Source organism: Quercus lobata, chromosome 5, assembly GCF_001633185.2.
Source record: "Quercus lobata isolate SW786 chromosome 5, ValleyOak3.0 Primary Assembly, whole genome shotgun sequence".
Taxonomy (NCBI): domain Eukaryota; kingdom Viridiplantae; phylum Streptophyta; class Magnoliopsida; order Fagales; family Fagaceae; genus Quercus; species Quercus lobata.
In genome coordinates, this window is record NC_044908.1 from 40,326,217 (window position 1) to 40,398,305 (window position 72,089).

General features: G+C 36.6%; 5 protein-coding genes, 1 non-coding gene and 1 pseudogene across 7 annotated transcripts in view; 4 read left to right on the top strand and 3 right to left on the bottom strand.

The window, feature by feature from the left end:
- The window catches only part of LOC115992161, a 3,424-nt gene extending 2,600 nt beyond the window's left edge, over positions 1-824 (bottom strand). Inside the window, exon 1 of one of the 2 annotated variants that reach the window (XM_031116240.1) lies at positions 1-823. This exon is cut by the window's left edge and continues 2,600 nt beyond it. In XM_031116240.1, coding sequence (XP_030972100.1) covers positions 1-791 — 791 coding nt within the window. In that variant the 5' untranslated portion in view covers positions 792-823. The other variant, XM_031116241.1, reaches the window with a different exon arrangement.
- Positions 825-15,076: 14,252 nt separating this feature from the next.
- LOC115993427 lies at positions 15,077-15,215 on the top strand. The gene has a single exon (XR_004092967.1). It is a non-coding gene; the product is annotated as a small nucleolar RNA Z247 (small nucleolar RNA).
- Positions 15,216-24,759: 9,544 nt separating this feature from the next.
- LOC115990460 lies at positions 24,760-25,296 on the top strand. Its single transcript, XM_031114294.1, has one exon. It carries the CDS (start codon positions 24,760-24,762, stop codon positions 25,294-25,296), a length of 537 nt encoding a protein of 178 aa, XP_030970154.1.
- Positions 25,297-29,902: 4,606 nt separating this feature from the next.
- Positions 29,903-32,932, top strand: LOC115990461 (putative receptor-like protein kinase At3g47110). Its single transcript, XM_031114295.1, has 3 exons — positions 29,903-30,306; positions 31,519-32,675; positions 32,913-32,932. The coding sequence occupies exons 1-3, from the start codon at positions 29,903-29,905 to the stop codon at positions 32,930-32,932; spliced, it is 1,581 nt and encodes a 526-aa protein (XP_030970155.1).
- A 733-nt stretch (positions 32,933-33,665) lies between these two features.
- LOC115988413 (pentatricopeptide repeat-containing protein At2g29760, chloroplastic-like) lies at positions 33,666-36,157 on the bottom strand. The gene has a single exon (XM_031111984.1). The coding sequence runs from the start codon at positions 35,351-35,353 to the stop codon at positions 34,013-34,015; it is 1,341 nt and encodes a 446-aa protein (XP_030967844.1). The 5' UTR covers positions 35,354-36,157; the 3' UTR covers positions 33,666-34,012.
- Positions 35,212-36,099, bottom strand: LOC115988414 (pentatricopeptide repeat-containing protein At2g29760, chloroplastic-like). The gene has a single exon (XM_031111985.1). The coding sequence runs from the start codon at positions 36,071-36,073 to the stop codon at positions 35,366-35,368; it is 708 nt and encodes a 235-aa protein (XP_030967845.1). The 5' UTR covers positions 36,074-36,099; the 3' UTR covers positions 35,212-35,365.
- Positions 36,158-42,556: 6,399 nt separating the features above from the next.
- LOC115990462 lies at positions 42,557-45,786 on the top strand (annotated as a pseudogene).
- Positions 45,787-72,089: the final 26,303 nt, after the last annotated feature.

Here is a 72,089-nt window from a genome sequence, read left to right on the forward strand (position 1 = left end):
CTCCCATTCAATTTTTCAACCAATGAATATTCATAATTGGGATTCTGAGACAAACCCAATATCTTAATTGGTTCAAAGTAATCAGATTTAGAATCACCCTCCTTAACATTCAAACTCTCTAATGTACCACCAATTAAACTACCATAAATACTAGAATTCTTAGGATAGTTAAGCTTAAGAACAACTTCAAAATGCTTCAAATCAACGTACCTCGACCCCGATCCAACCATACAGAGCTTTCCAGTAGCTTCTGACCAATACCCTTTAAGCGAAAAAACCACATCGTCAAACCGACCGAACACTCTCGGTCCCCGATATCTAATACGTAGCAAGCTCCGATATTTCGGCCTGCCGGAAACAGAGTACACGACCGGGTTTCGGATATAGAGCGATGCTCTGACCTTGAGAACGCCATCAGAAGCGGTCTTTTGGGAATATAAGGAGCTGAGGGAGAGAGATTTCGGGGTATCGGATCCGGTTCGGTTGAAAATTCGGTCGCCGCCGCCGGAGAAATATCCGAATCGGAAGGGGAGGAAATCGGAGTGGGAGGTGGAGAAGTTGTGGGAGTGGGAGGATAAAGGGGGCTTGGGAACGACGTCGTTGCAGTACTGGGCGTAGGGGATTTTGGGTTTCGGATTTCGGCTTGGTCTCAAAGCGGCGGCGGCGGCGGCGGTGGTGGTGGTGGTGGTGAGGAGGAGGAATAAGAAGAGGAAGGGAGTGATTGGGGATTTGTGGGGTTTTGAAGGGTTTATTTGGGATTTGGGAAATGAAATTGAAATTAAAGAGTCCATTTGAGTGAGTTGGCGGTGAACTCCTATGTTTTTATTTATATAAATAAATTGCGTTTTGTCATATTTTTTTTATAGCTCTCTACGGACTACCAGTCTACCTCTGAGTGTTTGCTGATTTATTAGGAATTCAAGTTAAAAATGAAAAAAGAAAAAAGAAGGTGATTTATTAGGTAGAGAGTTTTGAAGCATTGATGTTTTCATTTGACAGCATTTTTGTCTTTCGGTGTCTAGTTTCATTCTTAAAAATACTTAAAAGAACAGTTTCAAGTGTTTGATGCGTTATATCTTCAAAAAAAGAAAAGAAAAAGAAAAGTGTTTGATGCGTTATAAAATGATTTTAAATAATAAATAAATAAATAAAACTCATCTCATAACTTACTAGGTTATTATTGTAGGGTGGTAAATGAGCCGAATTTTGTCGAGTAGTACATTTGACAAGTCAAGTTTGAATTTCAAACTTGACTTGTCAAAAAAAGTCAAAAGCTCAACCTTAACTCGAGCTTGTGATAAGCCTAAAAATAATATTTGAGCTTAAACTCATGAAAAAGCCAAAAAGCTTGAATTTGGCTTGGCTTGATAAATTAGTCAAGCTAAACTCAAACTTAATATCAAGCTAAACTCGAGCTCAAGCCAAGTTTTTGAGCTTGAGATCTAAGAAAATTATATTATCAAATGCTTAAATCTCTAAAATTTAAAAAAAAAAAAAAAATAGTATACTCATTTTATCATGCGTTTAGTCTTACTTATGATTAGCCATTATTCAAATTAAAAATTTACATAATTAAATCCATTCTTATTCGTCCTTTCTTGTCTATAACTTCAGTAATTGTTCAAAATACAATTTTTACATTTACGTTAGGTGGTGAAGGACTAGAAAAATACTTGTTTGCAATTATTATGAATGGAAAAATGCTAACATGTTTCATAACTTTACAATAAATGATTGATCGAGAAGGATCATATGTAGCCTACTTAATTAATTAATTTATTTTTAAATGTAACTAAAGTCTAAAGTGGTATTTGGTCAATTTAGAGGGAATGAAAAAATTAAGGTAATAGATAGTGGTCTTATGTTAGCCATGTCATTAATAAAATATGTGTGATGAGTATATTTAGCTGACACATATAAACTTATGATTGAATCTATACTTAAATTGTTTTGTATCAAGCCTTATAACTCACGAGCATGTTTGTGAATAAATTTTTTTGCTTGGGCTTGGCCTGTTTAATAAACAGGCTTAAAACTAAGGAACAAGTTTGACTTATTTATAAAAAAAAAAAAAACAAACATGAACGATGGTCAAGTCCATGTTGATTGCCACACAACCCCAATGTTAGCTGCCATGTCATCATATTGCCCCTCAACTTCAATTAGTGAAGCACAACATGTTGATGATCTCTACTCCTACAATAATTGTGAAGCCCTACATCACCATATTAACGACCACTGCTTGCCACCATCAACATCCATATGTGTGAGAAAAAAGAGAAAGGGGGTACTACTATGTGTAAGACAGAAAAAATGGGGGGGGGGGGGGGGGGGGGGGGTGTCGGGGGGAGAGTTTGGGAAAATGTTCAACCCTAAAATTTTCTAAACTTTTACACAATTTTTCTAGTTGATTGAAAATATTTTCATGTTCGACTAAATTTTTATAACAAAAAAAAACATTGAAAAATGTTGAAAATGTTTTTATAAAAACTTTTTTATAACGAACAACACCCTATACATATTTTATATATTAAACTCTAATAAATGTTAGGAATTTTCATTCTAAACCTATCATTTTTTTTTTAAAGATAAAATTTTGCTGCAAAATTGTTTGAAGTTATTTTTTCAAATCCATTACGTGGAAAATTATAAAATTATATATGTGTATTTTTTAAATAAGTTACATGCTTTATTAAAAGGAGTCATGTGACTAAAACTAAACATGGATAGTCTCTTTAATTACTATGTTGGAGCAAGATAGCTTCAAACATGTTTGAAGTCAATCCTCTTCTTTCATTTTATTTATTTATTTTTATACATTTATAGTCAGGGGTGAGGAGACACATGTCAACTTCCTACTGATGTTTGAATTTTAAGATTCTAAACATGCTTGAAGTCAAACTTTGTCCTATGTCAAATTAACTTAAAATTGAACATCTAAAATAAAACAACAAAATTTAAGTATAAATAAATAGACACACCTACTTTTTTTAGAGATAGTTTTAATCTATGGTATTGACTTATGATGATTACTCTTTATTATGATGATTATTTTTTATTATCAGACCAAGACATCAATTGGCAAGAGACTTTACCAATTGAGTTAATGGTTATAGAAATTATAGCTTTTTTTTTTTGTAAAGAACATAATTACATAGGTAATTTAGTAATTTAAATATATATATATATATATATATATATCTGGGGCAGATTTTGGTTAACTAAGGTATGAAATCCCAACCCTTCCACTAATGAAAAATTCTACACTCTTCCTATTTAGGTTGGATTAGGTAGCTTAACCCAAAAAATAAAATAAAAAAATAAAAAGTTGGATTAGGTCGGAAATTTCCCTAAACTCAACACAATGCCATATATCCCTATCAGGATTGCAAAAACATGATTTGGAAAATCTATTTTCTTTGTAGACAAATGTTTAAATAAAATATTAGTGGGAAAACAATGCATTTGTTGGAATAGAACTGTGATTTGTCCTTTCTATATTTTCTTTTTCTCATTTTGATTTAACCAAAAATAAAAAATAAAAAATAAAGTGAATAGAAGTAAAAGGTGAATTTGATATTGAAACTTTGTGATAATTTTATGAATCAACATTGAAATATAGTACTATTTTTATGTGTATACACACACTGCGATGGAAAACATTTGTTAAACCAAAAGAATCGTTCTAATAACAAAAAAGTTGCAACAATAGTGATGCGTGCACACGGACATAGCTAGAAATTTTCACTTGGGAGCCAAAATTATGCACTTATATGTTAGTCATAATTTATAAATATATTGTTGTGAGGACACATTAACTGGCTTTGTCCGCTTTGGGAGGCCAGTCCCTCACGGTTTTGTCCTCGGCCCCGAGTGTGGTCTTTTGGGATTTTCACCTTCTTTGAGGCTTGACACCCTTAGTCCCACATCGGTTGGAGAACCCTCCCACTCATGGTTTATAAGCTTCTGGAGTGACCATGAGTGTACCACTACTACACATTATAAAATTTAACATATTATAATATTTCCAAACTCAAACGATTATATAAAAATTGTTTAATTTGCTATAAAAAATTTTCAATAGAAAATCTTATGTGAAGATAATTTTTCGCATTTTTTTGTATTTGGTAGTATCATAAACAAATGGATTAAATGAAAACTATCTCTTAACTTCATTTGTTTAGCTTGGCATGAAATAGAGTTGTTTTCCACTAAAATTTTATAAAAAACAACTTTATTTCACACGAAACTAAATAAGGAAAACAATTATATTTCACGCAAAACTAAATGAGAGAAGTCAAAAGATATTTTTGAAAAATATTAATGTCGAAACAAACAAATGAAGAATTTAACATCTCCCATCAAACTTATGCTCAACAATGAGTTTTCATTGAATAAAATTCATCTATGGAAAAAAAACCATAAAATTTAAGTTTAAATAATAATTTCTCCTCGATGATATGGCTAATACTTCTAGCTTAGGTCACCATAATCCAAAAGATACAAGCTTCTTAAGGTCCGGTCAGAAAGTTTTGTTGGTACTTGGTAGAGTCTCTTTCAATTCTTTAATTTAATATATATATATATATATATATATATATATATTTTAAGTTACAATCAACCAATTACAAGCAATTGCAAACTAAGTAAATAAAATTTATTTATTTTTACCATGTATCAAACTCATTCTATATACTTCAAGAGCAGATTCTACTCTAAGAAGGGAATCTATTGTTAAAAAAAAAAGCATTGTCTCTGATAAATCCAAATTATCTTAATAAACAAATTAATAATGGAACAACTAATTTGGCACCAAAATCCGAGCCAAAAGGAAAAGAAACAACAAATCAAATTTGAGAAAATAAAATAAAAAAGGATGGTGACGATAGAAATTATATCACTTTGAGGAAAAGATCAATTTTAAGGGAAAAATTATGATAAATATTAGGAGAAATAAAGAGTGAAGTATAAAGATTAAAAAGAAAAAAGAAAAAAAAGTCAACTAAAGTCCACTACTCCAATAGCAGCATGACAGTAGCATAGTGCACATTTCAACTTGCGCACACATGATTAAAGAAAAGTAAAAGAGAGAATACCTAGTGAATTTGTAAAATGAGAGCCAAAGTTGAGTTTTGAGTTGAGTGAGTTTGTAAGTTTGAGTGGATCTAATTCTAAACGCGGAAGAAATACTTGTAATTTTATTATCATCAATTTGTGAAAGTGAAAGTGAAGACGAAGAAGAGGTCAACAAGATGAAAATGAAGAGAAAATACGAAGAAAAGTAAAAGAGAGAATACCTAGTGAGTTTGTAAAATGCAGAGCTAAGATTGTGTTTTGAGTTGAGTGAGTTAGTAAGTTCAAATGGATCTAATTTTAAACATGGAAGAAAGACCTGTAATTTTATTATAATTAAGTTGTTAAAGTACTAAGTGAAAGTGAAGCGAAGAAGAGGTCAACAAGATGAGAAAGAAGAGAAAATATGAAAAAAAGTACAGAGTGCTCTCAAATGTGACTTGTTTTGACAACCTTAGAGCATCCCCATCAACTCATGAATAAATTTTTTCTATTTTACACACTTATTTTTATAAAACACCCACATCAATTTGTTTATTATACACATTTATTCAAATAAAATATTCATTTCCTTAACCCAACCCAACCCACACAGCCACTATCATCAGCCACCATCTCTCTCAAGATTGACGCCTTCGGCCTCCCACAGTGCAACAAGATCGACACCAGAATCCACACAAGCCAATCACATTGGAATCCTAAAGAAAACCAGTAGAATAAAAAAAAAAAAAAAAAAAAAAAAAAAGAGAAACAAACCCAGTAAAAAAATTGGATCAAAACCCACGAGATTCTAGGTGACGAACTCGTCGGAGAACTCCGTTCGTGTTGTAGGCGACGAACTTGTTTGGCGACTCGGCTTGCTCGATCTCGTTCTTATCAGTGGCGGTGGCGATCGGCGAAAGCTAGAGGAAGAAAGATCTCAACCAAAAATGGATCAAAACCCACAAGATTCTAGGCGACAGACCCGTCAGAGAACTCCGTTTGTGTTGTAGGCAACGGACTCTTCGGGTGACTGGGCTTCCTCGACCTTGTTCTCATCGGTGGCAGTGGTGATCGGAGGAAGCTAGGGGAAGAAAGATTGATGAGATGAGAGAAAGAGAGAGCTGTGCGCCTGAGAGAGAGAGGGAGCTGAGAGTCAGTACAGAGAGGAGAGAAAAAAAATTATTAAAAAATTATATACACATGCTACAATGCCCGTGTAAATATGCACGAATACTATAGCAACTTGCATTTATACACGAGTTTACACCCACTAATGTGAGTGTTTTTTTGCTTAAAATGTGTAAAATTAGTGACTTTTTTCCATTTTACACACTTATACACATTTATACATCCACTGATGTGGATGCTCTTACAGCCATAATTGAAGATGGGGTTCAGGCTTTCAACAATAAGACCTCAAGGAAGAGGAGAAAGAAAATGAACAATAACCAACACACTTCTTCTTAAGCTGTACTTGTATATACTGTATTTTTACTATTCATTTTTTTCCCTTGTTGCTATTATTCATTTTTTTAAGGTTTTATTTTATTTTATTTTATTTTTTGATTATCTCAATTATGCTAGGTAGCTTAGGTTAACTTAAACTAGATTTTTTTATAATCCACATAGCATCTTAGTCATGCAAATCTCCTACAACAAATTGTGCAACAAAAAATTTGTTGCAATAAACTCTTAATATTGCAATGACTTTGTTGTTAGAATAGTATATATGCTATTGCAATACTCTTTATATTGAACAAAAATCTCATGGCAAAATGATATTATTTCATTATTCTCGTTATTATAGATTGCAAAATAAGTATCATGTTGTTGCCATGGGCAGAGCTACGTTGGTGACTGGGGGGACTTGGCCCCCCCCCCCAAAAAAAGTTTTTTTTTAAAAAAATTAGAGTAGGAAAAATTGCATACTTGAATCATTTTTCTAAGAATTGGCCCCTACATGAAAAATTATTTGGCCCCCCCATTTGTCCACGTTTAATATTTTCCCTCATTTATTATTAGTTTTTACTGCTGAAACTCCTTCATATGTCAGACCATTGAATTGATTAGAAGTTCTACTTTTTCAATTCTCAAGCTTCAATATATTTTTCTGATCTGGTGTGAGCTGATATCACTCTTTATTGTTATTATATTGCACTATGTTGTAAGCTAAGATTGTTGTCTGCATTTGTTGCTACTTGCTAGTAAATGTTGCTCTCTATTACTGAATATACCTGTAGCTATTTTTCCTGCTTTGTTTTTTTTTTTGGCTCTATTTTGATGTGGCCATTCTTTTGGCTTTGTATTCTTTCTTTTATTTGCATAAAATTTATAATTTTGTCTCAAAAAAGAGTGCTGGGCTTATTTGAAACTAGCAAAAATGACTTTAAGATCTTGAGAAGTACTAGAGTATTCTTCTCCTTCTTCTTCTTCTTTTTTTTTTAAACCAATTGATAAGATTTATTCAAAATACCAAAGTCATCTTGTATTTTTATATATAATTTCATATTGGCTTATAAGGATTTTGTTATTTTTAATTCTAAAATTTTTATATTTTCTTGTAGATGTCATTGTTATATTTATATTTAATTTCTTGAATGGTTGAACTTATGGTTGTTAAAAGGACTAAGAGAAACTTAGAAGGGAAAATGAACTTAAGATACTTAATTGGTTATTTAGTTTTTTTTTTAAGTGCTAATAAGAATTACATTGATTAAAGCAATGCACAAAAACATATATGTAGCATTTTGAGTTTTTCTTGAATTGTGACTCACTACGAGATGGTTTAACCTCAACCCCCCTAAACCAAAATTTCTAGCTCTGCCCCTGGTTGTTGCAATGTTAAATTTAAATAGTATATGATTTAGGTTATTTCAATGATGTTTTTATTATAATAGCCTACTACTTCACAATTCTCATTGCAATAGCCTACTTCGTGAATTTTAGGGATTTTTCATCCCAATTTTTCCAAATTAACTTAAACTGGGTTTTAAATCAGAAAGATGAGATGCAATAGGAATGGTTTTTAGAGATGAGCATGGGCTGGTTATTGCATCCATGTCTCTGAAATTACCCCTTTCATACTTGGTTGATGAAGCGGAGGATTTAGCAGTAGTTAGAACTCTTGAATTTTCTCTAGAAGTTGGAGTAAATCGGGTTGTTCCAGAAGGTGACTCTGAGATAACTATGAAAGCACTTACAAAGACAAAAAATTCATTGGCTTCATTTGGTACTTTGATCCAAGATGTCAAATTTATTTCAAAATCATTTAGATGGTTGAGTTATACTCATACTAGACATGATCGGAACAAAATAGCTCATAATCTGACCAGGGGTGGCTTGATGCATCCTAAGACGAAAAATGAAATTGAATCCTTTTATATATATATATATATTTAAATATGACTTTAAAATATTAAATATTACTTAAATTCTATTATCTTGTTTTAGATGCCAAATTATTACTAATTAACATGAAAAACGTAGATTTTTTTTTTTTTTTTAAGAAAGTCTTTAGACACAAAAAATTGACAAAAATTTTCACACTTGTTAATGTGGTAGATTGATATTGATAAGTAAAAGTATAATGTTAGTGGTGAACCTATGTGAGAACTAGTAAAAGTTCAGCTTCGTAATCCACATTGATTAGACCCTTTATATAAACAGAAAAAGATAGTCCAATATGTTGAACAAGTATGAAAATCTGAGATACAATTTATTCAAAAGAAGAAAGAGAAGTATGAACAGAGTGTCAGTGTTTACATGTCAAGCCATACATGACAGTAAGGCATAACATGCTCTTTGAGAACTCCCAAGTAGAAAGGGTTCTCATAAAACTTTGCAAGATCTTCTTTTATTTGGAAACGCATGTAGACAGCATGGGTGTAATTTTCAAGATTTTCTTCTGCGATACGTCCTGCAGCAGCAATTAGAACATATATTTAAAGATAAATATCAATAAACTTGTATGCTTGTCTGAGTGTGAGTGCCAGTGTGCATGTCTGTGCGCCTAATCAAAATTGCAAATTAATTGATAGGTTATGCACATAGGCCGACATTTCAGCATAGATGGGACGACCAAACAACTGAATTTACACTTCAGATTCTTTGAAAAGAATATAATGCCTGATTCAGGCAAGGAATGCTAGCTATTCCTTATGTGTCCTTGCATTGCATTCAATGTTAGGACATATGTGTTTCACATATTAAGAACATATGTTATGATTTTATGTAATTGGTTTATCCTTTGACAAAACGCACTTTACTTGTATTTGGGTAGATTTAGGATGTTTTAAATATTTCAAGAAACCTTATTTCAAGATCTAGTATTGAAACTTTCAAGTCTGTTCAAGAAAAAAAGTTCAGAGTGCAAAATCATTAAAGCTCGACAGCTGGTCGACAGCTGCATCTATCGAGCTTAAGGAAGCTGTTCTACATTCGGTGTGCTTGACACCTGCTATCTATCGAGGTTTAAGATTTTCAGAATTTCAATATGATTTTCTTGGGATCCGTGAATATGTCTTTGGGCCTTCTTTTCTCCTAAACCTAGATATATAAAAGGATCAGTTTAAGGGCCGTCAAAGTGTTCACAAGTTGCACAAGTTTTGAGTAAACTCTGTTCAAGCAAATTGTGACCGGAGACGAAGTTCTTGCCCTGGTTCATCTCTTTCTCTTGAAGAAGTTGTTGTGTATGTGCACCGTAGGGTTTTGTGACCAAGTATCTTCTTGATCCTCATCGTTTGGATGAACTGAAGAACTTTGCAACCAACAACCTTCTTAGTTGGTGATTGAAGTCGCGTACTGGGAGTTGTGCATCTAAAAGGGGAACTGTCATTACAAAATAAGTCCAATTGGATATTGGGGTAAGGGTTCAACTGTAGGTTGGTAAGGTACTTGGATTCCTTTACTTGTAACCGCTTGTTGTGATAATAGTGGAGTTTCGGGAGTGGTGACCTAAAAATCACCCGGTGGGGTTTTTGCCGTTAGGTTTTCCCCATTTATAAACAAATCACCGTGTCTGTTATTTTCCGCTGCATATTTAGTTTATTGGTGATTTGTTTGTGCTACCACGCGTTTGCATGATAAATTGATTAATTAATAACTTAGCTAATTAGTTAATTAATTTCTATCACAAGGGGTCATTCAGTTTGTGGCTTATCACTAGGTAGCTTAGGTTAACTTAAACTAGATTTTTTTTATAATCCACATAGCATCTTAGTCATGCAAATCTCCTACAACAAATTGTGCAACAAAAAATTTGTTGCAATAAACTCTTAATATTGCAATGACTTTGTTGTTAGAATAGTATATATGTTATTACAATACTCTTTATATTGAACAAAAATCTCATGGCAAAATGATATTATTTCATTATTCTTGTTATTATAGATTGCAAAATAAGTATCATGTTGTTGCCATGGGCGGAGCTACGTTGGTGACTGGGGGGCCATGCCCCCCCCCCCCCTAAAAGTTTTTAAAAAAAAATTAGAGTAGGTAAAATTGCATACTTGAATAATTTTTCTAAGAACTGGCCCCCACATGAAAAATTATTTGGCCCCCCCATTTGTCCACGTTTAATATTTTCCCTCATTTATTATTAGTTTTTACAGCTGAAACTCCTTCATATGTCAGACCATTGGCTTGATTAGAAGTTCTACTTTTTCAATTCTCAAGCTTCAATATATTTTTCTGATCTGGTGTGAGCTGATATCGCTCTTTATTGTTATTATATTGCTCTATGTTGTAAGCTACGATTGTTGTCTGCATTTGTTGCTACTTGCTAGTAAATGTTGCTCTCTGTTACTGAATATACCTGTAGCTATTTTTCCTGCTTTGTTTTTTTTTTTTTTTTTTTTTTTTTTTTTTTGGCTCTATTTTGATGTGGCCATTCTTTCGGCTTTGTATTCTTTCTTTTCTTTGCATAAAATTTATAATTTTGTCTCAAAAAAGAGTGCTGAGCTTATTTGAAACTAGCAAAAATGACTTTAAGATCTTGAGAAGTACTAGAGTATTCTTCTCCTTTCTTCTTTTTTTTTTTTTTTTTAAACCAATTGATAAGATTTATTCAAAATACCAAAGTCATCTTGTATTTTTATATATAATTTCATATTGGCTTATAAGGATTTTGTTATTTTTAATTCTAAAATTTTTATATTTTCTTGTAGATGTAATTGTTATATTTATATTTAATTTCTTGAATGGTTGAACTTATGGTTGTTAAAAGGACTAAGAGAAACTTAGAAGGGAAAATGAACTTAAGATACTTAATTGGTCATTTAGTTTTTCTAAGTGCTAATAAGAATTACATTGATTAAAGCAATGCACAAAAACATATACGTAGCATTTTGAGTTTTTCTTGAATTGTGACTCACTACGAGATGGTTTAACCTCAACCCCCCTAAACCAAAATTTCTAGCTCTGCCCCTGGTTGTTGCAATGTTAAATTTAAATAGTATATGATTTGGGTTATTTCAATGATGTTTTTATTATAATAGCCTATTACTTCACAATTCTCATTGCAATAGCCTACTTCGTGAATTTTAGGGATTTTTCATCCCAATTTTTCCAAATTAACTTAAACTGGGTTTTAAACCAGAAAGATGAGATGCAATAGGAATGGTTTTTAGAGATGAGCATGGGTTGGTTATTGCATCCATGTCTCTGAAATTGCCCCTTTCATACTTGGTTGATGAAGCGGAGGATTTAGCAGTAGTTAGAACTCTTGAATTTTCTCTAGAAGTTGGAGTAAATCGGGTTGTTCCAGAAGGTGACTCTGAGATAACTATGAAAGCACTTACAAAGACAAAAAATTCATTGGCTTCATTTGGTACTTTGATCCAAGATGTCAAATTTATTTCAAAATCATTTAGATGGTTGAGTTATACTCATACTAGACATGATCGGACCAAAATAGCTCATAATCTGACCGGGGGTGGCTTGATGCATCCTAAGGCGAAAAATGAAATTGAAGCCTTTTATATATATATATATATATATATATATATATTACTTAAATTCTATTATCTTGTTTTAGATGCAAAATTATTACTAATTAACATGAACAACGTAGAATTTTTTTTATTTTTAAGAAAGTCTTTAGACACAAAAAATTGACAAAATTTTTCACACTTGTTAATGTGGTAGATTGATAGTGATAAGTAGAAGTATAATGTTAGTGGTGAATCTATTTGAGAACTAGTAAAAGTTTGTCGACTCAATTATTGTGAAAAATGTTGTGAATTTTTTTGTATATTGCTCTTTTTTTTAGAAGTGCTACATTCACAATATTTTTCACAACAAATCCTAGTTGTTAAGTTGTTATTGGTTCTAATTTGAACCCACTATTGAATTTTTTTTTTTTGGTCATCAATAACAGCCTATAACAACCTACTACTTAGGATTTGTTGTAAAAATGTTGTGACCCTAGCATTTCTCTCTCTCTTTTCTCTTATTTTTCACTTGATAAAAAAAATTATTTTATTTAATGGCTAATATTTGGGCTTAATTAAATTAAATTTGGGGCATTATTTCTACTTGGAGTCTTAGGCAACCACATCACTTGCTTACATTGTAGAGTCGACACTGAATCTAAATAAACATGCAATAAATATCTCAAATTTTAATGTATAGATGGAGATGTTCCACCACAATTCCAAGTTGTAATACAAGCTAAATTAGCCTTTTTATCTTAATATAAGCTCTTAATCTTTTTTCCAAAAAAAGAAAAAAAACAGTTTTATTTTTTATTTTTTTTAACGTTTAATCCACGTGGCACTATACATGGCATCCTAGCTAGCATAAAAGTTTTTTTTAAAAAAAATATAAATATATATATATATATATATTTATGCAATGCTACGGTCACAAAGTATGTTACAACATTTTTACAAATTGTTGATATAACTAATTCTTACTGGTTTTTACTTGGGCCCACTACTAACATAACTTTTTCACTTACTAATAATTACTCACCTCACATCTGCTATTTTCAAATTATTTTATTTTACCATCTCAAAAGCTACTTTATAAATTATATCATACTATTTTATAACACACCCAATGTCACAACCTTTATTTTCTTATAAACACAATAAAATAATATATTTACACAATATACAACACAACTTTTATATTCCTAGAGAGTGAAAGAGATGCAAGGAGTGAAAGAGAGAGAAGTGAGAAAAAAAAAATATTAAAACTTATACCATTTTGCTATTGTACCATCATAAATTTATGATGGTATTGTAGCACTATTGTAAAAATTTTTGCAATTAGAAAACTAGATAATAGTCTTGTTTTGTGCTTTAATGCTAAAATTCACCAACATATACAGTTTGCAAGATTTGATGCCAATGCTCAGCATAAAAAAATTTTTGGGATAAATTCCATAGTTTGAGGGGGGAAGGTTTGAGCTCATGTCTCCGTCAGAAACACAATAGAGACTAACTGGATTACGAGACTATTGATAGTCAACCCATAAATTAATCACACTCACACCCTAACGGTTGCACAACTTTATATGCCATTAGCCATGAGAGTAATATTTTAGGGAGAAAAACTTCTATTAGAAAAGGTAAAATGCAACTTTAAAATGAAAAGAAAACAGTTAACAAAGTACCACATCGAAATCCTTGAAAATTGAAATACATTTCGTTCTCTAAAACAAAAGACAATCCCTATATTGATCTTTCCCTAACCCCTAAACTCAATTTTTCCAAAGTAACCTGAATCATTCACTTCTTTCTTGCTCCAACCCACAATACTCCTCAAAGTCCAAGTATTTAATTTCACACCCTCAGGAACTTTCAAACTAAGCCCAATCAAGCTGTCTCCAACAAAGCATTAGGCCAAGACTCTGTTCCATTCAAAATTCTGCAGGCAACACCACAAAACCGAGTCTCTGTCTTTTCCCAAGCACCCACAGCAATCAACATCAAATTAGGATCAAAAGGAAACTCAATACCACTATAACTAGAGTTAGGAAAACCCAACAACATCTAAATCTTTTTGCGATTTTCACACCGAAGCACCTTATAAAAAATCCTATTAGGCAAATACCCAATACTCTCACCAAAAGGATTGCAATTCACACCATTACAATCACTCCCATATTCCAATTCATAAAAATTAGTACTTATTTTAAGCAAGAAACAAACACCCTATTGGAATAGTAGGTGAAGATAATGATAAACATTCAAATCAGCCTTATCAAGCTAACAAGCTACACCACACTGAGAGATAATAGGGATAGAAACTCACTTCAAAGTCAAATACTTGTACTCTATCTGATCTAGTCAAATTCTTATCAACTCAAGTCATGTATATCTAATGTACTATATATATTAACAATAGCAACAGAGTAAAGTTATTCGGCCAAAAACATTCCATTACTTTATTGTTTTATATTCTATTACTTTACCGTTTTATGGTATCAGAGCTTTAAAAGACCCACAACATGGCAGAATCAACATCATCCACCTCAACGACTAACTTACCAACTACGCCAAACACAAACCCATCCACCTCAATCACTACTTCAGCAAACACATCAAACACCTTACCTTCGTTCATCAATCCTCACAACATGGTCACTGTCAAACTCAACCGTGACAACTTTTTACTTTGGAAGGCACAGATCATTCCATATATGCGTGGTCAGAGAGTCTTCGGCTTCCTTGATGGTACAATCACACCACCACCACAAGTGATTCCCAATCCTGACACGACATCAACCATTAATTCAATCAGAAATCCAGAATTTCTTACCTGGGTTTAACAAGACCAACTTATAATGAGCACTTTGCTGTCCTCATTGACTGAAGGAGTTCTCACTTAGGTTGTGGGCTGCACCACCTCACGAGAACTTTGGATGGCTCTAGAATGAATGTTCACTTTGCAATCTTGAGCCCGAATCATGCAGATCCACTATCAGCTTACTACGGCAAAGAAAGGTGGATCCTCAATCTTCGATTACTTTCAAAAGTTCAAGGGTTTAGCCGATACCCTTGCTGTTGCTGGACAGCCTCTTAACGATTTTGAAATTGTTTCATATCTTCCTGCGGGTTTGGGTCCTGAGTATGACCCTTTTGTTACATCTGTCACCACCCGTGTTGATCCTCTTTCCATTGACGAGCCCTATGGTCATCTCCTTGCACATGAGAACCGTCTTGAGTAGCACCACAATGTCGTTGCAGAAGCTTTTCCTTCGGCAAATTTAGCTTCAAAATCCTAGCCAAGTCGCGGTCGTGGTTCGCAAGGGTCACCTCCTTCATCTGGTGGACAAAACAACTCTGCCTCTTCTCATGGGCATCGTGGTCGTGGACGTGGTGGTCGTACCACATCTGATCCCTCCACTGGGCCTCATCCTTCTAGGTCTTCCTCTAGAACAACTAGGCCCACATGTCAAGTGTGCAACAAAATGGGTTACACAGCCCTCCAATGCTATAACCGGTTCAACCATGCCTATCATGGTGAAAGCTCAAGCTCCCAACTTGCTGCCTTTGTTGCTGGTTCCCAATCTTCTGCTGACTATAATTGGTACCCAGACACTAGAGCAACCAATCACCTTACCTCAGACTTAAGCAATCTCAACCTCCAATATGAGGAGTATGTTGGTACTGATTAAATTCACGTTGGTAATGGGGCAGGTTTGGCCATCACCCACATTGGTTCCTCTTCCCTTCCTTCCTCTTCTAAATCATTTATTTTACAAAACGTTCTGCATGTTCCTTACATCACAAAAAATTTAATTTCAGTTAGTCAATTCACCAAAGATAATGATTGTTTTCTTGAATTTCATCCAAACTTTTTTTGTATTAAGGATCAAGCTTCGGGACGCATCCTCCATTGTGGGCCGAGTAAAGTTGGACTCTACTCCTTTTTCCCATCTTTTTCCAGACATCATAAATGTGCTGCTTTTGTTGGAGAACATGCATCCCTCATTGCTTGGCATGGTTGCCTTGGACACCCTGCCTTCCGCACTGTTCGTCAAGTTATTTCAAAGTTTCAGCTTCCCTTTGTTGCAAATAAAACATCTGATGTATGCTCTGCTTGTCAACAGGGCAAAAGTCACCAGCTTCCTTTCACTACTACCAATTATAGGTCTAAGTTTCCTTTGGATTTATTGTTTGCTGATGTATGGGGTCCTTCCCCTATTGCTTCAATAAATGGTGTATGTTACTATGTTAGTTTTGTTAATGATTTCAGTCGTTATACATGGCTCTTTCCCATTTCTTCTAAATCTGATGTGTTTCACATATTTTCACAATTTCATATCCATATTGAACGTTTTTTTGAGAGGAAAATTAAGGCCATTTCAAACTGACTAGGGTGGTGAGTTTCAAAAATTAAATCCTTTACTTGCAAAATTGGGCATTTCTCATAGAATCTCTTGTCCTCACACTCATCAACAAAATGGATCAGTAAAAAGAAAACATTGTCATGTTGTTGAAACAGGTCTCACACTATTGAGTCATTCATCACTACCTCATCATTTTTGGGTTGATGCATTTGAAATAGCATGTTATTTGATAAATCGTTTACCTACACTTGTTTTGAACAACAAATCTCCCTTTGAACTCCTATTCCAAAGGACTCTTTGATTACTCATTTTTGAAAATTTTTGGGCGTGCTTGTTGGCCACTTCTACGGCCTTACAATCGTAACAAAATTCAATTTCGTTCTACCCAATGCATTTTTCTAGGCTATAGCTCTTCTCATCATGGGTACAAATGCTATCATCCCCCATCTGGCAAAATCTATGTTTCTCGTAATGTGGTCTTTGATGAAAACTTATTTCCATATGCTACTAACTTTGTTCCTGCAGCTTCCTCACAATCATCTCCATAGGTTGCATATCTCCCTTCCTCTCTACCTTCCATCCTTGGGTCCTCACTTGCTCCACAGTCAACCGCTACTTCATCAGTATCAAGATCTCCTCCTACACCACCCAGTTCAAGTTCTTCACCCACCACGCAACAACTGCCTCTAGCTGACTCCAATCCACAGGCTCCACCTGCACCACCACAAAATATTCATCCCATGCAAACATGATCCAAATCCAACATCTTCAAACCCAAGCACCCTTCAGATGGTACTGTTCGATATCCTTCACCTCAAGCTTTACTTACCTCTTCCTCACCCACAAATACTAAACCCACATCCTTCACTGCTGCTTCCAAGCATGTTGAATGGCGTAAAGCCATAAATGTTGAATTTGATGCTCTCCTTCGCAATGGCACTTGGACTCTAGTTGCTCCTTCTCCCACTATGAATATTGTGGGCTACAAGTGGGTATTTCGCATCAAAAGAAATGCTGATGGCTCAATTAACAAGTATAAAGCTCGCCTAGTCGCCAAAGGTTTTCACCAACAACTTGGGGTTGACATCGGCGAAACTTATAGTTCTGTGGTGAAGCCTACTACAATTCGCACTATTCTTTCTATAGCTATCTCCTTTGGGTGTTCAAAATGCATTTCTTCATGGCTTCCTCTCTGAAGATGTCTACATGGCTTAACCACCTGGCTTCAAACATCCATCCTATCCCCATCATGTGTGCAAACTCCAGAAGGCACTTTATGGCTTGAAATAGGCCCCTAGAGCATGGTTTTCCCGCCTCAGTAACAAGCTTTTTGAGATGGGCTTCATGGGTTCTAAGTTTGACTCTTCTCTCTTCATTTACAAATCTACCAACCTCATCATCTATGTTCTGATTTATGTTGATGACATCATTGTTGCTGGCTCTGATTCACATACCATCCATCGTCTTATCAATTGCCTTCAATTGGATTTTGCAATCAAGGATTTGGGACCATTACATTTCTTTTCGGGCATTGAAGTTGTTCCTGTTCCAAATGGTCTCTTCCTTGCACAACGTAGATATATCATGGATCTCTTGAGTTGCACAAAGATGACCTATGCCAAGCCTATCTCCTCTCCTATGTCCTTTGCTCCTGCTCTCTCTGCCTTTCATGGTGATTCATTGCCTGATCCTACTGAGTATCGGAGTACAGTGGGTGCTTTGCAATATCTCTCTCTAACCAAACCTGACATTTCCTTTGCAGTTAATAAGGTTTGTCACTTTATGCATCGTCCCACCAATATCCATTGGTAGGCTGTCAAGTGTATACTACGCTATCTCAAGCACACTGTTTCTCATGGTCTCCTTTTCACAAAGAGCACATCATCCTTGCTGGAAGCCTACTCTGATGCTGATTGTGCTGGTTGCCCTGATGACAGAAAATCAACAGGTGGCTACTGTGTATTTCTTGGCTCCAATCTTATCTCATGGAGCTCTCGCAAACAGGTAATTGTGTCACGCTCAAGTACAGAATCAGAATATCGCTCCTTGGCCACCACTACTGCTAAACTTCTATGGCTTCAATCTCTCTTACGGGAACTAGGCTTCTTTCTTCTTCGCCCACCTATTCTGTGGTGTGACAACATTAGAGCCACCTACCTCATTGCAAATCCTACCTTTCATGCCCGTACAAAACACTTCGAAATTGACTTTCACTTTGTTCGAGACCATGTTGCTACTCGATGTCTTAATATACGATATCGCTCCACTAAGGATCAAGTTGCTGACATCTTCACTAAACCGTTGATTTCTCATCGCTTTGAGCTACTCCGTGACAAACTCAACGTTCACTCTACTCCGTTTCGTTTGTAGGGGCATATTGGAACAGTAGGTGAAGATAATGATAAACATTCAAATCAGCCTTATCAAGCTAACAAGCTACACCACATTGAGAGATAATAGGGATAGAAACTCACTTCAAAGTCAAATACTTGTACTCTATCTGATCTAGTCAAATTCTTATCAACTCAACTCATGTATATCTAATGTACTATATATATTAACAATAGCAACAGAGGAAAGTTATTCAGCCAAAAGCATTCCATTACTTTATTGTTTTATATTCTATCACTTTATTGTTTTACACCCCAGTGATGATATCTTGTTGGAGACAATTTCATACTAGTGTTATTCTTACTATCTACCATGTGCACTCAAACAATCACTCTCATATACATAAATTGGATTCTCAGACAAACCCAATATCTCAATTGGTTCAAAGTACTTTGAATCATCATCCTCTTCCTTAACATTCAAACTCTCCAATGTACCACCAATCAAACTACCATATATGCCAGAATTCTTAGGATAATTAAGTTGAAGAACAACATCAGGAAAACCCTTCATACAACCAGAATCAACGTGATTATACTCTGATCCGATCATACACAATTTTCCAGTAGATTTTGACCAATACCCACTAAGCCAAATCTCTGTATTGGGTAGTTTACTGAACCCTCTTGGTCCATAAAACACAGGCCTGATCGACCAAATAGAGTACCTGAATGAGTTTCTGATGAAAAGAGATGCTTAGACCTTGTGAACGCCATGGAAGGTGGTTAGTTGGGAATAGAAGGATTGGAAGGAGAGAATTTTCGGGTTTTGGTTGAAAATTTGGTCGTCGCCGGAGAAATAGCCGAGTTGGAAGTTGAGGGAGCGAGAGGAGGAGGAGGAGAAGTCGGGGAAGGATGAAAGGGGGGGGGGGCTCGGGAACGACGTGGTTGCAATGCTGGGCGTATGGGATTTCGGGTTTCAGATTTTGGCATAGTGGGATAGCGGTAGCGGTAGCGAAGGTGGTGGTGGTGGGGATGTTGAGAACAATGAGAAGGAATAAGCAGAGGAAGGGAGTGAGTGAGAATTTCTGGTTTTGGAAGGGTTTATTTAGGGTTTAGGTGAAGAAGAAGCCATTGGGGTTTTGTTGAACGTCAAAGGGTTGTTTTATTATACTATAGCCTATAGGTCTCTTCTCTCTTTGTAGAGTGCTTTTAGGTTAGTGTTATTTTATTCTTCTAAAAAAAAAAAATTATTACTCCTATTTTTATTAGGTCTCGATCTCGTGTAGAGAGTTTTGAACAATCTGTTAGCTTAGGGATGAGCACTATTATCAAGTGTGTAAAATGTTAAATTTTTAGCATTTGACATGTCAAACAACAAAAAAATGTTAAAATTTTAACATTTGACACATTAAACACAAAAAAACAACGTTTATGAGGTGCTTCAAATTCTCTAGTACAATTGTATGGATAGAATTGTACTTGTAAGGGCACATTTTAGGTCCTTGACTCTAAGGATGAAAGGATTGAGGCCCAAAGAGCCCAACACAACGAATTTGTAGAGAGTAGACTTGAAACTAGACTTCAATGAGTTGGACAACAATCAGACTGGGTTAAAGATGACAAGAAAACCAAAATAAACAAGTTTTGCACAAAGAAAACCTTCCTCGGCAAAGTCTGAGGAGAGTAGTTCTTGTATATATTTCTCTTAGACTTGATTACAATTATAATTCTTAGTGCTATAGTTTTTTTTTTTTTATTTTTTTTTTTTTATGGATTCTCCGATGCCCCCTTTGTAATGGGGTCTTTCTTCCATATATTCTCCTGTTTTGCTTTATCTCCACCCTCCACGTGTAGGTCAAGTTGTCTGTCTTGATCCTTGTTCTATCAGCATCTTCTTGAAGTCTTTGGGGGTAGCTATAAGGCTGAATATATCACTATTCAGGTATCACCTCCACATTAATGCGGCTAGAGAGTTAGCTACAGAGCATTTAATGCGGTTGCAGCAGCTTTTTCTTAGATATTTCTTAGCTTTCCTTTGTCCTATTCCCTCCTGATGTTTATCCATACCAGTAGAATTTCCCGGAGTATTGCTCTTGATGGCAGGTCAGCTCCTCTGACCTCTACTCTGTTAAGCCGAGGAGGCATTTCTCCTCGGATGGCCTTCCTAAAACCTCATGATCAAGATCCTTCCATAACTCACTGATTTGTACTTCTTTGCTAACGTCTACCTGTCCTCGGACTATTAAATGTTCTCGGATAAGGCCTACGCCTAATATACATTCCTAGGCATTTCATCCCTATAGTTCTGTAGTATGTTGTAAAATTAAATAACAATTTTTTTTTTTATTTTCTATAAAATAACAGTGGTATTATAGCATGAGGCATTTCAGATTAAATAACAATTTGTACGGTAAAATAGCTATAGTATAATTTTTTTTATTGCTACAGTATAATAGCTGGGTTTTAAAAAAAAAATTTTATTTTAATGTGGTATAATGTTAAAGTGGAAGGTCTGATATATAGCATAAATGATGTGCTAAAATTGATAAAGTAGGTTTTGGTGTGGTAAAATGACATTTGGCATAGCATGTCTAAAGCAGTAGATTCTCCAAAAAAAAAAAAAAAAAAAAAAAAAATCTAAAGTGGATTTTTTTTCTATGTTTACATTGTACTTGCAATTGCAATGTAAATTTACATTGTAGACACATAAAATGTGTACAACATTTACTACTTTTGTGTGTTTGCAATGTAAACATAGATTTTATTTTTGAGCCAAATATTCAGTTTTTGTAAAAAAATGTTATTGAAAAATATTTACCCAAAGTTATTTTGTTATGTAGTCTCTTTTGGAAGTTCCAAATAAAAATTAAGTTTAGTATACTAGAGTTCTAAGCCTATAGCTTTCTCATGTGGATGGTCTAATTGATATTTTCAATTAAGGTGAAGGTTATTTGCTTGAAACTCAAGTTTGCTAAACTCGATTTTTACTTGGAACTTAAGTTTAGCAAACTCGAGTTCTAAAAAAGGCTACATAACAAAATAACTTTGGATAGAAGCTTTTAAGTAATATATATATATATATATATATATGTGTGTGTGTGTGTGTGTGTGTGTGTGTGTGTGTGTGTGTAGCGGGCAAAAAGTAAGTTGGCTTATGTTAGGCACAGACTCACTATTTATACAATCAGCCAAGATATATTTAAGCCCTACATTTGGAAGGTCAGGATTGGATTTCCCTAATACTTGTCCCATCAAGGCTTTACTAGAAGGCTTCTACATTGAGGTATGAGCTGGGTTGACACTGTTCATAAGTCATTTCCTCATTAATATGGCCAGCTAAGTAGGTGTAGAGTATTAAATGTGGAGGTGATAGATGCTTTATCCATCCTCCTTCCTCTCTTCCCAACTTGGCGACAAATCTTCCTCCTTGCCCTCAATTTGCATCCGTTGGCTTTCAGCCTTGGTTCTCGGCTTCCTAAGGGCATGTAGGCATCCTCGGCTTCCTTGGGCATTGTAGTCTTTCTGCACTTGCATAAGGTCGCTTGTATTTTCCCGAGGACACTCTGTTGGTGCTTTTTGAGGTTCACACTCCTGGCATTGCCCTTAATCTATCGGTATATATTCTTAGATCCTCGTCCCCCACAATAGCCCCCCAAAACCTTGCTTCCTACCACGTATTAGGGAAGGGGAGTTTTGGTCATTGAAGGGTGGATCTTTGGCATGTTTATGCTATGTTCCCACATGGGGGTGTCTTTTCAACTAACTTAGACATGCCTCTAATGCTTTAGAATCCATGATGCAGCAGTAAATGTTGTAGGTGACTCTCTGTTCCCCACGTTCTATGGTAAGATCACGATCCAACGGTCTCCATCTTCCCATTAAAGGGGGTGGGAAAATTGCCGCTCCCTTTTTGACCTCTATATAAAGGGGCAAACTGGGTGACTGCTCTCATTTTTAACTTTTAAAAAAAAAAAAAAATTCAGTCCCCCATCTAGATAACTCGCCTGAGGAGCCCTTCTTCTTCTATTTTCTTGTTCATGATTCTTATTTTTGATAGATTTTTGATCTCTTCTCCTTATTTCTTTATTTTCTTATAAATGGGTAGATTTTTTAGCTTAGTTAATACCCCCGAGCATAGGGAAGAGTTCAAAACGCAATATAGAATTCCTAGTAGTGTGGATATTGAGCATTGTCATTTAGAAGAATGGCATGAGAAAAGACCCACCAAGGTTGTAGTGATCCCTATGATAGCATTTATAGAAGGGGGGAATGAGGATTCCCATGGGTAGAGTAACTAGGGATTTTTTTGAGTCTTTTCAGACTGTGTCCTACTCAATGTGCTTCTAACATGTTTAGGATATTGGGTAGTGTAGACGCAATAAATGATAAGATGGGTGTGAACCTCACCTATCACATTGTAAATTGGGTTTATAGTTGTCAGAAACAATGAAGCGGGATACTATTTAAAAACTAGGGTCCCTGTTGTTAGGTTAATTTCTTGCCTCCCCGAGACGAACAAGGGCATGGACGAGGATTTTCTCGTCGTTTCGGGGGAGTGGCACGATGCACTGCACTGCCCAACCAAAGATGGCACACTAGGTGGGGTGGCTTAGGAATCCCTTTAAGATCTTATGTTTTTAGTTTCTAGGAATAGATATTGAAATACGTGTATATATATTTGTAGGGATAAGGGCCCCAATTATAGATTGGACCTTGGGCCTTGGCCGAGAACGTGGGGTGATCCGAGGACGAATAAACAGTAGTAAGGGTGTTAAGTTTAGAGTCCCTTGACTATGTTGCAAATGGAAAGGTTGGGGGAGGCAATCCGAGGAGGAATATATCCTTGGATAAGCCAAGCACAAATCAAATGTATATCATAATGTTCAAGGTGACCTTTTAGGAAGTTTCAGTGATAGAGATGTTCATCATGAACATACATGAGAGGTGGAAGCTCCTAAAATATTTAAGGAGAAAACTACTACCACCGCATTAAATGCTCTGTAGCTAACTCTTTGGCCGCATTAATGCGGGGGTGATACCTGAACAGTGGTTTTCAACCTTACAGCTTCTACCCAAAGACTTTAGGAAGGTGCTGATGGGACAAGTATCAAGCACCAACCATCTGGCCTACACGTGGAGGGTAAGGATGAAAGAGGAGCAGAGTATAAAAGAAGAAGGAGGCAATGGTTAAGAAGATCGAAAAATTGGGAAGAGAAAGTACTGTAACAGCTTGAACCACATTTGTAACCACTTCCAATAAATATATACTAGAACAGACCTCCTCTGATTGTGCCGAGAAAAAATTTACTTAGATAACTCCAGTCCATTTCTGTTTGATTATCTTTTAAAATCCATTCCAACTGTTATCCCATTCATTAGAGCCTAGTTTTCCAATCCACTCTCTACAAATTCATTGTATTGGGCTTATTAGGTTTGGATCCAATCATACTTTGGGTTTAGTGTCCAAAATGCGTCCTCACAATTGGCGCCGTTTGTGGGAAATAACTTGTGTGATAGTGAGTGTAACGGTTAACTATGGTAGGCTCAGGTCCCCATCAGCAAGAGTCCACGGGGTCCCAACGACAAGATGATTTCCTTAATCATGAACACAGGAGAGATCGAGAGGGTAGTGTGCATACTACACATACAAGTAGAAGCCACTCTCGAGTTGGAAGTCACATCTCTTAAGAGTAGAATAACAGATCCATGCAACTGAAAATTGACCATTTAAAGAGAAAATTGCGCCATGCACGGCGAAAGCGCACCCCTTCCAACTCTAATGTTTCCTCTGATGATGGAGAGGATGCTAGTTATAGATGAAGGTCAAGAACCCCACCTAGCGAGTCTTTCTCCTACGATAAGGAGCACCATCACAAACGTAGGTATAAGAGCCCGCCTTGCAAAGGCTTGGGAAATGACACTATGAGCAAGGCGTTAGACTAGATTTCCAAGTCGCCCTTCACGCATAAGATTGAAGGGGCAAGGCTTCCTTGGCGATTCAATCAGCCAATGATCACCATCTACAATGGTCGAACGGATCTTGTGGAGCACGTGAGCCATTTCAACTAAAGAATGGCCGTCCATTCCAAGAATGAGGCCTTGATGTGTAAGGTGTTCTTATCCAGTCTGGCACTTGTGGCGATGAGATGGTTTGATGGCTTGGGGGCAGGTTCCATAAATTTCTTTAAGGGGCTCACTCAAGCATTTGGTTCTCGTTTTATTACTTGTAGCAGGGTTCATCGACCCTTAAATTCCCTACTATTCTTATCCATGCGAGAGGGGGAAACTCTGAAAAAATATTCGGACAGATACTGGGAAATGTTCAATGAGATAGATGGTGACTTTGATGACGTGACCATCAGCACTTTCAAGGTTGGCCTCCTAGTCAAGCACGGTTTAAGGAAGTCTTTGATGGGAAAGCCTATCACCAATGTGCACCAACTTATATTTGAGATTGACAAGTATAAAAGGGTTGAGGAAGACCTACAGCAGGGGAAAGGTAAGGCTAAGGTTATCCCTCAGGAGAAGAGGGATTTTAGGTCGGATTGGTACAATAAAAACCGACCTCGGACAGACTTTACTGGGCAGCTAGGGCCTACTAATACTTAGGTGGTTAATGTGGTGTTCCGAGAACTGGTGCACCAGGTCCTGGAGAAGATTAAGAATGAGCATTTTTCAAATGGCCAAATAAGATGGCAGGAAACCCCTTGAGATGCAATCAGAGCCTTTATTGCTAGTACCACCAGGACTAGAGGCACACCATAGAGGACTGTAGAAATTTGTGGGATCATTTGGACCAGCTGGTCCGAGAAGGAAAATTGAAGCAGTTTTTGCATCATTCTAGTGGTTAGTAAGTCCAAGAAAATTCAAAACCCTGGAGAGATGCTTCTTCAAGACCTCTCTTGGGCACGATAAATGTCATCTTTGCTGCTTTTCTTAAAAAATATTCTTCCAATGCAAATTAAGTTGTTTTTATCATTGATCTCAAAAAAATGAACATGCTTTTCTAAATATAATGGAAGCCAAAGGTTATAGGACATAAAAGAACATTTTTATGAATAAAAGAATACAGATTCCTGAAGTTAAACTTTTGACGGTTAGGTGTTAGAAAATAGGGTGATCGATCCTTTATACTATACCAACTTTTGTGTATTGTATAAAATGCCATACAAAGCAAAAATGGTGAGGAAATAGAGGACTTACAAGGATGTTGAGTTTGCCATTAAATAGGGAGGAAACTGTGCTGATTTGCTCCTTTCGTTGGGCTCGTGATGCTACATCGCAGACTGAACCAGTGACTCGAAATCCCTTTGTCTTCCATTCATGTAAGCATACATTGAGCTGGGCCTCACCTCGAGAACATGTATGTACGGAAGCCCCTAGGCTTGCTAATTCCTCAACAACAGCATACCTAATCACAACATGTAGCTCTAAGTTATAATAGAATTTTAGAAAACAAAAGTAAATTAAAAAAAAAAAAAACATTTCATGTGAAAAAAAAAAAATTCTAGTTGACAAGTAGTATAATTTTTAAAATATATGACAATATTAACAAGAAATAGAGAAAATATAAGAGAGATAGAACTTAAAATGCTTAACTTGGTTCGGTTTTAGGTCCAACATTCACAGCATAAAGTTTTAATTAAATGGTATTGTATATTGACTTTATATGTATTACAATTTTTTTTTACTGAAAGGTATACATGTAGTACACTAATCCTATGTTAATCCATGATTTACTGAAATGCAACTACATAATTTTCTAAAAAAAAAAAAAAAGTCACTTCACATGACCATTTATCTATATATACTATAAAACTGAAGCCTTCTCTGGCACCACCCATCTCTAGTACCACCTTTGTCAGTTCCACCCATCTCTCACTCATGACAGTTTCTCCCCCTCTCACCCTTAGTTCTTCACACTGCCAACCAAGTCTGCCACTCTCGCCGTCAATCAATTTTTTTTCTCCTCGATATGGGTTTTGGGATGGTTTATAGGTGCCAATCTCAATTTCTACCTTGATTTTACGGAAAATATTTTACACCTGATAGGGTGTTTGGATGGATCGAAAAATACGGTCAACCGTAAAATTTTGACCCTTTTAGATCAAAGAGAGCCTCAAGTAGAGAGTGCCCTGAAAATGGTGCAGCAGCTCACCTATTGTAAGTGCCACAGTTATGCCATCAAGTCCAACCAACATTGGGTGTTGAACTTTACTTAAAAATCTTAAAATTTTAATATTGGACTTTTGTTTTTGTTTTGAAAGTTGGTGTTTTAGTTTGATTTTGAAAGCTCAGATTTGTGTAAAAATACAAGAGCTTGTTTAGACCACCAAATTAAAATTACGGATAACTTTTACTCTAACTTATACTAAGTGCGGAACAAGAGTAAAGAAGCGCAAACAACTGTTATCACTACCCTAAGCCATATTCATCCATTATCAATAATAAAAGGAAAGCTTAAGAGTAGGGAAGAGAGATGCAAACACAAGATAACACCAAGACGTGTTATTGAAGAGAAAACTAAAGAACTTGGTGTAAAACCTCTTCGCGACCCTTCAAGTCGAAATCGATTCACTAGAGAATAAAGTTGGAATACATGAATAACAAAAGACACTCCAACCTTAGTCTACTCCATGTACTTAAGCCCTCCAAACTCCTGCTACCAACTGGCTTCTCGAAACCTTGTCTTCTCTAACTTTCCGGATCCCACAATTCAACCCGATTGCATCTGCCAATGAATGGCTCATTCCAATACTTCCAGTAGCACCAAATTCTCACTTTACACTTTGAATGGGTGTGGTAAGTGTTTGAGCTATCAACCTCTCAAGGATGTAGAGATGGAGAGGTAGGAGTTGAGGAAAACTACAAGAAAATGTGTAGATGATTATAGGTATAACAATCTCTGACTCTCAAGTGTATATTCTAGGGTTTTCTCTCTGAAAAGTATTCCTTACAATTTGTGGGTAATGAGGGTATATATAGTGTGGGTAAAGACTTGGTAAAGAAAACATAACACTTTGCCAAACAAAAAGTTTCGCGAGTATTTCGCGGGATGGCCTTTCCCTCGAGACACTTGCGAAAACCTCTAGGCTGGCATGACCCTTCATCTTCCAGTCATGTACTCTACATGTGGCTTTTTCGCGACTAAGCTTCTCGAGAGACACTCGTGAAATCAACTTGTTCATCCTTTTAATCTTGAGTCTTTACACTCTCTCACACTCATTCCTTACAATTGAAAACCCACATACATATAGGGAAAAATGATTGAAGAAATTACAATCAAATTTGACATGGAATTAAAGCCAACACAAAATAATTCTAAATTACAACTTTATAGATTTTTTGATAAGGGTTTGTGTTAATGTTTGTGTTTTTGTGTGGATTTTTAAGGTGAGAAGTTGGTGTATCAGACCACTAAGAAGAGGGCAAGTGGACCCAAGTGCTCTGTCACTGCTAAGAAAATCCAAGGGGTATGTAGTGTGTATGTGTGTGTGTGTATATATATATATATATATTTGTGTTTTGGTGTATTGGGTCTTTTGCTAAATTTGAAAACGTATCTTTGATTTATAGTTATATGCTATGTCAATTTGTGATTGTAATTTTGCTATTTGTGAATCTATAACTTGTGTTGTGGTGGATGATATAATATATGAGTGCATTGTAGTTATTATGGTTATGGTTTCATTTTTGTATTGGCAGATTATAGGAACCTAATTTGTGGTAATGTATTGGTGAGTGGTTTAGTAATTGATGTGAGAAAGACAAGAGTCCATGTTGGTGATAATATGTCTCAATCTTGGAAATGTGTATATATGTGGTTCCTAAGTGAGGTAATATGCTCAGCGCAGAGGATTGTAATATTGATGTTGTACTTTTACATTGCATTTGACCAAATGTCTTGTGACTCACATCTAACATTTATTTGAACTTCATTGTTGATTAATCAGTGTCTGCATGGTGTTATGATGGTTAATATGTAGTGTTGTGCCTTGAATTATAGTGTAACTGTAATGTCTGTGGCATTTGACACACTTTTGAGGAACGAGGATGTATGGATCAACAGTTGCATTGCATATTTTGAAGTCGATTTTGACATTGGAAAGTGTAATTATATCTAAGCTGGATACCCCCAACCCCTAAACCAAAAAAGTGATGTTGCTGGTGGGAATTGAGCTTGACTCTGAACAAGCTTGCTTATATATGAAATAATCATTTGAATTACATGCAATATAAACAAAACTAGTAAAATATTCTTTTTAAAATTTTATTTTTAATAATTTTTTCCATACATTGCACGGGTTAGTGACAAATTTACCTATATTTAGAAATCTTCAGAAGGAATGCATTTTCAAGCTAAAAATAGCAGGAAGAAAGAAAAGAGTATTAGACAGAGAAAGAACCCGATTCCTTTAGTGCCACCAGTAACAAGAGCAGTCATTCCTTGAAGTGACCATCTGCTTTCTCTGTTTCGATTTCTGCCTCCACCATTTATCTCCGTCAATCTATTATTAATGTTTGCTATAAGCCTATAAGGCCTAAAATGGTCAAGACCTTTGTGCCACCCGGAGAAACAAACAAGCTGGGTATTATGGTCTCAGCCTGTAACATAAAAATTTATTGTGAAAATGTGGAAATGTCTATACTGGGACTCAATGCGTTTTGTTTCATTCGGGAGTCGTCACTATCAATAATCATCCAGTCATCTTGCTTTTTGTTTTTGTTCCAGCTGTTGGCTCTTATCAGGTTTTTTGTAGTTCTTTGGTTGTTGTGTTGTTGCTCTTTAAGCTCTGTTTTAATGTTGAGTGTTGTTGAATGGGTTTGTAGTCGTGTGTATGAACTCTTTATGTTTATCTAATAAAGCACCTGTTATGCGGAAAAAATATATATATATATATATATATATATATTGTGAACCTGTAGCCCGCACGCGGTAAATTTGACTCTTCTAATTAATGTCCACCACATAATTTCATATATATGATGGATACGGGCAATAGTGTTCAATTTTTTCACGCACACGTTAGTGGTGGTCCAGATAGGGATGTTAATTACGTGAGTGTGATGATCAATAAAGAGAAATGTTATTTACATCATGAGCTGCTTCCAACTCCCCAAGAATCTATGTAATGATCTCAAAAGCATGATGAGAAATTTCTGTTGGGGCCAAAAGGAGAAAGAATCCAAAGTCCCCTGGGTTAGCTGGAGGAAAATGTGTAAATCAAAGCTTCACGGTGGGATGGGCTTTAGGAACCTTGAGGCTTTCAACTTGGCAATGCTAGCCAAGCAAGGTTGGAGAATGTTGTCAAACCCAAGCTCTCTTGTTGCTCGAGTATTCAAGGCAAGGTACTTCCCTCATGATGAGATACTTAATTCTAAGAAGGGAAACAACCCCTCTTATGCTTGGAGAAGCATCCATATTAACCTTGATGTGCTAAGGAAGGAGACAAGGTGGAGAGTGGGCAATGGTAGAAGAATCCATATTTGGGAGGACAAGTGGTTGCCAACTCCAACAACCTACAAAGTGACCTCCCCTCCAACAGACTTTGAGGATTTCCCTATGGTTGTTTCTCTTATTGATTTGGATACCAGATGGTGGAAAGCAGACACGGTAAGGTCATTGTTTCTTCCCTTCGAAGCTAGCACAATCCTTAAGATCCCCCTAAGCTACAACCTTCCAAAAGATAGCCTAATCTGGGTTGGAAACAAAAAAGGAATTTTCATTGTCAAAAGCGCATATTATATAGCTTGTAATTTGGTAGACATAGCTGAAGGAGGTGAAAGCTCATATAGTGACCCGAGATCTCAACTTTGGAAGAAAATTTGGTAGTTAAAAATCCCTCCAAAGTTCAAGGTTTTTGCATGGAGAACTTGTGTGAATGGCCTTCCTACTATGTTAAACCTAAGGACTAGGGGCATTAACTCCTTTAGCTTCTGCCCCCTCTGTGATAAGGCAATAGAGAATTTTCCTCATGCTGTCCTCCATTGTGATCATGCCAAGCAGACCTGGTCTTTATGGCAAGACTATCCAGTGAATTTAGTTTCCTCAATCCTAGACCCAACAGACATCGCCTTGAATCTTCTTGAAAAGGGTACCACCAATGACCTTGAAATTTTCTTCCCCATGGCCTAGTCTATTTGGTGGAATCGAAATCAGGCAGTGCATGATGATGCAGGTAAGCCACCCTCACAGGTTTGGGAAATAGCTAACAAAACACTGCAGGAGTTCAAGGGAGCTTGCACTCCTTCCCCCTTATTAGAATCCCTCTGCCACTAGCTGGTGACCTCCCCTTTTAGGCTTCTTCAAAATTAATGTGGACGGTGTTGCCACTGAGGACAGCAGAAACTTCAGTATCGGGGTCATAATTCGTGACTCACATGGCACTGCCATTGCAGCGTTGAACTAGGTCCTTGCAGCCCCTTTCACAGCAAAAGTGACTAAAGCTCTCACTTTGCTCCATGGTGCTTTATTTGCCTTAGAAATGGAGGTTTCCCATGCAATCATTGAGTCAGATGCCCTCTCTCTCATCCAATCAATTAACTCAGGGGCTGTGGGAGGTGAGATCGAACACATTTTATAGAATATTAAATCTATTGCATCTTCTTTCAACTAGTTTTCGTTTTAGCATTTGAAAAGAGAAGGCAACAAAGTAACGCATGAGCTGGCCAAGAATGCAAGAGTCACTAGTGTTTCAAAAATTTGGAAGGGGGTTAATCCTATTGTAGTGGAACATCTCCTAATTGAGGAGTTCCCTAACTGACTGTTTGTCCCCCTCTCTATTGTATCTCTTTCTATAGTCCTTAATGTGACTCATAACTCTTTGACAGGTTCTTTACCATCAGAAGTTGGAAACCTGAAACTTCTTTTGCACTAGACGTTTCATACAACAAACTTTCCAATAAGATTCCAGACCAGCTAGGGGACTATTTGTCCTTAGAAACACTTTATATGCAAGGCAACTTCTTTGAAGGAACCATTCCTGACCTAAGAAAGTTAAAAGGTAATCAATATCTCGATCTTTCCCACAACATCTTGTTTGGCCAAATCCCAAGCTATATGGTTAATTTTCCCATGTTGCAAAATTTAAACCTGTCTTTCAACAATCTTGAGGGAGAGGTACCTGTAGAAGGGGTCTTTAGAAATGCTAGCGCAGTTGAAGTCTATGGTAACAGTGCTTTTTGTGGGGGCATCCAAGAGCTGCATATGCAAGCATGCCCCAGTCAAGGATCCAAGAAACATAGAAAGCATGTTGCTTTTAAGTTGATACTGGCAATAAGCATTGCAGCTGCTTTCTGCTTAACATCAATCTCTTTATTTACTCTTTCCTGGTTGAGAAAGTCGAAGAAGAAATGCCTTTCCATTTCCTCCTTTGGACGCACCTACCAAAAGATTTCTTATGAAGAATTACTCAATGCAACCGATGGATTCTCTTTGAGGAATTTGATTGGTTCAGGTAATTTTGGTAGTGTCTACAAAGGAAAACTTGGTCTAGATGAACCAACTGTTGCAGTCAAGGTACTTAACCTTCAAAAGCAAGGAGCTTCCAAGACCTTCATTGCTGAATGTGAGGCCTTGAGGAACATACGGCATCGAAATCTTGTTAAGATTGTGACTGCTTGTTCGAGTATTGATTTTGGGGGCAAAGATTTTAAAGCTTTAGTGTATGAGTTCATGCCAAATGGGAGCTTGGAGATGTGGTTACATCCTGAAGATGAGCTCAGCCAACTGAGAAATTTAAATCTTCTCCAGAGAATGAACATTGCAATAGATGTGGCTTCAGCTTTGCTTTATCTTCATCACCACTGCCAAACTCCTATCATTCACTGTGATCTTAAGCCAAGCAATATTCTTCTCGATGATGATTTGACTGCTCATGTAAGTGATTTTGGCTTGGCAAGACTCCTTTCGAAATCTGGAAAGGAAGCTTTTCTTAATCAATTAAGTTCGGCCGGAATTAAGGGAACCATTGGATATGTTGCTCCAGGTAATGAGTCACGATTTCACTCATTTTTTAAAGCATTCACTGATAAGGAAAAAAAATGAGGAATTAAAGAGAAAATTTTGGCAGTTAATTCCTTCTATAATTACAAAAAGAATGTATCAATAATTAAAGCAAGGAAGCCTATTATAGAATATCTACATATACCCTAACCAAATAAGTAGTATCATAGGATTGAGTAAGAATTGTTCTAGTGTATGAGAGTGCTCTGACTTTTTGCAGAATACGGAATGGGTAGTTAGCTTTCAACTAATGGGGATGTATACAGCTTTGGGATTTTCTTGTTGGAAATGTTCACTGGAAGACAACCCACCGACGAACTATTCAAAGATGACTTGAAACTTCACAACTTTGTCAAGTTGGCATTGCCAGGACGAGTGATGGAGATTCTGGACTAATCAGTTTTCAACAAAGCAGGAGAAAATAAGAATATATTTACATGTTGGAGTGACTGGACATGCGAACATACTGAATGCTTGATATTGGTCTTTCAAATTGGACTTGCATGTTCAGTAGAATCTCCAGGAGATAGAACGGACATGAGAAGAGTTGCCTTGGAATTGCTTTTAATCAAAGGTAAATTCCTTTCGACTAAACCTCATGAAATGAAAATCCAAAGCTCCGTCAACAAGTAAAATTTCTGAAAAGCATCAATGATTGGAATTTTACTGAAACTTATTTCCAAGTTATATTTATGAGTAAAGACATGTAAATATGTTCGCTTTTCTTATCCTTCTACTTTAGTTCCCTCCCCCCCTCCCCCCTTTCCTTTTCTCTCTTTTTTCTTTTTTCAAGTTTTACTTTCCCAAGTATCTTGCTCTATTAATTGTACCTCATTTATGTATATGATTGTGCATTTTTTATTCTCCGTAAAATTCCTCTTGCTTCACAATTTCTGTCCAGTGTCCGCATGTAAATGTATGGCAATGCTCCTTAATTTGACGTCTTTTATACTAGATGAAATGTCTTCAATGCTCTAGTAATTCGAGAGTCTATTGTATTCAAAAATCTATACATTAATAACATAAAATGAGTCAAAAAACTAAGCTTTTTTGTGCAAGATCTGAATGTTCCAAATAAGCTCTCAAAAGGCAACTCAACTTCTACGGAAATGCCCCTAATTGACAATTCATCACTGGTTTCCTTACTTGTGTGTGAGTACAATTTGTCATTACTCTCTAGATCTATGCTGTAGTCCACATGGGGCCATTAGCTTAATCCCTAGTTTGATTGAATTCTTGCTGCTTCAACAATTATTTAGGCAGCGAAAATATCATTCTAGATGGATGATGTGAGATTTTCACAGCCAATGCTGTTCACATTCACCAATAATCCATACATGAGCAATTTCCTCCTCTAAAATGATGGAAGCGATAACGGTCTCTTAGAAGTATCTCTCTATCATAAAGCCCAGATATGAGCTTAGCAACTGAGTGACAGTCCCCACAAACACGAAGATTCTTCACAACTCGAATCAGTTGAGATGGGCCCATACTAATAAGCCCATAGGCAATTGCTAACTTCTCACTGTGAAGGTTTAGGGCCTGCTCTTTCACGTCTTCTTCTTCAACAAGTTGCAGGAGATGGGACTTGTTTGGCACATAACCAACTGACTTCAATTTTGCTGCAATCTCATCCAATTTTGAGTAGATTTCCTTAGATAGCTTGTGAGAATTATCACCAACTAGAAACTCATGAACAATTCCGTTGACCTCAATTGAACTACAACCTGGTTCTTTCTTTAGTCCAAAATCTCTCATAATCTTCCTTAACCCTGAAACTCTATCCCATTTCCCTGTTTTAGCATATATGTTCGACAAAAGCACATAGGCTCCATGATTTCTAGGGTCCAACTCAAGCAAATGGCTACAAGCCTGCTCAGCAAGCTCAATATTCCCATGAAGTCTACAGGCCCCAAGCAGAGCCCCCCATACAGAAGCAGTAGGAAGTATTGGCATTTTCTCTATCAATTTGACAGCTTCTTGCAGAAGGCCCGAACGACCAAGAATATCAACCATGCAAGCGTAATGCTTCTCTCCAGGAACAACCCCATAAACTGGCTCCATTTGATAGAATAACCTTTGTCCCTCATTTACTAATCCTCTGTGGCTACAGGCGCATAATAGATTCGTGAAAGTCACAGCATTGGGCTTGACCTTAGCTTCTAACATCTTTGAGAACAAATCTAATGCAGCCCTCCCATGGCCATGCATTGCCAGACCAGCAATGGTGGCACTCCAAACAAACACATCTTTTCTTTCCACCGAATAAAATACCTCAAGTGCTTTCTCTAGATCCCCACACTTAGCATACATGTCAATAAGAGAGGTAGTGAGATGACAATTTAACTTAATCCCATGCTTCTTTATGTACACATCAATCCACCTGCCTAAATCCATTGCTCCTAACTGAGCAGAAGCTGATAGAGCACAAACAAGAGTGACCTCATCCGGTTTTGCATCCTTACTGAGCTGCAATTCACGAAAAACAGCCAAAGCCTCCTTTGGCTTGCCATTCTGTTCAAAAGCAGAAATCAGTGCATTCCATGCAGCTATATCTTTACGAGGCATTGCATCAAAAACATGTTGAGCCTCATCATATTCCCCTAACTTAGCATATCCATCAAGCATAGTTGTCCAAGAGAAAACATCCTTGTCTTGCATCTTATCAAACAATCATTTTGCATCTTCAAAGCTCCCACATTTCATATGCATATCCAGCATTGCATTACTCAGAGTCAAGTTCACATTAATCTCATTCCTTTCAATATAGGAACACACCCACCTCCCAAACTCCAAATCTAACTTCTTTGTGCAAGCCGAAAGAACACCCACCATTGTCACATCATTAGGCTTCACATTCTCCTTCTCCATTACCCTAAATAACTCCAATGCCTCCTCAGGACAACCCCCTTGTGCAAAAGCAGCGATCATAGAATTCCAAGAAACCACATCTTTTTGCGGAGTTTTCACAAACACCGCATACGCCAAATCCAAATCCCCACACGAACCATAAAAATGCACGAGTGAATTCAGAATATAGACATCCGAACTAAGAGACCCTTTAATCGCCATCCCATGAAACGCTCTCCCAACCTGGAAAGCTTTGAGCTCCGAAGCCGCTTTGATCACGAAAGGAAAAGTGAATTTGTCAGGAAAATGTTCACAGTGATGAAGCAGTTGCAGAAAGACTAGAAGGCTCTGAGTGGGGTCAGGGCTGGATGCATAAGCACGAATGAGAGTGTTCCAAGTAAAAAGATTTGGTTGAGGAATTTGATCGAACAGCTGGCGGGCGTAGTCGAGGCTAGAGAAGGGTGAGAGAGCAGAGGCAGTGATGAGCTTGCCGTCTGAAAAAGGGTCGAAGAACAGACCTGTACGGAGCATTTGGGAATGGACTTGCTTTAGCTGCTTCGTACTGTTGTATTGGTTGATCAGTGATTGTATTGGATACCGGTCGTTATTGACAGTTGGGGAGAGCGGGCCTCTTTTAATTTGTGACTAAATTTGATTAGTCTTTTTCATCCTTTGAAAGCATAAATTGTAAAAATCAGAATGAGTAAACCACATCAGCAATTTCAATTAACAACTAATGTAAACTAAAAAAAAAAGTCTACACATCAATAGTTAATAACAACAATGATATTAGATTTGCTATTTAACAAAAAAGAAAAACAAAAGCAATTGGAAGCTTATCTATTGAGAACATCAACAATGATAGAACTCCATCCACATTAAGAGAAGTGAAACTCCACTGTTTCAATGTCTCTCTCTCTCTTGCTGGGTTTCAAGATTTGTTTAATTCCTCTAGACTTTTTCTATCTATGGAGTATATCATCAACGTTAAGATTAACCATTTTCTTTGCCAAAGAAAATAGAAAAATAACTTCAAAAGGGAAAAAGATTGATAGAATTTGAAGAAAAGAGTAAATAGCTTGAAAAAGGAAAAAATAAAAAAGTTAACAAACTGTTAAAGTTGTCATACCTTTGTGAGAATACTTTTGTTGCAATTGGAATTCATAGTATACTAAGTATAGTTTGTTATATATAATTCAATTATCATTTATTAACGAAAGTTAAAGTTTTTTTTTTTTTTTTAGGAGATAAGTAGCTATGAGTTACAATTTACACAGATGTTAAAGAAATTGAAGAGTTATAACTTATGAATGATGATATAACAATTCTTTATTTTTTATTTTTTATTTTTTTGTTGTATGTATAGCTACCCATTAACTATAAAATGCCTATGGGTTACAACTTACAACAACCCATTAGATTGATAGATTTTCTGTTCATGTGTAAACAAAAGGACATATCCATGTATTGTATTAATTTATATATTGAACTAAATTTTTTTTTAGAAACAAACACACACAAATAGGTGTGTAACACAAAAATGAAAATGTTGTGTATTTAAATATGATATATATATATATATATATATTTTATGGATTCCAATTAGCTCAACTGGTAAAATTTCTGATAGTTGTATAATTGATTTGGAGCTTAATCCCCACCTACACTAAAAACTGATTAGTGTCTTGGTCTAATGATAAAGATATATCATTAGGAGTGGACACCATAGATTGAAACTAAAAAAAATTATGATATTTTTTCCCCTACTTGATGTGTACCAAATTAAATGAGACATCTAAAGATCATAATTAATTGTCCTAATTTAAACCCAAATAACTGAAAACATGGTGGAATCTATAGTGCGTAATTATGGTTTTTTTTTTTTTTAATTTTATTTATTGCTGACACATGCCATATGGCCCATATGCCCGTGTTCATCTCTTTGTACTGTGTATACTATTTTTTTTTTTTTTTGGTTGAAATTGTTATATTATTATAAAGGCGTTGATAAAATTATAAATAACATGCATATAGGCAACACATAAAAATCCTTTTTAGGCATTCACAAAAAAATGAACATAATTTTTTCCCAATTTTCGCCTAGAATTGTAACAATTTTAGATAATTAAAAAGAATCAATGATATCAAAAATGTGTGGCTCTAAAAAAAAATGATATAAAAAATGAAATAACAATCGCACTTACTAATACACTACTAAAATGTGATCTATCTAACAATTGCAATGCAATGCAATGCAAAAAAAGAAATGGGATCTATTTATAACCTCTCAAACACATGCAAAATTATATATAAACAGATTGTTAGCCAAAATAAAAGAATAAACTATTCAAAAGATGATAATAATAAAAAAAAAATTGCATTTCAATAAAAAAAATGAAGAAACACTAACCTGTTGCATTTGCCTTTAGATTTATTAGGCACTGATCTAAAGAAGAAATTTCGAAAAGAAAAGAATATTCTGAAGTGGAAAGCGGGAGTGTCAATTCGGGTTAGCATGTCGGATTCATGTCATGTCGAGGTAGGGGTATTCGACTAAATGGCTCAACCCTAACCCAACCCATTTAATAATCCTGTCATGATTCTTCAACCCTAACTTGATCTATTAATAATGCGGGTTAACCTGACCCAACCCATTTGACACACAAGTCATGTTGGGTTGACACGAATGTAACACAACTCATTTCAACCTACATAATATTAAATATAGCATCCATCTAGAAATAATTTTTTTACATCCCAAAAGCAATGCATACACTTCAAGTCTTTAACCCACATTCAAAATAATATAGTTCAACAAAAATATAACATGCATCTAGAAATAAGTTCTTTACACTCCAAAAGAAGTGCACACACTTCAACCCAAATTCAAAATAACATAATTTAACAAAAATAAAATAACATAATTTAACAAAAATATAATATCCTTGAAACTTGCCAAATGCTAAGTATCAATATTGAAAGAATTGGAGCAAATAGTAGACTAAAGTTTATAGAACAAAAACATTATGTAGAAAAAATTACTGCAAAATTTTGAAACACCAAGAAAACGGTTTTCTCAGTAAACACATGAGAGAGAGAGAGAGCAATAACCGGTTTGAGACTTTTAGTTTGAGAATTGGGCGTGAGACTATGAGATAGTAGAGTTAGTAGTATGGTTGAAATAAAAAAATAAAATTAGATATTTATAAGAAGATTTAGAGATTTAGGGTTTGTAGGGTTTAGAGATCTAGGGTTTGTAAAGTTTCAATTTCCAATTATATCCCTTGTAAGTTTTTGTAATTACTCACTTTTCTTTTTAAATTTAAAATATATGTTGGATATAAAAGGTATTTGACAACTCTAAAATAAAATGAATATTTATTTGTTATACAAGTTAAACGGGTTGTGTTAAGTGGGTCATTACGGGTTGACACAAATAAATTAGCGTGTCAAACGTGTCTATTACGGGTTACGTGGGTAGACCCGCTTATGACACGTTTATTTTCGTGTCATTTTTAGGTTGACCCGTTTATGACCCAAACCCATTAAATCCCAACCCTAACCTGCAAAAACCTATGTTGGGTTCGTGTCGTGTTCACGGGTTGGGTCAAATATTGACACCCCTAGTGGAAAGAGGGAAAAAGAGAGGATTAGTATATTTTAATACTGAAGCGTAAAGGAATGGTCAAACAAAAAGGGAGAAGAGAGACAGAGGGAGATTGAGTAGGAATGAAACAGGTCTAATGTAAAAGTGAAAGTGAAACAACCTAAATAATAACATCATTAGAGCATTACCATCAGCTCTTCTATAAAAAATGCTATTTGGACACACTAAAAGCCAACTTTATTATTTTACCACGTCATTTTACAACATCTCATTCATCACATGTTTTATTTTTCAATCCTATATATTAAAATAATATTTACAACACATTAAAAATAATATATTAACTATTTCTCGTCGTCGTCGTCATCATCATCATCATCAACAACAACAACAATGGCACAACCACCACTGCCGCAACAACGGCCACCAACAACCACTGTCGCAACAACACCGACAGCCACCACCGGCACAAACCCACATCCACCAATACCACCTTATTATAAAATAAAATAAAAAACTATAACTAGGGAGAGGCAGAGTGAAAGGCGAACAAAGAGGAGAGGGAAGAGGGATCGATGGCGGCCTCGGGGTGAGATCGACCATGACTAGAGAGGGTGAGACCATGAGTGAGATCGACGAGATCGAGCTTAGCTGAGTGAGATTGATGACGACTACAACCACCACAATCCACCACCACTGTCAACCATAACCAAAACCCAAAATCAACCAACCAACCATAACCACCGCAGAGAAAGTGAAGGAAAAAAGAAAAAAGAAAAAAAAAAAAGAAAAAAAAAGGAGAGGTTTGAAACTACAAAACTCCAACTGGGTTTTTGTTCAAAGAGAAAGTGTGAAACAAAATAGTAGTAAAATGAACACACGAAAGTGGAAAAAAAGAAAAAGAAAAAAAGAGGAGAGGTGAAGATGCTGGAGAAGAAAGAAGAAGAAAAAGGGAAGAGGAAGTGACAGAAGATAGGGAACAAGCAGAGAAAGAAAGAAGAAAAAAGTAAGAGAGAGAAGAAAGAAAAGTCATAAAAGAAGAGACAGAAAATGAATAAAAAAATATTTTTTTTAGCATATTTGTTTGTACCGTTTCAAAGATGCAATGGTATTGTTTATGTGTGTCAAAATTTATAACATTTAGATAATTTCATGAGAAGGGTTTTTTGTTTTTTGGTGTGCCAAATACCAAATATTTGGCATTTGGCATACCTGATGGTTATGCTCTTATAGGCATAACGTAAGAACAATTATTGTTCAATACATTAAAATAAAATGATAAAAGGAGTGGCAGTAAAATATCAAATAAAACAGTGTAACTCCAAAAGGTGGTAATAAATATATTTAAATGTCAATTTACTTAGGAAAAATTTGAGGTCATGTTTTCTCGGGGATTATAATGTAGGAGCAAAATCAAAATTATTTTAGAATTTGCATTTTCAGATTTTTGTATGTATCTCATAGGAAATTGGATAATTATGGACTTTTATCTGAATCAGGGCCGGCCCAAACATTTCGGAGGCCTAAGGCAAAGTTTTCAAATTAGGTCTTTATGTTATTACTTAAATAATATTTAACTAGCATTTTATATAATAATTTTTTTTTTATAAAAAAGAATCCATTCTTTTTACTTTTTAATATGATTTTTTTTTTTTAGAAAATGCTAAAGTTATAACAAATGTTACTACAAATTGATGTTGTAATGGATGTGATTAGTGACATGAGACTTACAAAAATGCTAGAGATATTATAAATTTTACAACATGAGAATTACAAAGATATATCACTAATCACAAAAATTCAATCAAAAATGCATTTAATAATTTGTTGAAATCCACCTGTCATATTTATTGTCACATCAAATTATAAAAGTTATGTTATAAAATTTATAATATTTTTAACATTTTCTTATTTGAATTAGTTGTGATTAGTAACACGTCAATTTGTAAGACCTATTTATTTAAATTTGTCTTATTTCTATCTCTAGCATTACTTAATTCTTTGAGCCTTCTTAATAGTAAAAAAAAAAAAAATGTAAACTAATTTTTTTTTTTAATATCTCCCGAAAATATTTAAAAAAAAAAAAAAAAATTTTGCCCCCCCAAATTTGGGGCCTTTCTCTAGTAGGAGGTCCTAGGCAATGGCCTAAGTGGCCCAGGCCTAGGGCCGACCCTGATTCGAATAGGGATTAGATTTGAGATTACAGGAGGATTGGTATTTGAGTTCAGTTATGATTAGTTTTCATTAGTTGTTATCTTTTATCTCTTTATTTCTTGGAAGCTCTAGCTCTACATAAGAGCCTAGTTTATTTGTATTTATGATAGACAATTGATTGATTAATGATATTCAAATTGGAGGCTTTCCAATATTTGGGTACTGATTCCTAACACCTTAGTGCTGATTATTAGGGTTTATCCTTTAATTGTCTTATTCTTTTTATTTTCTCTTGATTGTTCTGCATCACAATTTGTACTTTTGTTTCCTGGCATTAAGAAAGAGATTGGAATGGTTTATTTGGACTCTGACTGTTATGAACCGAATTTTATTACATAACATTAGAAATTTATTTTGTTTATGGTTGTCTGCGAACTAAAGAGATACGCATAGAGATTAGATATTTAGATGACTCATGCTCTCCAAGCCTTGACCGAGTTTGGGATGTGATATATATAAGGAATAAATGCTCAGTACCATTTTTTGTACTTCATTTTATACCAATGACCAATCATCCATATACATAAAGACGTTTTCTATTATAAAGTCGATCAATCAAAGCGACATCCACTAAAGAGCTAACCCAATTAGCAACCCATTGCGGACCCCGTGCTTCGCAGTGATAAGAAATTCTTGAAAGTACAATGCAATATCTGGAAATGAAATGTTTCTCCTATACTAACCAAAATTGAATGGTTCAAACAACCTCCAAAGTCTTCATTAAAGATCCAAATGTTCCACCAATCAAGAAAATATATGTGTGGCAACAAAAGATTTGATCATGAAGCACTGAAATAAAAAGCTCGTGGTTTGAAAATGTCGACACTACTGTAGCACTACGCACAACTGCTACCACCAACAATTTGACTGGTTCATCTATCCAAACCGCAATTATTTCCATGGCTCAGTTTTCACCACCATTCTCTAATGTGGTCACCTCTGATAATATCATGCACATTCCCTGAAACTGAAAGATGAAGACTTAAGTAGTTGAAAAATGGAGGAAAAAGGGACCACAGGAAAAGATTTTTCAATTGATCAATAGAGTAAGCAGACAACTCACATCAAATCCACATCATTTGTAGAATCACAGATTAATTAGTATGAGCAGTACCCATCTAAAAGGTTGCTTAGTTTGTTCTCTACATATTTGTGTGAGAGTTCCTGCCTATGTCAGTATCTCTCTCTGAAGAAGCTAATTTCTTCCTCCCAGATGGATCATCTGCTTATGAATACACGACCACTCTTCTCACTAACCTACCATGCCATCTTTCTTCTGTTCCTCTCCTTATCGATCTCAAAATTTTCCTTAGCTACCTCACTTTCAAATGAAACTGATAAACTTGCACTGCTCGAATTCAAGTCTCACATAGATAGCCCACTTAATGTCCTGGCTTCTTGGAATGACTCTCTCCATTTCTGCCATTGGGTTGGGGTTACTTGTGGCAACAAACACCAAAGAGTCATCGGTTTGGAGCTAAAAAACAAAAAGTTGGTTGGCACCATATCACCCCACATTGGAAATCTTTCTTTCCTTCAATCCCTCGACCTTGCAAGTAACTCTTTCCATAGTGGAATTCCCTCAGAAGTTGGTTACTTGACCAGGCTTCAAAATTTGAACCTGAGCCATAATCTAATATTGGGAGGGGAAATTCCAGTCAATCTTTCTCACTGTTCCAACCTACAGTATCTTGATCTCAAGTACAATGATTTAGTACAAGGAATCCCTTCAGATACTAAATCTTGAAAGCAATCATCTAAGTGGAGGGTTCCCACCTTCTCTGGGGAACTTGTCCTCTCTCCAAAATCTTGGGTTTGCATATAACAATTTGGAGGGAGAAATCCCAAATACAGTAGCCCAGATGAAAAGCTTGACATCTTTTTATGTAGAAATAAATCATCTTTCTGGTGTGTTTCCACCTTCCCTATACAATTTATCATCGCTCACAAATATTGCCTTGACTAATAACAACTTCACTAGTAACCTCAACCCTGACTTGGGCATTGTTCTTCAAAATCTCTGGATACTTTGGATAGGAGGAAACCAATTTACAGGAACCATTCCAGTTTCATTGTCTAATGTCTCAAACATTCACAATCTTGATCTTGGTAATAATTATTTCACAGGAACCATACCTACGAGTTTTGGTAATCTGCGAAATCTTCGATGGTTTGGTGCTTTTAATAATCTTCTTGGAAATTATTCAGTTTATGATTTGAGTTTTCTGAGTTCTTTGAACAACTGCAGCCAGTTAGAGCATCTGTCTGTCAGCGACAACCAATTCGGAGGTGAGCTGCCTAACTCCATAACAAACCTCTCAATCCAATTATTACGGTTTCGGCTAGACGGCAATTCTATTGGTGGGAGCATACCTACACGAATATCAAATCTTGTTAGCCTAACTGAACTTCAATTGGGAGCTAACTTGTTAACAGGTAATATTCCATCTTCAATTGGAAAGCTCTCAAACTTGCACGCTTTGTACTTGTATGAAAACAAATTGACTGGGGAGATCCCGTCTTCCTTTGACAACATGACTAAATTGCTATACCTCGATATGGAGAGTAACAGTTTAGAAGGGAGCATACCACTGAGTCTTAGTAGGTGCAGCCACCTGCAAAAGGTAATCCTTTGCCATAATAAATTAAATGGCACCATACCGGAGCAACTTCTTGGCCTTCCTCTAGTCCAAATTAATGTGTCTCATAACTCCTTGACCGGTTTTTTGCCACCAGATTTTGGAAACCTGAAAATTCTTGTTGCACTAGATGTTTCATACAACAAATTTTCCAAACAGATTCCAGCCCAGCTAGGGGCGTGTTTGGCCTTAGAAACACTTTATATGCAAGCAAACTCCTTTGAAGGAACCATTCCCGACTTAAGTCAGTTAGAAGGTATTCAATATCTTGATCTCTCTAACAACAACTTGTCAGGCCAAATCCCAAGGTATATGATTAATTTTCCCATGCAAAATTTGAACCTCTCTTTCAACAATCTTGAGGGAAAGGTACCTATAGAAGGGGTCTTCAGAAATGCTAGTGCAGTTGAAGTCAAAGGCAACACTGGTCTTTGTGGGGGGATCCAAGAGCTACATTTGCAGGCATGCCCCAAGAAACCTAGAAAGCATTTTGCTTTAAAGTTGAAACTGGCAATAAGCATTGCAGCTGCTTTCTGCTTTACATTGTTTTCTTTGATTGCTCTTTCCTAGTTGAAAAAGTCGAAGAAGAAATGTCTTTCCATTTCCACCTTTGGACCCTCCTACCAAAAGATCTCTTATAAAGAATTATGCAATGCAACTGACGGATTCTCTTTGAAGAATCTAATTGGTAGAGGAAATTTTGGTAGTGTCTATAAAGGAAAATTTGGTCTAGATGAAACAACTGTTGCAGTCAAGGTACTCAATTGTCAAAAGCAAGGAGCCTCCAAGAGTTTCATTGCCGAATGTGAAGCCTTGAGGAACATCCGGCATCGAAACCTCGTTAAGATTCTGACTGCTTGTTCAAGTATTGATTTTGAGGGCAATGATTTCAAAGCTTTAGTCTATGAGTTCATGCCAAATGGAAGCTTGGAGATGTGGTTACATTCTGAAGATGGAGTCAAGCAACTGAGAAGTTTAAACCTTCTCCAAAGAATCAACATTGCAATAGATGTGGCTTCGGCTTTGCTTTATCTTCATCGTCACTGCCAAACACCTATTATTCATTGTGATATAAAGCCAAGCAATATTCTTCTCGATGATGATCTGAATGCTCATATAAGTGATTTTGGTTTGGCTAGACTCCTTTTGAAATCTGGGAAGGAAGCTTTTCATGATCAATTAAGCTCAGTAGGGATTAAGGGAACTGTCGGATATGCTGCTCCAGGTAATGTGTCATGATTTCACTCAATTATAAAAGTATTAACATATAATGAATGCATCAATAATCAAAACAAGGATGCCCATTATAGAATATTTACATACACCTTCACTAAATCACTAGTTTCATAGCATTGAGTAAGAATTGTTCTTAGTGTATGAAAGTGCTCTAAATTTTTGCAGAGTATGGAATGGGTAGTCAACTTTCAACTAATGGGGATGTATACAGCTTTGGGATCCTCTTATTGGAGATGTTAACTGGAAGAAGACCCACTAATAAATTGTTCAAAGATGACCTGAACATTCACAACTTTGTTAAGTTGGCATTGCCGGGACGAGTGATGGAGATTGTGGACCATTCAATTTTCAATGAAGTAGGAGAATCTGATAACATGGCTACAAGTTGGAGTGACTGGACAAGTGGACACACTGAATGCTTGATATTGTTCTTTCAAATTGGACTTTCATGTTCAGCAGAATCTCCAATAGATAGAATGGACATGAGCAGAGTATCCCTGGAATTGCTTTCAATTAGAAGGCAAATTATTTTGGACCGAAACTCTTGAAATGAAGGCCCATAGCTGATGGCGCAATCATAGTCTGATTAGAAGAAGAATATTATCTTTGGAAGCTTAACGTTATAGGCAAAGCCCAAGAATAAGAATAGGTATCCGTTGTAGTTAATTAGGTTTTTATATTTTATTTAGTTATTCTATAGTCAAGGGTATTTTAGTAATTATTTAATTGTTGGGTATGGGATGGGGTTTTCTTCTATTAATAAGTGTTATTTAATTTATGGGTCTATATGTATGGGTTTTTGTTTAATTCAATTAGTAAGTTGCATGTGCGATGTACGGATAATATTGTAATGTTTTATGTAAAATAGTTTTGGAGAACGTTGTACATATATTATAGCATAATTGTTATATAAATTTGTTAGTAATGAGTTCATTATAAGAAGCAACCAAAAAAAAAAAAAAAAAAACGTAGGGTTTTTGTCAACTTAATGGCAGTGGGAGACCAATATAACAATGGTACTAGCCCCTTAGATTCCTCTTTTTCTCTCTCTCACAAATGCTTTGCCAATCTTAGGTCTTTTATTTTGGTAATAGTTAAACAATGCATTTTATTTAACAATCCTTAGGGCCTCATCTAGTTAGTTATATTAGTCCTTGATTTTTTTTTTTTTTTTTTTAATACTAAAACGGTGGATATGCTAAAAAATATAAAGAAGAGGGAAATATATGGTGTATGCTTAGGTAATTAATGAGAGATTGATGAGATAACAGTAAAAATAAATTAATGTGATCTTTTGGATAACAATTAAAAAAAAATTTAATTAAAAAAAAAGTTAAAAAAAAAAAAAAACTAAATGCAAAATTAGAATACCACATAACAGGTGGGTTCCAGTTAGCTCAACTGGTAAAGTCTCTAATGGTTGTATAAGAGATTTGGGGTTCAATCCCCGTCTACATCAAAAACTGATTGGTGTCTTGGTTTAATAATAAAGAGCTATTATCAGAAGCAGACGCCATAGGTTGAAACTCTCTCAAAAAAAAAGAATACCACATAATAGGACCTCATTTACTTCCACATGAGATCTTTGCTTTATATATATATATATATACACACACACACTAGTTGCTAATCCGTGCGATATACGAGATAGTTGGTTAAATAACAATTACAAATAATCATATAAAGCCCCTATGTTTTTTGATTACAAGTGTAGGGTGCTCAAGGACGGACCCACGTTGGGGCAGAGGGGGGCCATTGCCCCCCCCCCCCCTCTGAAAAAAATATAGCACTGTGTACTTAATTTAAGAAGTCATCCTTTGTAATATTGATGGAGTCTTGACTCTTGAATTTGAAAAAAAAGATGGTCAAATAAGGACAAATGAGATAAAAAATATATATATAAAAAGAAAAAAAATAGAAAATGGCAATAAAAAAGTAAAGTCTGTGGGACTGGGAACTATGAATCAAATATGTGTAGTGGTTAGTAATAAATGTTATTAATTGATAACGCTTGTTTGTTGATTTATTTTATAAATTATTAACTATTTTTAGAAAATAATTTATTAACATTAATGTTGTTGTAGCGAGGTATGTTTGTTTGGTTTATTTTTTGGACTAAATTTTGAAACTATAGAGCTATATAATATGTGTAAGCGACTAAATTTCTCGTTTGGAAATAAGTCGAACAAGTGAAATAGTGTTGCAAATGCAAATTTGTATTGATGATTGTGTGGTACAATTCTCTGTGATTACAAAAGAGTTATCCTCTGATTCGATCTCCTTAAAAGATCTGTTGATTGGATTTGTGATGATGTGATTTTGTTTTGAACACAAGATATCCTTCAATTTGGTTGAGGAATGGATCGAAGATCTTTGGAATAGAATTACAATGAATCTCTGGCTATGAGCTTGTTAGAAATTCTTTGTTCTTCGTGTTCTTTGTGTTCTTCGGGCGTTCGTCGTCTTCGAAGGTTTGTTGTGGAAGTTCTCCAGGGCTTTCGAGGCTTGAATCCGTGGAGCTTCACTGATTTGTGGTTGTTTGAGGTTTCTGGAGGCTTTTGAGCTTGATTCTAGTGAACTTTGAGATCTAGGCAGATAGTTTGGATGATTCTGCTTCGAATGTTCTTTGTATTTGAAGATTTGTGGTGGAAGTTCTTCGGGGCTTTAGAGGCTTGAATCCGTAGAGCTTCACTGATTTATGATTTGTTGATGTTTTCGGACCTTTGAGCTTGATTTCCGCAAACTTTAGGATCTAGGCAGATGATCTGGATGATTCTGCTTCGAATGTTCTCCGATTTTGGGGTTGAAGTTCTTGAAGTTCCTGGAGGCTTCAGGGCTTGATTCCAGCAGAGCTTTTTCCCTTCTGAATCCGGTTCTCTGAATCTTGGTCCTTTCTGAATTCTGGTCCTCCTAAATGTCTCAGGAAGGCTTCTATTTATAGGAGTTTTGGGGTGGGTGAGCGACACGTGGCGGAGCTTGATTGGTGACACATGTCACAGCTTGATTGGTCCGCTTAAGTCATTGCTTACACGTGCGAGGTCGCTTGAGTCATCGCTTACACGTGCGAGGCTGCTTGAGTCATCGCTTACACGTGCGAGGCTGCTTGAGTCATCGCTTACACGTGCGCTGATGCGTGATTGGCTCTTGCATGACACTTGGCAAATTTTTGTTGGCTTCTGAATAGTGATAGCAAAACCTAGCAGCAGTACATGGTGTTCTGTAATTGGCTGTATTTTGTGGATTTGGTAATGTGACGTGTCAGCTTGTGATAGGTCGGGAATTTTCCCTCTCTACAATATGGAAATAATGAAACTTTTATTTGAATGGTTGATGATGGGAAAATTATCTATAATATTTGATTTTTTTAAAGAGAAAAAATTACAAATAATTTGAAGTGTTGATGTCCCAATTCATGAAAATTTCAAACAAAATTCCAAAAAATTACCACCAATTAAATTAGTATCAATCCAAATTGTGAAAATATGAGATTATAATGTTAATAAATGGGATGGAATTCAACAAAGCTTGAGTAGATGTTAGTTTTGATTTTCATAAACTTTTTTGTGTTTATACTTTGCCCCCCCCTAACTTCGAATTCTGGTTCCGTCCCTGAGGGTGCTCCACATAACACATAAAGGCCACACCCTGGTTGCTATATGGCAATGAAAACATTATTGCTAACATACCAAAAGCTCATACACAGATTTGGGCATAATTTGAATTCATATAATGCTTAACTATAATTGAATTTATAATTCAACACCAATATAAAGCATGTTGTCTTGCGCACTTGTCTGTATAACTAACTGGATCACTTAAAAACTACTTTATAGTAGTTGACAAAGAAAGACAACACACAGACAACTATTGCAATAAGAGAAACTGAGAAAAGATATTGCAAAATTAATTATATATAATTTAAAAAAAATTGATGCCAAGTCCACAGTCTTTTATTTATTTATAATTCAATCCTAGAGCAAAGAAGCTCATTCGTTCATGACAAAAGAAGATAAAAAATTAAAAAAAAATAAAAAATAAAATAAAACCACTATATATAAGATAAACTCAGTTCAAATTATTAAAAAAAAAAAAATGTCAAATTATCAATATGACATTAAAACAATCTTAAGGTCCGTTTGGATAGAACTTATTTTGCTAAAACTGAAAACTGAAAATACTGTAGCAAAATAATTTTTAAATGTGTGAATAGTATCATGGGACCCATTTTTAATGAAAAATTGCTGAAAAGTGAAGTTTGTGGAACCCATGAACAGTGCACGGGTGCACTGTTCATTGTTGACTTGGTCAACAACTGCGGTTGAAGCAAAAAAAAAAAAAAAAAAAGGGGAAAACGCAGACTTAAAACGTAGACTTGGATCCAAACCCACACTTAGTTCACAAGTCGATGGAATGTAGAATAAAAACTATGCAACTGAAGATTGAGCTCTGATACTAAACCTTTTGAGCATTCTGGAAAGTTTATATATCTTTGAATTGGGGAATTTGATGATCTGGCCATGTATACAAGTTTTCAATGAATTGTAAAACTTAGGTAAAACTATATTATTGGTTTCTAAAGTAATGTGAGCGCAATTGGTCCCTCAAGTTTCCTTCTTTTTTTAGAAATAATTACAACATGTTGCTAATTCTACAGCTCAAACCCTTTCCCCACTAGACCCCCAAGCACTTTGTACATGGGGAGGTGCTAATTCAGCTATAATGCCTTTGGCTGGTCCCTCAAGTTTCAAGTGAGTATAATTAGTCCCTTAAGTTTCAAAATTGAGTATTATTAGTCATTTTTTAACTACCATTAGTATTATTGCCTATGTGACTAACAACACAATGACCTAGCATCTTTTTACTTCAGTGTTTTACAAACTAAGTATAAGTCTTTATATATTGTAATGGCCATGTTGGAAAATTTGCCGGTTCTTAACTTTAGCCTGTGAGTCATTATTTTTTTATTATTTTGTTAAAAACATTTCCAAACTCTTCATTTATTTCCTATGATTACCCCAAGCTTCCTCTTCCTATTCCTCTTCTACCAGTGGCTGTCGTTGCCTCTATCACTACCGTTGTTGCCGCTGTTAGCCATATTTCCCTCTAATCCAAATGGCCATCGTCGCTGCTGCATCAACTAGCACAAACACCTCTTTGTCGTTTGCCAATCTCCATGGATCTCCACTAGTGGCTAATCTCCAAAGATCTCTATGTTTCTTTGCTTTTGAGCTTTGTTTCCAATGGATCTATATAACTATAATTAACATGAAACGGTTTAAATCCATTTCATTAGAAATCTTTAATCCTTTTTATTTACCCCTCCTCCAACCAACATTCGTGGGGATCACCGACTGCCTTTTATTGCACAGATCTAAGTTTGGGTGCTTGATTGCCTTTTATTGCACAGATCTATGTTGGGTTTCCTGCATGGTTGCACCCAATCATAGACTATTCCCATTGACAAGAAAGGATTTATGGTTAATGAATTTGAATGAGAGAGAGAGTTAGTTTTATAAGATTTTGTCTGCTCAAAGGTGGATCTCTTCAACTCAATACTCACGATTTTTGTTGGCTTTGAGGTGCTCCGGTGATTCAATTGAAGAATTGAAAGCAGCAAAGGAGAAAGGGGGGCTAAAGCAAATCAATTTTTTTTTCCATTATAATAAACTAGAAGGTTGCCTGCGCATTGCATAGATAATGATGTAAGCTTTTATGTAAAACGGTTTTTGAAATTTTTGTACATATTATAGCATAAATGGTGGATATTTTCATTACTAAAATCACCTACAATTATAGTAGAAGCTTCAGAGCATGTAGGCATATTTTGTTGCCTACCATCACTTGATCGTAAACCAATTAATTGCAAGCATACATTATGTATATCAAACTCCTTGAACCTATCCCTTGTCATACGAAATGTCTAACTAAGGCGTTGATCTTATGAAGCATCTTCAATAATATTTTAACTATAGCAGTGCTAAGGTTGCATAGTGATTCATGTCTAGGCAAAGCAACAAACACACTTTGATATTGTCAAGGCTCTTGCGGACTGCCATACATGATACTTGACCAATAAATAAATAAAGCAAGTAGTTTCAATGATGGTTGAGGTAGACATGATTCAACATATTTAACAATTTTTTAATACCATTTTGAGTTTATATAGATTCTAGGCTAACCTTCAAATAAAGGAGACACCACATAATTTTTTCTGCCCACTTAGTTCTTAATTTGTACCTTTGCGATTCTATTGTTTCTTTCTTTGTTCTTATTTTTAACAATTGAGTTTCTATCATTTAATAGGACATAGAATAAGTGTAGATTGTGGTGATTATTTTAAAACTTTGCTACCAGATAATACTGAACCCATCAATAGGTAAAAGAAAATTATTCACCTAAAAATAATAACAAGTTTCTTACCCGTAGCTAATTTAATTTGTAAAGATGAAGCTTCAATCTCCCCGAGTCTGTCTTCCCTCAAACATTGCAAACCGCAAACTCAGTATCCGAAATAAAATTTTGAAAAAAAAAATTGAAACAAAGAAACAGAGAGAGAGAGAGAGAGAGAGAGAGAGAGTTGGCAATATTTATTTATTTACAGACACTAAGAAAGGAGCTTTTGTCCATGAACTCATAGAGGAATCGTTGACCCATCAATATATAATTTTCAAAAGAAACAAATACAGTAGTGTGCATTTAATTGAAAGGGGAAGTGAAAGAATGTTTTTTTTTTTTTTGGTTGTGGTTGTTGTTGTTGTTAGAAGAAGTGAAGAGTTAAGAGACAGAGAAAGAACTGAAGAGTTAAGAAAATGAATGAAATTTAAAAAATTTAAGATGGGTTTGATCTCAACGGAAATTGCTTGGAAATTATAATATTATTGTAAAGGTGTAATGGTGCAAAGCTTGGTCTCACTTTGCCAGGTGCTTATTAGTGTGCATTTAAATTTGAACGGGGAAGTGGAAGTTTTTTTTTTTTTTTTTTTGGTCTAGAAGAAGTGAAGAGTCTTTTTTTTGGATGGAAAGAAGGAAGAGTTAGGAGAGAGGAAGAAGTGAATTGATTTTTGATGAAGCAATAAGTGCTAAACATAAAAGCTACATTGTTTTAATTTTTGAGGTTGGAAAACATCGTTTCATAATAAAGAGGATTGCAAAGAACTCATATAGGGCGCTACATGGCAGAACCTTATGGACTCTCGCATGAGGTCTCTACATATATATACATATATATATATATATATATATATATATATATATATATATATTGAAAATAATCAATTAAAAGATTATGTAGCAACCTTATAATTAAATAGTTGACTTGGCATTTGACACTTAAGCTGCCACGTTAATATGTAAATGCCACATCACTATTCCGTTAGCCACGTAACTAGTAACACTAATGGTAGTTAAAAAAAGACTAATAATGCTCAATTTTGAAACTTGAGAGACTAATAGTGCCCACTTGGAACTTAAGGGACTAATTGCACTCACAATGTAAACTTTTGGAATTAATAGTGTAGTTTCGCCTAAAACTTAAGGCTATGAAGCAGTCATTAACAAAACAATTATGCATGTACAACCATATTGCAAGCTGTCGACAATTTTAAAGACCCTACAAATAGAAAAAGAACATTTGTAGCACTTTAAAATATTCAAACAAATAAATTTGCTCTTCCTACTTTGCTAATTTGTTCTACTCCTAAGAAGCACTATTTTTTTTTTTTTTTTTAAGGATAAAAGATAAAAATTTATTGATAAATTGAATATACAAATGTGTAGACAACCTCATGACAACATAGCAAGACCATGCATTTGCTGCTAAGGAATAATATGCCACCTAAACACATGAGGCATTATGCCACTCTCTCTCATAAGAAGCAACTCACAAACACAAAATTCAAAACTTCGAAACAACAAACAAATAGTCTAAGTATCTCTGCTTATATAGTCCTGTTATCCCCAAATTTTGATTATGCAGGCTTCTTGGAAACTATTGAGGAGATCATTTGCAGCCATATATATCTATGTTAGATGCATTTGACAAATAACAATATTTGAACTTAAAATATCTTGAACCACAATGATAATGATAACAAATCCAATTTATCAATCCATTCCCAAATGCCAATCACAAATATAAAAGATCCAGTATCCCCCCATCACTCTACTCAATCAATAATCAAATCTCAAACTTCCAAGCCTTAGCACAAAATAAACAATTCAACTTTTGTTTTCTTGCCCACACTCCTAATTTCACATGACATTAAAACCAAGAAAACAATTCTACCATATGAAGTTCATTACACATAAATCAAAAGAAAATCTAAAATAAATTGATGCGAACATGAAGAAGGAAGAAAACCTCTTGCTAATATATTGACTCTGGTCAAACCATGTATATACTATAGCAAGAAGAATACATGTCTACTTATTAGACTTGCAAAATGGACATTGTACAGAATCAATCAAATTCTAAAAAAGAAAAAAACAGTTGGGTATTTTATCAATCAATTTGCATGCAAATAACAAAATTTTTGGTTAGTTACGTCAACAACAAAATATTAAAGCAAATTATTGAGAGAGGGGATTTTGTAGAGATTACATACCCAACTTCTTTTGCAGGAAATACTTATCTGATATTCAAGTAAATGAAAGAAATCGAGTATCATATAAATTGAAAATATATTTGAAGTGCTAGAATCAAGTGTTTGATACAACATTTAGTTTATTGGTAAAGAGACACACAAATAGTAAAGCTTCAAAGAGTAAAAATAAACAAAACCTGAATTAAAAGGGTTAAATCAAGGTAATCAAATCATTCTTTGATTGGGTTAAAGGGAGGCTCAGAAAAACAACTTTGAGAAGGAGATGGAACATTCCAAGTAGAATACTATCGCTGGAAGAAGGAAGGACAGAGTGAGAGAACCGAATTGAATTAGAATAATACAATTGGATTTGGGAATTGGGAATTGGGGTTATTCCAGAGAAGACTATTATAAATATTCAGAGAGAGGGAGAAGAAAGAAGTGAAGCTTTGGCTTTTTATTCAAAGAAATATACCTATGCCAGCATATGATTCTTATGGAGCCGATTCAACCTTCATCACAGACACCATCAAATCAATCAAACCAAAACAACCAAATCTAAATTTTAGTCTATTTAAAATGCCTTCACCAGTTGTGGTTGTGGGATGTCGGCCTGAATGTGGGTGCCTGTTTGCTTAACGGTAGTAAAGCTATTAGATTTCTCATTCTCTTTCTCTCTCCCTACACGGCTACGCCTTATAGATGATTTCTTCTCAATTTTAGTTATTTTGTTTTAATATATATCTTATGTGAAACGGTGAATAGATACCAAAACTTAATCAATAGGCAAGACAAAAAGGCACAATTATTCAGTGTTTTTAAAAGTAAACGTGTCGTAAGTTTGTGTAGTCACATGGCACAATGAGACGCGGTTAACAAAAAGTCAAACGTTTCGACTATTAGTTATTATATATATACTGATTGATTGATGATTAAGGTTGGTTTAGTCCTAATTCTACTAGGAGAAGTCAAGAGTTTTATTAATATATGTGTTTTATAGTATTCAAACAAGCAAGAGTTGATTATTAAAAGGCGTAAATACACTTTTGGTCCATATAGTTTGGGCCTTTTTTCTATTTTGCTTCATACATTTTCATTTTACCGCTTTTAGTCCCTAAATGGAAAGTGTGTTACATTTTGGTCCCAGTTGTTACTCACTTAACGAAAATATCCTACATGACAAACGGAGTATAGTGCTAACTCACTAAATGTTGACGTAGCCATTAAAATAATAATAATAATAAATTTTATTTTTTATTTAATAAATGCCACATCAGCATAAAATAATAATTAAAAAAGACATTTTCATGTTTTTTCTAAATTCTTTTAAAATAAAATAAGATAATTAAATTTAGAAATTTTATTCCTTTCATTATATTTTCTGAAGAACATCTTCATGTTCTTTGTGTTCTTCCCCAAAACATGAATCATAATCTTAGATCAATAAGGGTTAAACAAAATTACATTTTATTAAGCATTTTCTTGGCAACTAAATGCAACAAATTTTCATTCATTACAAACCCAAAAAAAATTCATACACTCAAAAGAAAAACTTCAACCCTAAAACTTCCTTATCAAAAACTGGTTCCCCAACCTTTCTAAAACATTCTCAAAGCTTCCTCTCTTTCTCTTCTAAAACTCAAAGCTTCCTCTCTCTCTTCCAAAACATGTTCATGCCTGAAAGCTTCGAGCTCTACCCCCTTGCTCATTGCCATCAATATGACCACAATTGGTTGTAGTGCTTTCTTTTCTTTCTTTGACTGACCCACTTTCTTTATCTCTTGATTTTGCTCAAACCCAAATGCCTCAAGCTCCTTGCTCAGATCAGTGCTTTGCTCTCTCTCTCTCTGTGGCTCAAATCGGTATCTTTCTCTCTTAGTGGGTCTCTCTGTCTCAAATTGGTGGGTTTGTGGCTAGCTATTGGTGTCTCTCTCTCTCTTGAAACTCTCAATCTAACCCTCTCTCTCCCTCTCCGATTCCCCTTTCTACTTGCCCCTCCTTGTTTCCTCCCCTTTCCACAACCTCCCATAGCTTAGGTCTAGAGAGAGGCTAAGATTGGAGTGGTGGTAGTTGTGAAACAAAAATCAGTAGTGGTGGTTGATGGTTGTGAAGCAGTTGTCAATTGGGTCCAGTGGTGGGTTGAAGTAGTGGCGGAACCAAGATCTGACTTGAGAGGGGGCAAAAATTACATTTGATATCACATTTACGCACGTGCAAGCGAACATACATACATACATATATACATACATACGCACATACATATATATATATAGTATTTGAGATCAATTTGCAAAATAACAATTCATTCATGTGTATATTAAGCAATATTTGAATGCAAGAAAATTCAAAATAAAATAACATATTCATTATATTATTTATCTATTAGGGGTTTATTTACATTAAAAAATCATTTTGAAATTGTGATTATAAAAATGTTATATAGGAGGGTTTTGGTTTTGGTTTTGGTTTAAAAAACCATTCTATTTATTAACCATTTATTTATAAAATTTTTAAATGTATCTATTTTATTATATAATATAATAGAAGAAATATTAATAGATTTTTTAGGTGGGGCTAGGTGGGGCAAGTGCCCCCCCTCGACCCCCCCGGCTCCGCCTCTAGGTCGAAGGGTGAGTTTGTTGTTGGAGTGGGTCATGGGATGGGTTTTTTGATTGTTGATTGCTAGGTTTGAGATGTTTTGGTGTTCTTGTTGGAGATTAATTTTTGTTTGTGTTTGGTTGACAAGAAAGGGTAAGAAAATTCTAGAAAATCTGAGTTTGTGTTCTTTAGTGTTCTTATTGAAGAGAATACTAGATCTAAATTTAAGTATTTTTTTTTTTAATTTTAATTTTGCCTTGTGTTGGTATGATTAAGCTGGGTTTGTGTTGGTATATGTGGATTTATTTTGTTTTGGATAATTTGGTTTATGTACATATATGGATTGATTTTGTTTTGTACAATATTCATTTATGATTTTTCTGGGTTTGATTTTCTTGTGTTCTTGTGTTTGATTTTCTAGGTTTGTATGATTTTTTTGGGGTTTGTGCTCTTTTGTGTTCTTAATGAAGAGGATGTCAAATCTAAATTCATGTGTTTTTTAATTTTTAATTTTTAATTCTATTTTTTTTTGGGTAAAATTGATAAATTAATTTTTAAAATTCTAAGCTAACGTGGATCTAACGTAGCATTTATTAAATAACAAATAAAATTTATTATTATTATTTTAACGGCCACATTAGCATTTAGTGTCTCAATACTATACTCCGTTTGCCATATAGGATATTTCCATTAAGTGAGTAACGTTTAGAACCAAAATGGAACACATTTTTCATTTAGAGACTAAAAGCGGTAAAATGAAAATGTAGGGACCAAAATAGAAAAATGTCCAAAATATAGGAACCAAGAATGCATTTACGCCTTATTAAAATTATGGAGTGTTTCAAGTATTGAAGCACGTTAAGCTTAGGGTTCTTTTCTCCTCTCTCTCTTCTTTCTTTCTTCTTTTCTTTTCTTTGGTACTATTCATAGGCGTTATTCATGTTATTTTTCACTATTCACGTATATATTTTTTAACCTATTTATTTTTCTTTCTTCACTTTTGAATCCTAAATCAAATCATTTCTCTTGAATCTTAACCTTTCAAAAAGTCCAAATACACGAATCCTCCTGAACCTTAACCCACCAAACTACACGTAGACAACTTTCCCACTTTGTTCTACATTAATTTGGTATTAGAGCTAAAATCCTACCACAAGCCTCTTCTTCTTTTTTGTGGCTAAAATCTTCTTCAATTAGCTGCTCAACAAAAATTCTCATCCAAGATAATGGTGACTAACGTGAAATTAAAGTCTAAGTTTAAGGCTTTTTCTCAAGATTACGCAGGAACAAACAGGTCATTAAACCAATTATGTGAGAAGGTGAATTCAATAAAAGCAAAGCTCAAGGAATTATCCACCATGAAAGGAACCTTGGATAGGTTGCCAACCGTTGTCCTTGGCAAATTTCCTGCTATGATTGATCAAGACCCAAATCCTTTAAATCAAGTTTAGTTGTAGCCCCTATACTTCCCTCAAGTTCAATACCTTTTTCTTCCTAGACCAAGCACTAGCCAAATGCTCCCACAACAAGTACAATCCAATATTGTGTTCACACACCAAGGTGCTAATTTTATGGAGAATCAACCTTATCATCCATCATAGGTCTAATATCATGGTGTTGGAGCATTTTAATATTATTTAATTAAAATGAATTGATATTACAACATAAATATAAAGATAGGGAAATTAATATGAAAGATAAGGAATTAGTGAAATGTTTAATCCCATGTCGAAAAAGAAAGAAACTCTTTTATTTTTTTAGGTTTGGTGATTAATGGGCTAATATGTACGTATTAAAGCAGATACTAGGCTACATATGTGTGCAAGGGGAAGGTGAAGGGAAGAGGTGTCAAAATTGGAAATAAATAGAGCGAGTGTCACGCCTTAGTCCAAATAATGTTATGTAATTTTTTTTTATATTTAGAAGCATTAATCAGTTTCTCTTTGTGTTATTTTCATTATTATTGTGTTGCACCAACACATGGTTAGTTTCTCTTTGTGTAATTCTCATTATTATTGTGTTGCACCAACACGTGGAAAGCCTAGATTGGTTAATGCAGGTAGAGGTGTTAAATTGGAAGTTGATTAAGTGAATAGCGAAAAAAACATTTTTCACCTAGGTTAAACGCAAAGGGACGAAAAAGTATCAACAAACTCACTATGTAGCCATTCGATCATAGGAGGACATGAGAAGTGTTATGACTCATTACTTTGTACCACCTAATTACAAGCAACAAGCTCACTTGCATTTTACACATATGGTGTAAGGCAGTTATCCATTAAAGAGAATACTAATAAGTTCCATAGCTTGGCTATGAGATTAGGATTTCCATGGAATGAAAATATGATTATTTCTATGTATTACCAAGGCTTGAATCCTAATATTTCTTTCGTGTTTGGCTGAAAGTATGCTTTATACTATGGTTGATGCAATTCAAGTTTCATAGCAAATGGAAGAAGAGTTTAAAAGGAAAGGCTTAACGAGAGCTCCAATGGCAAGCAATATTAGAAGTAAAAGAACAATTGTGGATGCTAATTGGGAGAAGTTTGTTGATAAGGCTCAAGGTAATTCTTACCCTTCAAACAAGAATTTTTGTTCTGGTACTTCTTCATCACAAGGAAGTAGTAGTTCTTATAATGTCATACTTGTCATGGTTTTGGCCATGTCTTTTCAATTTCCTTCAAAGCTGGTTGTTATGTTTCTAAACTTATTTTTCCTCGTATAGTTACTTTGTAGTTTGTTTTCTTTAAAAATCCTCATTTCTACTTGAAAAGGATAGTTCTTGATGATGCACAAAATCGTCAATGAGCTGATTGTTCACACGCACCAATGAGGGTACCTAAAGAACAGAAGAACAAAGAACCTAAAGAAAGCACCAATGGAGTGCCAGCCAAAGACCCTACAAAGGTTAAGTCAGTGATGGAAGAATCTCCAATAACTCAAAAGTGTAAGAACTTGGAAATTACACGTACCTCATAGAGAAGAAGGCTTGGCATATATATATAGTGCTCTAGAGCTGACCGAGATCCCATGAAACAAAACAAAACAAGTTTTTTTTTTTTTTTTCAGTTCCCTTCTTTGTAAAACATGTTGGGTCGCAATTTTTCCCAACCCAACCCAGCATTTTAATGAGTTGACCCGTTTTTCCTTTTAAGTCCAAAAGTCTTGAGTTCAGCTCCAATATTTCCCTTTGTCAGGTTAATGGATTCAAGTCCAATTATGTCTAGTCTAAGTTAGAGTGGCATTCTCATGGTAGAGAGATTAATGGGATGCTTAGAATTGCGATCAATTTTTGGGGCATTTATCAATGGATAAACTTTCGGGGCATTTGTCAATAATTCCAATTTAGTAACCAAATTTGAGGAACAGTAACAAGCTTGGATTTCCTTAAAAAAATATGATAAAAGTTTGTCTGCCTATCAAAAATTGTTTATTTCTTCCTTGTTTGTTGCTACTGGGATAAATTGTGTTCAAATAACCCACTAATTGTAGAGTTTTTGTTAACTTACGGTTTTTGGTTGCTCTGGTTTTTCTTTTGAGGTAAAAACTAAAAACTAACGTTTTCCAATTCAAACATTAGAGAATTTAGCTGCAAGCCCTTTTTTCTTCCATTTTTTTGGGGGGACTTAGTTTAGGTCCAGTGCCCCTGGACACTAAACCAAAACCTGACCCTTTTTTTTTTGGAGGGGGTGTTCTAGGGTGTTCTATTGCCATGTAACTGTGTAACAGCAGCACTGTATTTCTTCTTTTATGCTCCATACAAAAATTCAGGATTAAGCTTCGGCACCAAGTTATGGTAAGTAATTCAAAGCTCTCAATTGGCAACAGGGTAAAAAAAAAATGGTTTTAGACAGTGATTTGAAATTATAGATCACCAAGTTCAATTTCTTTCATGCTATTAACAATGTCTTCAACTCTTAAGGTCTTGAATTGAGCAACTAATGTATATCATAATGTTCAAGGTGACCTTCCAGGAAGTTTCAGTGATAGAGATGTTCATCATGAACATACATGAGAGGTGGAAGCTCCTAAAATATTTAAGGAGAAAGCTACTACCACCGCATTAAATGCTCTGCAGCTAACTCTTTGGCCGCATTAATGCGGGGGTGATACCTGAACAGTGGTTTTCAACCTTACAGCTTCTACCCAAAGACTTTAGGAAGGTGCTGATGGGACAAGTATCAAGCACCAACCATCTGGCCTACACGTGGAGGGTAAGGATGAAAGAGGAGCAGAGTATAAAAGAAGAAGGAGGCAATGGTTAAGGAGATCGAAAAATTGGGAAGAGAAAGCACTGTAACAGCTTGAACCACATTTGTAACCACTTCCAATAAATATATACTAGAACAGACCTCCTCCGATTATGCCGAGAAAAAATTTACTTAGATAACTCCAGTCCATTTCTGTTTGATTATCTTTTAAAATCCATTCCAACTGTTATCTCATTCATTAGAGCCTAGTTTTCCAATCCACTCTCTACAAATTCATTGTATTGGGCTTATTAGGTTTGGATCCAATCATACTTTGGGTTTAGTGTCCAAAATGCATCCTCACAATTGGCGCCGTTTGTGGGAAATAACTTGTGTGATAGTGAGTGTAACGGTTAACTATGGTAGGCTCAGGTCCCCATCAGCAAGAGTCCACGGGGTCCCAACGACAAGATGATTTCCTTAATCTTGAACGCAGGAGAGATCGAGAGGGTAGTGTGCATACTACACATACAAGTAGAAGCCACTCTCGAGTTGGAAGTCACATCTCTTAAGAGTAGAATAACAGATCCATGCAACTGAAAATTGACCATTTAAAGAGGAAATTGCGCCATGCACGGCGAAAGCGCACCCCTTCCAACTCTAATGTTTCCTCTGATGATAGAGAGGATGCTAGTTATAGATGAAGGTCAAGAAACCCACCTAGCGAGTCTTTCTCCTACGATGAGGAGCACCATCACAAACGTAGGTATAAGAGCCCGCCTTGCAAAGGCTTGGGAAATGACACTATGAGCAAGGCGTTAGACCAGATTTCCAAGTCGCCCTTCACGCATAAGATTGAAGGGGCAAGGCTTCCTTGGCGATTCATTCAGCCAACGATCACCATCTACAATGGTCGAACGGATCTTGTGGAGCACGTGAGCCATTTCAACTAAAGAATGGTCGTCCATTCCAAGAATGAGGCCTTGATGTGTAAGGTGTTCTCATTCAGTCTGGCACCTGTGGCGATGAGATGGTTTGATGGCTTGGGGGTAGGTTCCATAAATTTCTTTAAGGGGCTTACTCAAGCATTTGGTTCTCATTTTATTACTTGTAGCAGGGTTCATCGACCCTTAAATTCCCTACTATCCTTATCCATGCGAGAGGGGGAAACTCTGAAAAAATATTCGGACAGATACTGGGAAATGTTCAATGAGATAGATGGTGACTTTGATGATGTGACCATCAGCACTTTCAAGGTTGGCCTCCTAGTCGAGCACGGTTTAAGGAAGTCTTTGATGGGAAAGCCTATCACCAATGTGCACTAACTTATATTCAAGATTGACAAGTATAAAAGGGTTGAGGAAGACCTACAGTAGGGGAAAGGTAAGGCTAAGGTTATCCCTCAGGAGAAGAGGGATTTTAGGTCGGATTGGTACAATAAAAACCGACCTCAGAGAGACTTTGCTGGGCAGCTAGGGCCTACTAATACTTAGGTGGTTAATGTGGTGTTCCAAGAACTGGTGCACCAGGTCCTGGAGAAGATTAAAAATGAGCCATTTTTCAAATGGCCAAATAAGATGGCAGGAAACCCCTTGAGATGCAATCAGAGCCTTTATTGCTAGTACCACCAGGACTAGAGGCACACCATAGAGGACTGTAGAAATTTGTGGGATCATTTGGACCAGCTGGTCCAAGAAGGAAAATTGAAGCAGTTTTTGCATCATTCTAGTGGTTAGTAAGTCCAAGAAAATTCAAAACCCTGGAGAGATGCTTCTTCAAGACCTCCCTTGGGCACAATAAATGTCATCTTTGCTGCTCCAGGGAGGAACAGTTCTTATCCCTCTAGAGTGATGTCTGTGGCTCGGTTATCCACCGAGGACTCTAATTCGGAGTTGAATAGGGCTAGAGTGGATTTCCAACCGACATTAAGTTTTTCAGAAGAGGACAAGATTGGAACCATTCAACCACACGATGATGCTTTGATGGTCACGCTTAGGATTGGGGGGTATGATGTGAAGAGGGTGATGGTGGACCAAGGCAGTGGCGTTGAGATTATGTACCCCGACTTGTATAAGGGGCTAAACTTGAGACCCGATGACTTAACAGCCTACGATTCTCCTTTGGTGAGTTTTGATGGAAAGGTTGTCATTTAGAGGGGTCAGATTAGACTACCCGTGCAGGTTGGTTCGGAAGTGATGGAGGTGGACTTCATCGTGGTGGACGCTTATTCCCCTTACACTGCCATTGTGGCCAGGCCATGGATTCATGCTCTAGGAGTCGGCTCTTCTACTCTGCACAGAAGGTGAAATATCTGTTGAGGGGCTAGATTAAAGAGATTGTTGAGAGTCAGTCCACAACTAGGCAGTGCCTGGTGGCTACCATCTTACATCAGCTCGAAGCTGAGTCCTCGGCCTTTGTTGAAAGGGGCTTATAGCAATCAAAAGCTCTGGTGTTGCCTATCAACGGATCAGCTGAGGAGGCAAAATGTGAAACGGTTGTTGTTGGTGATGATCCGGAGAATTTCTTTCAGATCAGAGCTTAGCTGCCTTCTTAAGAGAAGGAAGAGCTAATAGAGTTTCTTAGGAGAAATGCTGATCTGTTCGCATGGAACGCTTATGAAGCCCTAAGGGTGGATTCGAGCTTCATTTGCCATCATTCAAATGTTAATCCATCTGTCACCCCTAAGAAGCAACCACCGCGGCACTTATCCAAGGATCATTCTGATGCTGTCAAAGATGAGGTGATGAAGTTTAAGTAGGCAGGGGCTATCAAGGAGGTATTCTATCCTGAGTGGCTAGCCAATACTGTAGTGGTAAAGAAGAAGAGTAGAAAGTGGCGAGTGTGTGTGGACTTCACATATCTAAATAAGGCTTGCCCAAAGGATCCCTTCCCTATGCCTAGGATAGACTAGTTGGTGGATGCAACTATAAGCCATCCTCAGATGAGCTTCTTAGATGCCTTTCAAGGATACCACCAGATACCACTAGTCTTGGGCGATCAGGAAAAAACAGTTTTTGTCACTCCCACTGGAAACTACCACTACAAAGTGATGCCCTTTGGTTTGAAAAATGCAGGGTCTACCTATCAAAGGATGATGACTAGGATGTTTGAACCACAGTTGGGCAAGAGTATTGAGATCTATATAGACGATATGGTGGTGAAGAGTAAGGTGGTGTCTGAGCATGTAGGAGACCTTTGGAACATTTTTGAAATTCTGAGGAAACACAAGTTGCGCTTAATGTTTCCAAATGCTCTTTTTGTGTGGGGTCAAGCAAGTTTTTGGGCTACATGGTAACTCACTAGGGAATTGAGGTTAACCCCGATCAGATTAAAGCAATTTACAATTTACAACCACCTCGGAATCCTAAGGAAGTCTAGAAGCTAATCGAAATGACTGCTGCCTTGAACCAGTTTATCCCTTGGTCAGCGGATAAATGCAAACCTTTTTTTTCTATTGATGAATAAGTGGAAGGGATTTGAGTGGATCGAGGAGTGTGCTTTGGCCTTCTAGCGGCTTAAGGAATATCTCTCTTAGCCGCCTAATATGTCCAATCCTGAGATGAATGAGGTCTTGTTAGCTTATATTGCTGTGGCCCCTCATGCTGTAAGCTTGGTGTTGATATGAGTTAATAGTGGCATACAAAGGCCAGTTTATTATGTGAGCAAGTCACTACACGAAGCTGAGTTCCGTTATCTACTAGTGGAGAAGGCCATTTTGGCGGTGGTGCATGTTACACGCAAACTCCCCCATTACTTCCAGGCACACACAGTTGTTATCCTAACTCAGCTTCCACTCAAAGCTCTGCTCCAAAGTGTTGATTACACAAGGAGGATTGCTAAATGGGGCATAATCCTAGGAGTTTTTAACATCAAATACATGCCTCGTACCTTTGTCAAGGGTCAAGTCCTCACAGATTTGGTAGTCGAGTTTACTGAATCACCATTAGAAGTAGAAGCAGAGAAGTAAGGCATGGATGGAAAATCAGTTGGCATGATCTCCCTACAAGATCCTTTATCCTAGAGAGTATACGTTGATGGTGTAGCAAATCAGAGGGGATCAAGAGTGGGGCTAGTTCTAGTATCCCCTAAGAAGATTACTATTGAGAAATCATTGAGATTGGACTTCTTAGCCACAAACAATGAGGCTGAATATGAGGCTCTATTGGTGGGAATGGCTATGGTGCAAAAAATGGGTGGAAAGGCAATGGAGATATTCTCGGATTCAAGGTTGGTCGTAGGCCAAGTGAAGGGAGAGTTGGAAGCCAGGGATGTGAGAATGCAAGAATATTTAAGTCAAGTTAAGCACTTGCAGTCAAGGTTTGAATCTTTTAGTTTGTTACATATCCATAGAAGTGACACACATGCAGATTCATTGGCTAATCTTGCCACCTCCTCGACACAAGATTTGCCTCGGGTCATACTTGTTAAGGACTTGTGCAAGCCTACTGTGGTGAAAAAAGATATGGTCTAGATTCATCAAATCAGGGTAAGGCCAAGTTGGATGGATCCTATAGTGCTATTCCTTAAAGAGGATATCTTACCTGAGGAAAGATTAGAAGCTGAAAAGGTACGATGAAAGGCTCATCGGTTTTGGTTGTTTGAGGACCAAAAATTGTCTAAGCGCTCCTTTTCTAGGCCATACTTGCCATGCATACATCCTGAAACATCAGAGCTACTCCTTGAGGAGCTACATGAAGGGATTTGTGGGAGCCATACAGGAGGCAGATCTTTATCTCATCGAGCCATCACTCAGCGATAATGGTGGCTGGGCATGCAAAAGGAAGCACAAGAATATGTGAAGAAGTGTGACCAATGCCAAGGATTTGCACCAAACATCCACCAACCGGGAGGAGTCCTTAATCCTCTATCCAGCCCTTGGTCATTTGCTCAATGGGGCTTGGATATTGTAGGTCTTTTTCCTAAGGCTGCAAGGAATAAGAGGTACCTGCTAGTTGGCACAGATTACTTCACCAAGTGGGTCGAAGTTGAATCATTGGCTAACATCAGGGACGTGGATGCCAAGAGATTTGTTTGGAAGAATATTGTAACCCGATTTGGGGTCCTTCATACCCTTATCTCTGACAAATGGCCTATAGTTTGATAGCAAGGCCTTCAGGAGGTACTGTTGTGACCTAGGAATTACAAATAGATATTCCACCCCGACTTACCCCTAAAGGAATGGACAGGCCGAGGCTGTCAATAAGGTCATAGTGAACGGACTTAAGAAGAGGTTAGGTGATGCAAGGGAAAATGGGTGGAAGAGTTGTCACACGTCCTTTGGACATATCGAACTACGCCTCACAAGTTAGCAGGAGAGACACCATTTTCAATGACGTATGGGGTCCAGGTTGTTATTCCTTTGGAGACCGGATTCCCAACACTAAGGACGAGTTCTTTCACTCCAAGCAACAATGATGAGCTATTAGGGAAGAGCCTAGACTTAATTAAGGAGTGAAGAGAACACACAACGGTCCAATTGACCTATTATCAACACAAGCTCAACCAAGGGTATGATGTCAATGTGAAGCTAAGACCACTAGCACCAGGAGATTTGGTGTTAAGAAAAGTTTTGGGTACTACTAAGAACCCAGCCTAGGGAAAGTTGGGGCCTAAATGGGAAGGATCGTATCGCATCACTTTAGTGGCAGGTATAGGCGCATATTATCTGGAAGATCTAGATGAAGATACTGTACACTGTTCCTGGAATGTAAACAACTTGAGAAGATATTATTATTAATGAAAGCAGTCTTTGCCATAATTTTGGTTTATCATATTATTTGTCATGTGTTCTACTATTTGTTGAATATCAAACAAAACCTTAGCTATGCCTGGCTCCCTGGACCATATGTTTTGGGAAAATTAATACTTAATGACATCTATCCAAGTATTAAACAGAACCTTAGACATGCTTGGCTCCCCGGACCACAGGCTTTGAGAAAATTAATACTTAACGACATCTATCCAAGTATTAAACAGAACTTTAGACATGCCTAGCTCCCCGAAACACAGGCTTTGGGAAAATTAATACTTAACGACATCTATCCAAGTATTAAACAGAACCTTAGACATGCCTGGCTCCCTGGAGCACATGCTTTGGGAAAATTAATACTTAATGACATCTATCCAAGTATTAAACAGAACTAGGGGTGTGCAAAAAACCGACGAACCGAAAAAACCGCTTCAAACCGATTGAACCGATGCAAAAATTTCGGTTCGGTTTCGATTTTATCATATAAAAAACCGATAATTTCGGTTCGGTTTTCGGTTGCAATTTCTAATAGGCCGAACCGACCGAACCGAACCGAAATATATTAAATAATAATTTGTACAAAATATTTTAACAAAGTACCTGGTATCCTAGCGGCAAGGAGACATGCTTGTCTCCAGTCAGCCCAAGTTCGACCCTTAGTAATGCCTTTTTTATTTTTCCTCTCCTTACCAAAACTACGTCGTTTTGGGGTTTGCTTTATAACCCTATTAATCCTATTTTCTGCATTTGTCTCTCACGTTTGGGTTTTGTTCTCTCTCACTTCCGTTGGCAACATCAAGAGAGAGCATAAAGAAGCAAGAAATGAAAAACCCACACCAAGAACAAGATTCAGAGAGAATCAAAAACAAGAATCAAGAAACCCACCCAAAGATCCAGAGAGAAAACATCAACAAACCCCGTTGTCGCCGCTGCCTGGAGTCTTCGCCACTTGGGTTCAATCGTCGTCGCCTCCTTCGCTGTCGCCGCCTCTCTGGTTTGATTTTTCTGTCTTCGTGGTTTGGGTTTTGTTCTTTGTGGGTTTCTATTTGGGTTTCAAGGTTTCTGGGTTCGTGGTTTGGGTTTTGTTCTTAGTGTTTGGGTTTCAAGGTTTCTGGGTGTTTGGGTTTTGTTCTTCATGGTTTGGGTTTTGTTCTTTGTGATTTCTGGGTTTCAAGGTAAAAGGTTGTGAGTTTGGCTTCGCTGGTACACTTCTTCGCCGTTCTCTTTTTTTTTTTTTTTAGGTTTTGTGTTTGCTACTTCGCTTGGTGCTTGGTGCTTGGTGTTTGTTGGTGTTTGGGTGGTGAGAAAACATGGGAAAGCAAAGGGATTTTCTGGGTTTGTTTATTTCTTTTGGGTTTGTTAATATTTTCTGGGTTTCTGCTTTCTGGGTTTGTTAATTTTTTTTTCTTTATTTGCTTTCTTAGAAAATAAATGATGAGGAAACCGAAAAACCGACCAAAACCGACCGAAATCAAATCCAACCGAAACCGACGGATTTCCAATTATTTCGGTCGGTTTCGGTTGGCCAACACTTAGAAAACCGACCGAAACCGAACCGACACACCCCTAAACAGAACCTTAGACATGTCTGGCTTCCCGGACCACATGTTTTGGGAAAATTAATACTTAATGACATCTATCCAAGTATTAAACAGAACCTTAGACATGTCTGGCTCCTCGGACCACATGCTTTGGGAAAATTAATACTTAATGACATCTATTTATTCTTTCTAAGCATTAAACAGAATCTTAGTCATGCCTAGCTCTTCGGACCACATGCTTTGGGAAAATTAATACTTAATGACTTCTATTTATTCTTTCTAAGTATTAAATAGAATCTTAGTCATGCCTGGCTCCTCGCACCACATGTTTTGGGAAAATTAATACTTAATGACATCTATCCAAGTATTAAACAGAACCTTAGACATGTCTGGCTCCTCGGACCACATGCTTTGGGAAAATTAATACTTAATGACATCTATTTATTCTTTCTAAGCATTAAACAGAATCTTAGTCATGCCTAGCTCTTCAGACCACATGCTTTGGGAAAATTAATTCTTAATGACTTCTATTTATTCTTTCTAAGTATTAAATAGAATCTTAGTCATGCCTGGCTCCTCGCACCACATGCTTTGGGAAAATTAATACTTAATGACTTCTATTTATTCTTTCTAAGTATTAAACAGAACCTTAGTCATGCTTGACTCCTCGGACCACATGCTTTGGGTAAATTAACACTTAATGACATCTATTCATTTTGTCTAAGAGTCCAACAAAAACTCAGACGTATCTGGTTTTTCAGACCCCAGGCCTAGAATAAGTCAACATAATTTATTTATTGTTCTAAATGTCAAAGTAGATCCTTGGTCAAACCCAATTCCTCGAATCAATAGCTTTGAGTAGGTCAATTCTCTTGGGATATTTATCTAAGTGTTAAACAAGATAAGGGTTGTCTGCCCTATTTATTTTTTACAATATATGTTATTCATCTCCATAAGATTCAGCCTTCCTTACAGAAGGCCCAACTCTAAGTAAAAGTATGTGATAATTTTCTTTATTGCTGGCACTTTTTTAATTTATTTGAGTTAGCAGTAATATACTACTATTAAGTTTTGTTAAAATATGAGTAATAACGATCCACTACTGATAACAACCTTATCAGTCTTAAGTCAATAACTACATCAATAAAAGGATTCATTAAATAAAAGGTGAAGTATTTACATTGGTTGAAAGAAAAGTGCATAATAAACAATGGTTGGCTGCCATAACAAAAAGAAGTACAGAAATACAAAAATCCTAGAGCTATGCTTAAGCACGAGGAGGGTCACCCTTAGTAGCAGCTTCATTGGCCTTGAGGTCAGCTCCCTTGGCCTTGGTATCAGTTTCCTTGGCCTTGGCAGCAGCTCCTTTGGCTTTGGGATCGGCACCTTCGGACGGGAGGGCAACTTCTTTATCTTTGGCTTTTGGCAGGGTTTTAGTCTCCTTATCCTTGCCCTTATCCTCAGGCTGAGGCCCCCCCTAACTAGCCTCCTTGCCACCAACTACCTTAGGTGGAGGGAGAGAGGTTTGAGTGGCAGAGGGCTGTTCCAAAGGGGGAAGGGCAAGAACAGCGGGAGAAGGCAGCATAGTTGGAGCCTCTCGGATATCCTCTAGGTTGTAAACATTCTCGGCTAGCCTCCACTCGGAAGTTGTAGAAACTTCTACACGGCTGAGCGCCTCAGCCCACACCTCACTGTAGTAGTCCCTGCACACCACTGTCAACTCTTTTGCTAGTCGTGCCTCCTTTTCCTGCACCCCTTGTTCATAGGATGCCATCTTCGCGGCTTCGAAAACTTCCTTGACCACCCGAGCTGATTCTCTGGCCTTTTTCAGCTCGACCTTGAGATCAAGGACCAGCTGTCTTTGGGTGGCTAGCTCTATGTCAGTAATATGAAGTTTCTGGCATTGATCCTCGGCCTGTCTCTTAACGGTCTTCAGACCCACCTAGGCACTCAGACGTGCCCTTCCCTCTTCAATTAGCTTGCTCTCAAGCTCCTTATTTTTCTGCTCAGACGTGCCCAAGGCCTTGTTGGTCTTAGCATGGAGGTTGGCCTCTAGCCTGGCTTTGTTCCAGGTGTTATTGACTCATTCCTCAACCACGGAAACTTCGTCGATAGCCTACACAAAAGCAACAAGGAGATGTGTTAGAGATAAAATAAAGGAGCAGGAGAAGAAACAAGTGAAGCGTGCCTAGGAGCTCACCATGGCAGGTCCCTTTTCAGGGACAAGAAGAGCTCGAGCTGCCTTACTTTCTTCAAGGCGTCCATGTCTTTGGGAAGTAGTAGGGGGCGCTCTAAAGCCTCGGCCACATGATAGGCATAGCCTATCTGGAATTCCCTGATGGAAGAATTTCAGGGTAATGCCATGCCATCCAGTTCCAACTTGGGGTTCCAAACCGAATGGCGCACATTGGCCGAATGCTCGGCCTCCCTACTCTCCACCGAAGTGTCCTGTGCTCTATCTTTGGTCAACTTGTGCTGCTTCCAACCCTTTGGTAGGACAATCTCCCCCTCCTCAATATCCTTCTCTTTCCTCTTCTTCTTTTGCAAGTTCGGGTCAGGGTGCAGGCCGAGCAAAGAAGGAAGAGGGGGTAGGGGTAGACTGGGGGGAAATTGAGTCTTCAGGACTTCCTTGGATGAGGAGCCCTTTTTCCTCTCGGCGAGGATATCTTCCAAGCCTCTCCTAGTGTTTAGGGCCATGTCCTCTTCCTCCTCAAAACTTCTATCCACCTAGGTGATTAAAAGTCTAGGAGAGTGGGCCACCGAGGATCTATCAAATTTTGCCTTCGAATCTAAGAGCTCCACAGGCCTTTCTGGCACCTCTCCTTCTTCTTCAAGGCGAAATTGGTCAATCTCGGCCTTAAGGGATAGACGTGAGGAGGTTGTTTCCTCCCTCGGGCAGCTACTTCACGGGGAGAGCGTTGAAGTGGTAGTTCAATTGGTGGAAGATCTCTCCGAGCCAAAAAGCCAGGCATAGAAACGTCTATGCGGGCTTGCTTGGGGTCACCGACTCTTATTGCTTGGCCCGCGTCCTGAAATGCTCTTGACAGAGGCTCGTAGTTGAGTATCAAGTGGATGGCTCGTAGCTACCCATCTTCACTTATAAATATCTCTGACCTTAGCAGCTTGTTGAGATCTAGAATGTTGACCAGGCTGAGTCGTGGGGCAATGTGCCTTTTATCTGGAAAAACATCCGAGGAGGAAATCATGGTTAGATCAATGAAATTTATCATTAGAGGAAGGCAAAGTGTTAAAGGTGAAAGGAAGTAAAGCTAAAAGGGTTAAATTCCCTACCGAGGGACTAATCCTAGGGTACCCCACCTGGCTCTCCTTCTCGAGTTGAGCAGTGAAGACCGTTGTGCCACTCCCCGGAGACGATTAGGTAATCATCCTTTAGGCCCTTGTTGGACTTAGGAAGACATGATACTAATCTAACAATTTTAGACTGGGACTTGAGATAAAATCCCGCGCCGAAAAGGGAATGACACTCATACAGGTGAACAACATCGTGCCATGTGAGCCCTAAGTTCATCTGCTCATTTAGAGCATCTACACTCCCTAAAACTTTAAACAAGTTGGGAGCGCACTGGTGGGGACACAATCTGTGGTTGATTAGATAATCTCTAGTTTCCCTACCCATAGGAAGTGTCATTCCTCCCTCTATGAAGACGATCATAGGAATGACAACTTCACCTTCTTTTCTGTCTGTAAGAATTTGGTCTGGGGCACAATATTGCAGGGCTACTCCCTGCAGAATGTGGTACCTAGCCCTAAAACCCTCCATACCGGCCTCAGAATCTACAAGGTGCTTGAACCTACCCATCTAAGAAAACTAAGGGGATGCGAAAGAAATTTTTAAAAGAAGAAAGCAAAAAATAGAAGGCCGAGGAGCTTGGCTGAGGAGAAAAAAGCTTAAAGAAGTAGAAACTTACAAGAACAAGTACGTGTGTTAGTCCCTGAACCTTTAAAAGATTCAAAGATTTCTTAAGAAAATGGGTGGGGAGATTTAGGAGCTTAGAAAGCCTTGAAGGTCTGAGTGTTTAGGATCTCTGGAAAGCTTGAAGACTTGTGAAATAAGGGAAAATGATTTCCCCAAGTACCTTATATAGGAGGCGAAATTGAGTGGGAGTTGTCCCGCTCAAAATTCAAGAAGAAATGTCTACGGTAGGATCTGTGCCTCACCGTTTGATGCGG

Coding starts and splice junctions, on each gene's coding strand:
- LOC115988414 (XM_031111985.1), bottom strand. CDS start 36,073: ATGCTCCGTACAGGTCTGTTCTTCGACCCTTTTTCAGACGGCAAGCTC.
- LOC115988413 (XM_031111984.1), bottom strand. CDS start 35,353: ATGCAAGACAAGGATGTTTTCTCTTGGACAACTATGCTTGATGGATAT.
- LOC115990460 (XM_031114294.1), top strand. CDS start 24,760: ATGGCCGTCCATTCCAAGAATGAGGCCTTGATGTGTAAGGTGTTCTTA.
- LOC115990461 (XM_031114295.1), top strand. CDS start 29,903: ATGTGTAAATCAAAGCTTCACGGTGGGATGGGCTTTAGGAACCTTGAG. Junction 30,307..31,518: donor TGGAAAGCAGACACGGTAAG/GTCATTGTTTCT, acceptor ACTCTTTGACAG/GTTCTTTACCATCAGAAGTT. Junction 32,676..32,912: donor CATTGGATATGTTGCTCCAG/GTAATGAGTCAC, acceptor GACTTTTTGCAG/AATACGGAATGGGTAGTTAG.